This window comes from Uloborus diversus, chromosome 1, assembly GCF_026930045.1.
Source record: "Uloborus diversus isolate 005 chromosome 1, Udiv.v.3.1, whole genome shotgun sequence".
NCBI lineage: Eukaryota > Metazoa > Arthropoda > Arachnida > Araneae > Uloboridae > Uloborus > Uloborus diversus.
The window spans coordinates 94638344-94710432 of NC_072731.1; positions in this window are offsets into that span (position 1 = coordinate 94638344).

Consider the following 72089-nt stretch of genomic DNA (forward strand, 5'->3'; position numbering starts at 1 on the left):
AATTAAATACAAACGTCATAAGGAAAAACAGTATCACATAATTTGAGCTTGAACAGAAATATGTTAATTTCTTTTCAAAAAAAGGAAATCGTGGGACGCATCTGCAGAAATCGTTTACAGTTTTACTACTTAAAAGTCATTAGACGCAAGCGTTTTTAAATTAAATTATTTGACACAAGTATAGATTTTAAAGTTTACTTCACCTTGCTGGACAGTTGTGTTACAGAATCCTTGTTTTACATGCAGGTCGATTCCATTGCAAAACTAATTTAATTTATAAAAGCTATTTTTTACATTTATAAACTTTTACAGTTGAACACAAATAATACATGTCACCTTTATACACACTAATTCTCTTAGATAATATTTTTCTAGAATGAGACCCTCCCACCCCTCTCCTCCCTTCCCTTTTATCATCAAATATAGCAGAAATGTTTTTAAAATATCTTTTTTTTTTTTTTTTTAATTTACGGCGAGATTGTCTGAATCTCCTTCCTCTAACGTCTTCAAATGCAGCTTAAAACCGTACTTTTAAAATTAAATTTTGAAACATTTGAGGTTGGATATCCCTTAAGTCCTCTAAAGATATTCTTAATTCTTCACCTCTGAGTCATTTTCGGATTGGAACCTGTTACCCTTATAGTTTACTGAAGACGGTCTAAAATGGCAATTTTAAAACTCCAGTTTAATAAATTTCTATAGTAGCAACCCCCCCCCCCCCCGTTTTCTCACATTTACATCACCCAAAGACAGCTTAAACGTTATTTTCAAAACATCATCTTCCACAAATATCTCGGGAAAGTCACTACACCTTTGCCCGAACATTAAAAAAAGTGCCCTAAAATTGCGTTATTAAAGCTAAAATCGGAGTTTTTTAATTAAAAGCCCTGAAAATTTTTAGTATCCCTGTCTCTGGGCACCCTGAGCCTCTCTTTTAAGGTGTTAAACAGATTGCATGAAATATATGTATATTATTGAAATATTTCTTCAATAACTGCGACAGAATGCACTTTTTACTTATCCAATAATTACACGTTTTTAGTCAAAACTTTCATCATACGTTTTTTGATTTTAGGTCATAAAGTAGTACATTTTTTTTTTATAAAAAGGACATGGTCATTTTTTATAAACATGTCGAACAGCAAATGGAAAAATTAATTTAAATAAGACAAAAAAAAGTAACTTTCTCAGAATTATCTTGTAACCCAGTGTTTTTATACCTTTTGTTTTCCTGTCCTATTTTTGAACAATTCCAGGCCCAATATACATGCTGAGACACACACATACATTTATGCAAGCCTATATAAGCTTTAGTAGTTTCAGAAATCAGACCAATATAGCTGATATCACTTTTTGCATACATTTCGAGCTCAGATTAGAAATTCAAAAATCTTTTTTTTTTTTGCTTTACTACGCATTTGAGTTAAATTTAAATTGTGAGACTCAAATTTCATAAGTTTATAAAGGGTACTAAATAATAATAAAGGTTAGGGATCCTTGTTCCAAGCATAATCGATGGATAAAATCAAAATTACTATTGTATAATTTTTAAATTTAATCATTTAGATTCTTTTATAACTTAAACAGTATCATGAATAAATTTTATTTAAAAAAAAAGGTGAATGCTCAGAGTTGTTCAAGTGCTTAATGCACAAATGCTAGCTCATAATGTACAGAAAATATGGAGCTCAACGATCTGCAAGTGCTAAGTTAATTTTCACATGCTTAAGCATGATTTAATGAATGGTAATGAAAATAACTAACTTGCATTAAAAATATTCCAAACCAGACCAAAACAGTTACAGTTTAAAATTCTGAAATCGACATCAATGTTTACTAATATTTGCTACGAAGCTTCGCAAAATTTGGCACACGTGATGAAATACGTTACAATTTCGTAGTGAAAAGTTCATTCAGATAAGTTTATAATTGAGTGGATTGAAAAAATGTAACAAAATTTTCAGTAAAAATTACAGCATTTTGTAAAATAATGCATGCATACAGTATCTAGTACAAATAACCATTCTTTATCTAGCCATCCTCGTTGCAGCAAAGAAAGCAATTATTCACAAGTGTGCCCAAATATGTTTTCAAATGTGTTGACGAACCATCTGCTGTCTGGACTCGTGTGTTGGCACAGGAGGTTTAGTATCCCGAACACATTCGGAACACTTTTGAAACATTTTCCTTCTGACAGAGCATATTCATAGCACGTCATATTGCACATTCACTTTGAGATCACTTTTTCTGAAACAAAGTGTTCCAAAATGTGCAGGTACTTTTGCAGTGCACAATTTGAAGATTACCAGAGATACGTTTTTCGACGTTACAAGGAACGCTCTTTTCAATGCAAAAGAAAATGCTTATGGAAGAAAAGACGTCCGGTCGGATTTGTCGGATGTCTTTTCATCTAAATGCTTATTTCTTTTGTATTTAAAAAGGAATTTCTGGTAACGCCGAAACACGTGTCAGCAGTGCAATTTGTGATATTTGACGTTGCTATTTCTTATTTTTCTTTTTTTACACGAAATTCTGAAGTTAACTTACTTAAACCTTTGTTTAGTAAAAATTTAACTAGTTTAAGGAGCAATTTTCAGCACCTACACATGTTAGTATATGCAATGAAAATAAGTAGAGGGTCTGTATGATAAATAATGAGACTGATTTTCCTGATGCGACTGTACCTCCCAAGGGCACACAAAGCGGTTAAGTCGGCGATGAGGGCTACTGGTGGGACTCACTCCAGTCCGCAATCGCCTGATTGTCTTTGTTCGGGCAGCATCGTCGCTATAGTGTACCTCTATTGCTAAAGTCGGTTCCAGCTCCAAAATACAGAGCACATTTAAGCAGTGTTACGGGATTAAGTTTTGTGTGGAACTTGGTAAATCGGCCTCGACTTTATAGAAGTGTAAGCAAGTGTTCGGAGATAATTGTCTGTCAAAGGCGCATGTGTTTCGGTGGTACAAGTGTTTCAAAGGTGGCCGGGAGAGCGTCGAGGATGAATCTTAAACAGGGTGTCCGTCAACCAGCAGAACGGACGCAAATGTGTATCGTGTGCGTGTTGTGCTAAATTCGGACCGACTGTTAAGTGTGAGAATGATTGCAAATGAAGTTGGACTTGAAAAAATGACAGTTCACAGCATCATTGCTGAACACTTGAGAAATGCTGGAAACACCTGCTTCATCCTCCTTTCTGGTCACTAATTGTATCTCTGCGTTTCGGCAGCATACCTATAGCCACTATTTAGCCCCAGCAGACTTCTTTCTATTTCTGAACCGCATTAAAAGGGCATCACCATATGGAATTCTGAAATGGCTAGTACAAGCCTTTCAAAGGACATTCTGGAAGCAGGCTACAAAGCTGCCTTTGAAGCTTAGAAGACTCTCTGGGATAAGTGTGTGCAAGGACAAGTGTCTTATTTTGACGAATTTTAGGTGTCAGTATAGATATCAGCAATAAATTTTTAGAACACAGATCAGTCTCATTACTTTTTATACAGACCCTGTAGTTTTAGAAAATAAAATTCTTCAAAATTCCAGTATTCAGCAGACGAAAAAAATATTTCAACTTAAAAGCTTTATTCTCACAAAGTTCAGTTCTATAGATTAAGATTCCGAGAAAATAAGGTCTGAAGCATGCGATTGGATGAAATAGAGCAGAGCTTTTGCAAACACTTTTCGAAGATTTAATGAAATTTCTGTCTGATCTTTCTGAGAAACTGAGAAGTTTAATACTTTTGTTTTCAAGGAATTGCTTTCTTACTTCCCTGAAATGATTAATCTTTTCTTCTTGAAAGTAGTCTTAATTTATTCAATAACGTCATACACATTAGGTAATTCAATTTAGAAATAATTCGCTTCCTGCGAAATTCTGAAATGTATTCCTGTAATGTATTGAAATTAAAACTTAACAAGATGCTGGATTTATGGATAGAAAAATACGCAATGCTTAAGGAACAAAATATAAAATCGAAAAAGTGTCAATATATTTATCTAGCATTGAAGGCTTCATATTCTAAATTAATTAAATATATTTATATAAAACAAATTATGCAAACATTAGTTAAATAAAGAATGAATTGCTGCGAATTCTTTGACTATTTAAATTCATATTCGTAATGGATTCATGCGTGCATCAGTATTTTAGCACCCATAATCTCTACTTCAGAGATTATATTTGGAATTAATTTTGATTATGTTTAGATAATAAATTGTCTCTTTAGCACAGCTTACAACGAAATTACCACTTCACCTAATTATGCTTTGTAGTCTGTTAAAAGTAAACTTTAATTTTATTTCATTTATTTTCGGATGCAATTAGTTTTACAAAATTTCGTAGAACATTCAATCAAATTTATTTCATATCAATGTCTACTTTTTATATTCACAAGATTATATTGAATTAAAACTAGCAACAATTAGGCTTTTTCTTGTGTCACTGTACAAGACATTTTAAGTATATATGCTGTCGTCAACATTTTTTAATGTGTTGTGTTTGACTATATGGACGAGTCTTCTTCTTCTTCATCAGCAAAACAGCCTGGTGCAGGCCAAGGCTTTCTCCGTCTGCTTCCTCCAGGCGGTACGACACGTTGCTAGGTTTCACCACCTGTTCACTCCCAAAATTTTGAGGTCCTTCTCAACACTATCCAGCCACCTTGTTGCTGGTCTTCCCCTTCTCCTTGTACCCTCAATCTTCGAAAAAGTAAGCTTATGGACGAGTATCATCATGATATGTCTGAAAGAGTAAAATTTGTACCAATTATAGATTTTTTTTTCATGTTTATCTAATTAAGTGTCTTTGAACCTAAGAAAAAACATTTTTTTTACAAAAAAGGTTTTCAAAAGCAATGTGATGATCAGTCTGTCATGTATATTCCTATAAAAGATAACATAAGAAAGATTTACACTCAAAGAAAGCGCATAACACTTATAGCTTCAGTAGAAATCGCACCCACGACCCGTGACATTCGAAGCAAAGCTTCAACCTTAGTGCTACTACTACCTTAGTTCAAGTGACTTCATTGAGAATTTGAAAAGTGTTTCCACGGTATGCTTAAACAATCACGTGTCTAAATGTATTAGTTTTATACAGAAGGGAGCTTCGTTTTGCACTTGTTTTTCGGAGTGAATTCTAATACGAAATGTACTGCGGACCATGACTAATAAGCATGGATATTAGTGATGCATATTTGTTTCAAATCGAATAATATCTTCTGCGTGAAATTTGGCATCAAAACTTTAAAAAATGGAGCAAATAACCAATACATTTACTAAATTTAAGTGGCGATAAGACGCACTAAGACCAAGATTATATTATTCTTATTGAATTTCTTGGAAAGTTCCAAACTTTCTAGAAAGCACTTTGATTTCTAACTTGTTGCCGCTCTCAAGCTTTACCTTACTTTTGTCTCTCGGATGATTCTGAAAATAAGGATAAACTCCACTTTCGTTAATAAGAAAACGATGAACAGGACTTGGTTACTCAAACAAGTAACTCTCTTAAAAGGACGGATCTAAAATAGAGACAAACGGCAATCTCGTTAATACGAAAACGATTAAGAAATACTACAAATTTAATTGTTTTGAATAAATAATAGTTGCCCTTAATTGTTGTAAATGAATAAATAAACAAAAATGCTTACCTTGCATATCAGCATACGTCTCTTAAAGGATGGTTCTGAAAATAAAGAAAACCGCCACTATCGTTAATATGAAAAACAATAAACAACACTTGAGTGAGTTAAAAATGAATAAATAAATAAAATCGTGCTTCTTCTATTAATAATAATCTTTTTTGCATTTACATTCTATATTTCTGAATTAACTGGTTTGAATGGTAGTATGATGTTTAAAGATAACTGTAAGAACTACAGAACTTTTGTAACGTAAACAAAATTTTATTACGTGATTTATAATTTTGAAAACCACATTGAAGTGAATATAAATGATATTAATCTCAAAATTACCGAGTAATAATCAAAGAAAAGAGTATGTCTAGTAGTTCAAATTCAAAATCCATATTTTTGAAAAGATACAGTTATCGCACTAACCATTTATCTACCTTTGGATTATGGAATTGTTAAAAAGCTTCCGAAAATCCTTTTACTCAGTAAATTGTCTGTCAAGTACTATTTCGAGGATAACAAACCTCCTTTTCTATAATACATGCCCAACGCAAGCCATTAACTTCATTTCTAACGGAAGTAAATCCGTCCTGACAAATTTCGAAGTCCTGCCAAAGTTTTCATCAGACTGTGAAGCAATCAGCTCGTATATGGTAAAAGTTCGGCTGAACTTTCTCATATTGCTTGTAGCTGCACGAAAGTGGACATGAGGTTTATTAAAGAGGTAAACACTGCATCGCTGTGTTTTGTAATGCCAAAAATATTGCAGTTCAATAAAACGGACAAACGCAATCATCATTTTACCGTTTCAAAAAGAGCTGTAAGTCTTTTATTTATTCAAGCAGTGAGAAATCTATATGTTACATTTATAAATACTGGAAACAATCTTTTATGATATTTTTCCTTGAAAGTATTCGTAAAAATTTTCTGCATGTGTTTTTAAATTTTCTTAAAAAGTCATATTTCTTAAAAAAATGGCCTTGTTAAATTTTGCTTTCTATTTCTTTTTTTTTTTTTTTTTTTTTTGAGTTATTCAGCAAGTTTGCTAAGATATTTTTCTAACTTTTAAAGACTTGTAGGTTTCTAATACATTTATAACGTATTTATTTTTGAATCCATATCCTAAGTTATTAAAGCACAAGTTGAAAACAAAAAAAAAAATTCTTTTAGATTCATAAAAAGAAAAAGAAGTAATAATAAAGTACCTAATTAATTAATTAACAATCGGTTTATGGGGTAAAAGACGTTCATTTAATTTCAAAGATGTTGCTGTTTTATCTTGGTCATGTAGCATTTTAGTAGAAATAAAAAGTAGGGCAATTGTGCAGTCAGTTTGAGGTCCCAAAATTTGAAGAAATATCGACTTTTAAAGAGTGGGTCTGGTGGAGGAAAGTGATCAATGGGGTAAAGTGGTCATGAATCAAATAAAAGGCTATATATTCCAAATAAATAAATAAATGAATGAGGGTAGTTTTTTCGTTTTAGAGTTTAACAATAAGGAACTATGTTTCGTGCTACAAATTTGAATGCTGGCAATATTTTATTAAGGGAAAAATTATTTTTGTTTACTAATGAAACACTTAAAAATCTGAAAGCCTTTTTTAACTTCATCCTAGCATTTTGTTGATTAAAATTTTAGTCAGATTGGTTGAGCAGGTAGATTCCGGATGTCCCTAAAACACGTCTGTATGAACAGCTAAAATAGATTCATTTTATACAATATTTTAAAATTACTTAAGTAAGATGGGGTAAAGTGGTCATAGGTTAAAATTAACATATATCCTTCATTTGAAATCTTTACTTATAAGGCAGATATCACTTAAATATTAAGTTAACTAAACATTTTTTGTGTTTGAGGCAAACTGAATTAAATACAACTGAGTTTGAATTTGATATAGCATATCGATTGAATTAAAGCAAAGTTGTAATCCTATAATATTTGGGAAAAAAATCCTAAGAATTTTCCTACAACCGCAGCTTTCAATTTACAGTAGTAGAATAATTTATGCCTCCCCCCTTCCCCTCTTCAAATTAAATCATCTGTTAAATATGAGAAAAAGGTAGAACTAGAAGTAGTTCGCATACATTGAATAAATAGATAAAGCTTAATCATTTTTTTCCAATATTTTTAATTAAGTAATACTTTTTCGGAACTCTGTTTGAGTGTAATATTTTCTCATTATGTAACTTAGAATGTTTAGAAATTATTCAAACGTTATCTTCCTAAAGAAACAAAACACTGCAAAGTATGACACCTTTCCTGATGATATTGATGAAATTATATCTTTTTACCTTTTTGGGGGGATAAAATTGTTAATTTCAATGCAAACTCAAGTGGTGTTAGAACTTGGAAAACACTTTGCGATATATCGCCAAGCTTTTGGTAGCCAAATTGTTTCGCCAACTTGGTGAAAAAATTTGGTGTTTTTTTTCTTTGCTAATGCAATTTTATTTTGGATAATTTTGGCGATATTTAGCGAGTTAAGGTGTCCGACTACTTTAAAATCGACATTTTTGATGAAATACGCGTAATTTTTTTATGATTTCGTTTTTTAGTCTGATTCATTAGATTTTACAAACTCAGTTTTTACACCACGTGAATTTCAACTGGAGTTATAGCTGTATTATTAAATAGTCGTACACTAAACTCAAGACCAGTAGTTGCATTTAAATGAAATTTTTGAAATTTCGAATGTTTTTCTGAAGAATGATATGTTTTGATGAAAGCTGTGTACTTTAGCAATGATATCTCAAAAAGTTATTCGAGCATTGATGTAAAATTTTCAGAGATAATTCTCTGTATGATGCTTGATGTTTCCTTTTAAAAGCGAAGTTTAATTTCTTTATTTAATAATATTTTCATGTGGATAAGTTTAAACGTAAGCGTTTGTTTACGAAAAAATACCAGTTTCGGAATTTTGTTCGGCTTTTTATCAGAACCTTTTTGAAAAATAAGAAATCTTTTACAGCAACCAGAACTAAGTTTTGTCCATAGCTGTTAGCGTAACACATTTCTACGCGTAACACATTTCTACGCTATTACACGCGTAACACTACGCGTAACACATTTCTACGCTATGTTAACGTAACACATTTCTACGCTATTTTTTTTCAAATTTGAATCTTTAAAAAAAATACATTTTGAAAGCTTTTTTTTGCACTTCTTTCATAGTTTCGAAACATATCTAGTTAAAAATATAATTTTAAAAATTCAAAGTTATTTTTCAAAAAAAATGTCTTCGAACGCAGTCGGATGCCTTAACCATTAAATTACAATAAAAAGTCGAATATAGGGAAAATTAATCTGTATAAAGAATATTTTTTTGATTCAATACGCACCAACGTGCGGTAAAAATATTTCAAGTGTTTCTTTGCTTACTCCAAGGTACAATATTATCTTTAAATTGGCGTAAAAAGAAGTCATGTGATGCACTCATCATATCTTTTGCTTTTGAGCAACCATGTCTAACACTTTTGATGTAGGTTTTACTTGACTTCTGACTTTTAAATGTAAATAATGCTACCAAATACTATTTGAAACAATTTCAAATAATGCTTATGGTTCAACTTTGTTTAGGTAGTTTGAAGCTTTTAACTTCATTTTAACGAAATAAATTAAAGTAGAGAAAACTGATCTAATTCTAAGAAAATTAAGTAGTTAAAACGCTTTGGTCGAATTTGTCAACGGAGTTTGTTTTTGAGTAAATGCCATTCATAGATGTAATTCTAGAATATATTCGGTTGAAAAAAAGAAAAGTCTGAACTTATTGAAGAAAAATGACTTTCAAATACAACGAGAAATTCAAATGCAAAGTGTTTTTCGATGTCTTTCTTATAACAACAAACGCCAGAATCATCAATCGTGCAAAACTATGACGCATGTAACATTTCTGATAAATAGTATTGCTTGCACTGTTTGAAGCAGTTTAAGCAGTATTTCCCACCTTTAGCATTTCTCTTTTCTTGTAACTTTTTACGAATGCATAAATAGATAAAGAAAGAAAGCATTGTTATTAAGAAATTAGATTTTTTTAAACATGTGAAGTATTTTTCCAATATGTATAATGTAAATAAATAATTTATTGGATAAATTCGTATTTCATAGGAAGATTATTTAGGGAGCTGTAAGGATTTACTTTTATTTAGACAAAAGTTAAACACTTGAATAATCTTCTTTGTTTTAATCTATTTAAATTTCACGTCAGAAAAAACAACGTTTGATTGCACAAAACTGCAGATTACTGCATATATGTATTTTGGAGATACAATGAACAAGGATCAAAAGATATTTTCATGCTGGAATCCCATTTCCTCAAAAATTATTTTCATCATTCTCTTTAGTCGGATGTTTTTTCATCCACAAGCACACTCATTTTGCATTGAAAAAGAGGTTCCTAAGAACTCCAAAACACGTGAATGCAGTAATCTGCAATTTTGTGCAATTAAACTTCGTTATTTATTATTTTACTCTTCAAGCACCAAGGTATTTATGTAACTTTATTTCTGTTTCTTTCAAAGTTATTAAAATACCAAGAAATAAAAAAACACATTTCGGAAAATTGAACGGGTTTGAATAATAACCGCATAAACGAAAACAATTTACAAATTGCTAAGCATGGATTTGAATCCTTCTTTAGTTCACCTATCAAGTACAGGATTGCGCTTTTTTTTGGAAATACTCAAACATTGTGTTGGAATTTAATTCTCTTCTGTTTTAATGTACTAAGTGTTTGATTTGTTTAACCGTATGCATATTTCTGTCACTTAAAAAAAAAAAGTATTTAAGCCATTGACTATCTACATGTGGGTGTGGAGCGAATTGTTGATTTCGTCAGTTTAACATGTTATGTAATTTTTTTTGTTTTACGTTAATTCTAGAGTGTAGTATAATACATTTTAACTAAATATGAAAGTCATTTCTCAGCTTCTAACTACATGAAGAAATAGCATTGTGTGCATTAACTCTTTCGTCATTTGATAATATTTCAAACTAGGAAAGAATGAAAATTATTCACTTAATGAAACAGTTCAGATGAAAATTGCAGTGGTGTAAGTTAGCTTCAATGCCGATGTTCGGAATTGCAGACAAAAACCTAATACTAAAATTTACTATGTTAAAATGTATAATTTTTTCCGATTTTAATGCAAAAGTATTGTTGCTCAGAATTTTTCAGTGAGTTTGGATTATACATACTCGAAAATTTGAAGCAAGACCAACATAAGAAGAAAACAAGTTATTCAGAAATTACAAAATCCATGGAAAAATTAACCCATGGTAATTGCTTTGTTTCAAGACTAACCACGTGAGCCACACAGCTTCACTCTATTTTTTTGAATAAACCGAATTTTTTGGAAGATTAATACAATGAGTGATTTTTGTTTATTTTTCGACAAAATGAAGAAAATCTTTAAAATAATGCCATACATATAAAGTCTAATGAGTTATTGACGAAGTTATATCTTTGTAACTAGCAAACATCTTCGAGAAATAACAGAATCTGCGGTTCGCATTTTTTTTCCATTCGGTACACAGTCTGCAGAGTTAGAATTTTCTTACGACAACCTAACTAATCTTTATTATATACATAATAATGGTAACATGAACACTTTGTTGAACACCTCGCCTTTCCTTGCGCAAAGCGTTATTAATATTTTTAATAAAAATAAAATTAAAAGCAGTTTTCTTCCAGGAAAAAACAATGGGTCTATTAGGTTTTTAAAAACATTTGTTAAAGTCAAATATAATGTTGCGCAGGTTATCCCAATTACAGTATTTTGTCATGAGACTGCCAGATTCAATGTATTATTTACTATGCTTAAACTTCTTTCTGCTCTAATTTTTTTCGATAATAAGTGCTAAATGTGCAGTTTTCTTCTAATTGCCAATACATAAAAAACTGAGCCAAATCATTGTAATTCGTAATAAATCATTTAAAACTTACTTATAAGAACGAATAGGCATTGTTTATGTGTCCTCTCTATATGACACCTAAATGTTACTTTTCTTTGCTTAGTTAAGTTAAATCTGTAACCTGGGAGGTTAAAAAAGAATTGATTCCTTAGCATGAATGTTATGTTCTAGTATCAAAAAATTTAAGTTTAGTATTTTTGTAACATGATTACTCTAATTAACCTTTCGTTGTAAAAAACGGGATTTTTATCAAATATTCAGTAGTTATTATTAGTTTTACTGTAAATACGTACCTAGTGCCCCATTAACATATATTTTAGTTATTTTAAAGAATATTTCGCAATTGAAACTAACTTATATTTCTGTAGTTCTTCGATTAAAGTTTTAATTCTTCAGTATTGTTAAAAGTTTGTAATAACAGTTAATGTATGACAAAAACTTGTTCTAAAAACTGTTAAAAGAAGGAAATATCATATGTTAAAAAATCAACTTTTTTTTTGCTGGCAATATCTTAAACAAAATACGTCTCTCAAAACATCTACAAAAAATAAAAAAATAAATAACAAATAAACTTGACTCAAAATATATAAAACACTTTATTTCATACTAATGTTATCATTAAAGCTTTATGTTAGTACCAGGATCAAAGCATTGATCCACTATTGCTGTGATTGCTCTTACTTACGCTATTTTCCATCTTGGTAGATGACTTACGTAGAAGTGGGTCATAGCTTGGACGGTTAGAAATTCTGCTGTTTCTGTAAAATGGGGAAGACATCGGAAAACACTTTACCGTCGGAAGTTTCTGCTTTTGCTGAAGATCATTTTTCGAAGCCTAAGTTGACACGCTGAATCCCCCCCCCCCGCAAATGTTGCAACGTGTTTCCTTTCTTTTCTTTACTTACTGTGGGAAATCTTATGCTGCCTTTATTGACGCTCTATATCGTGTTTGTAAGTGGAAAAGAAACGTAGTCTCGATTTAATTATAGGCGAAGTGCTAATTTTATTTCTTACTAAACTATTAACTATTGTATTATGCTTTTGAGTTTTGTCATTTAGAGGCTATAAATGAAAAGAGGACATTTCCGGGCTTATTGGCCGTGGTCTAAATGAAAACGAAGAAACACCAAGGTGTGGTGTGGAGCCATGGGGAAGAAGACCTACAATTGTTTCTTCAACATCTGAACAGCATTCATCCTAACATACAGTTCACCGTGGAGAAAGAATGCAATAATCAGCTACCCTTCCTCGATGTTCATGTGAGAAAAAAGGAAGAGCTCGGCCACCATTTTACCTAAAACACACACACAAACCGTTATCTTCAAAAGAACTCGAACCGCCACCCGAGATAGAAGACGGCTGTCATCAAAACCCTTACTCATCGAGCGGAAAGAATCTGCGAAGCTCCACATTTTAAGGAGAAGCTGAAACATCTTGAACAAGTATTTCTAGCCAATGGCTTCACTACATAGGAAGTTAGAAGAGCTCTTCATCCAAGATTAAAAAAAAAAAGAACCGGCGACTACCCACCCGAACCATTAGGGAAATTCTTACCCTATCTACAGAGAGTCACAGATAGAATTAGAACACTTCCAGAAAAATACAACATTAAGACCGTTTACAAGCCCACCACTACTTAGGAATTCTTATCGCCCTGTGAAAGATCCCCGTGATCATTTTTTTACATCAGGAGTATACAAAATTCCGTGCTCTTGTGGATCAGTCTACGTAGAAACCACCAAGCGCGGCATCAATACTCGCCTTTCGGAGTACGAACGTCACTGCCGTTTAAGACACTACGAGAAGTCAGCAGTAGCTGAACACAGTCACCAAAAAAGAGTCCATGACATCAAATTTAAAGACACTGAAATCCTGGCCACAACATCCCATTACTATGCCCGTCTTCATCCCGAAGCTATCGAAATCTTTAAACATGCGCTAAACTTCAATAGAAAAGATGAGAACTTCAATTTCTAAGGGCACCTTGCCCTTAGATCTGCTCGCCACGACGACTTAAAACAGACTGACGTCCGCTTCCATTTCGAATCTGAAGCCTCTCCCATTTTTCATCATTGCACCAATCAGAGAAGACCGCCATCCAACAGAAGGACGCTATCCAATCAGGAACCAGCATCCATCAGCAGTTTGGGAACGCCATCCAATAAGGAATCGGGACCCACCAGCGGTTTGCCTTAAATACCTGAGCGACTCAAGCAACTTATTAGTCACTACGAATCCATCCACCGATGATGTCAGCCGCAGAGCTCGACAAAACGTTTTAGTGTTTCTTTGTTTTCATTATAACCACGGTCAATAAGACCGGAAATGTATTTTCTTCATATTGACGTCGTCCGTGAAAGCTTTAAGCAGAGGTTATAAATATTCAATTTCGAAGAGTTTCATCTACTAGTACCAAAGAAAAATGGAATGAGAAAAAAAATGATTATTGATTTCTTTATTATTCGCTAAAGTAGAATCCTTTTTCAATGTAGATGCCTCCACAAATGTATATGCACTTTATATTTTATGTAAATTTTAGCATCAATTTTACTTTTTCTGTTTTAAGTTAAAAACAAATACTTCTAGTAAATAAGAAGAATAAAAAAATAAATATAAGTCCTGAAACATTTCGCAAGCATTTTCAAGCTTTTGAATTAGCTCAAAAAGCTTATGCCATTAGCACGCAGCTTAAAGTAAAACTGAAAAGTACTATCTTACATCATTAAATCTTAATAGTACAAAAAAAAAAAAATAAATAAATAAAAAAATAAATAAAAATAAAAAAAAACTAATCAAAAGTAAATTTATCCAAAATAAAATTAATAAAATCACATTCTCAAATTTGAAATCTCTAAGAATTTGTTTCGTATGCTAATCTCTTATAATGCATTATACGTTGAATAATAAAATGCATATACATTTAGCGCATCCTTTTACAGAGAGCGAAAAAAGGTGTGTACACTAAAAAAAATAAAAGACACTTTTCCGAAATTAAGCATGACTTAATTTTTGAATTAATAGTTAGCCCCTTTTTCTTGATTTTTCTCTCTTAGTTAATCTTTAGTCAACTGAAAAATTGTATTTATTATAAAATGTGTGCAGTACTAGAATTTTTTTTGCAATTCCCTGGACTTTTAATTTTTTTTAAATTGAATTATGTAATAAATGATCAGGGAGAAGAATATGTTTTTCGTATTCTAAGAACTTTTATGACTTATTATTTATGTGCTTGAGTAAATAATTTAAAGAGAATGAACAAGAATAAATCATCTACAAACAGAGGCGGAGATACTGTATGACCACGGATTGTATGGAAAGACAAACATCCGTTTTACAGCCGAAAATGGACGAATTTATTATTTTTTAGCGACGTCAGCTTTTGCAGAAGCAGAGTCGCATTCAAATAAGCGGAATACGCGCATCAATTTTTTACTTTTCCCCCTTATTCACATAGATTCGTCTTATCTGGACGCTTGAAAATTCCATGCAATCCGTGGTTAGACAGTAGCTACAGGTGTTTCATTGTGTGCTTCATCAATTCGGAGACGTCTGCTGCAGCGTGGGCTGCGCGCAAGGATTTCTTTATACAGGATTCCTCACACGCAAAACCATCGCCGCCTGCGGCTACAATGGGCCAATGTGCACAGGAGCTGGCGTGCTAATTGGCAGCAAGTCGTCTTTTCTGACAAATCCCGCTTCAATTTGTGGAACCACGATGGCCGAATTCGTGTCAGGCGCTATGCCGGTGAACGGCACATTCCGGAGGGCATTTTCGAACGCCACAGTAGACGAGCACCCGGAGTTATGGTTTGGAGTGCCATAACATATCATGGACGATCACAATTGATACGAATCGTGGGCAAGATGAACAGTACCCGATACATAAACGAAGTTTTATAGCCCCAAGGTATTCCTTTTCTGCAAGGATTGTCAGGGGCTGTATTCCAACAGGATAATACCCGTCCACATGTTGCCAGCACTGTCGAATCCTACCTTGATTTGCAGCAGGTACAGCTTCTTCCTTGGCCAGCATATTCCCGGATATGTCACCGATTGAACATGTGTGGGATTTCGTTGGGCGGCGTCTAACTCGTAAACCTCGTCCTTTTGCTTCGTCAGACTAACTTTGGTTGCGCAAACAAAAATATGGAATACTCTTTTTCAGGCAGATATTCAAACTTTGTTTCACTCCATGCCGAGTCTTGTAGCAGCTCTTTTTGCGGCGCGTGGTGGCAACACAAAATACTAATTTCTATCTCTTTTTATTGTTTGTTTGGTTTGAAAATGTAATCATTTATTTGTACTATTACCACTCAGTTTTGTATAAAACTTCATTCAACTATGATACTTTCTTCAAGGTGTTGCAATTTCCGAAAACAGGAGTGTACAAAGTAAAACATACCATTTTGTTCTAAAAATTTTTACATTTATGTTTTTTTTAAAATAATTTATAGTTATGGTTCATAAATTGGAAAATAAAACAAAGAAATTCACCGTAAAAAGTGGGGGAGGGGGTGGCTGCTCTTTTCCCCCCAAATTACCTCCACTGCCCAGAAATAACACTCTCAATCCTAAAGCCGTACACTGAGAATCATCATCACATCTTGACTGGTTAAGATGGACCACATTTTGTTGGTAGAGGGAAAGCGGTTGTCGCATTTAAATAATCGTAATCTTAATTAAAGTTATGTTTCCTTTTATTCGACATCTTCACTCTGCAAAGACTCTACACTTAAAAATTAAACAGGGAGTAGTGTGATGGATAACTTCGAATTTCATCGTTTGAAATGCTTGCCTGTTTTCTGACTACGGTTGAAATTATTATATATATATATATATATATATATATATATATATATATATATATATATATATATATATATATATATATATATATATATATATATATATATATGGTGGAGTAGAAAATATAAATAAATGAAGGGCTCCGGGAAGAAATGAGACAAGCCACATTGGTTAAGCATATCTTACTTCTTTAATAAGGGTCGGCGAACAGTTTAATTACTTTATGGAAAACTCAAAAATTTAGTTTTCAATAGGTTAAAACAATAACACTTTAAATATTTTTTTACGCTTGAAGAAGCTTCAAGCTTAAATTTTTAGACCTGAAGAAATCGCTTCGGGTCAGATACAAACTAAGTCGATGGCTTAATTTGTATGCTTATGATTATCTACTTGAAGAAAGAAAAAAGAAATGTTTTCAATCTTAAATGTCATTCTAAATAAACTAAAGGGATAGCAAAAGTAATACCAAGTTGCTTCAAGCGATGTTTTCAATGCAAAAGGAGAAAAATCTCTTACGTTATTGGTAAACAGAATCTTACTTTTAACATTTCAAGTAAAATAAAACTGTTGCTTTATTCTTATTTACCAAAACAAAGTACACAAGAACCAAGATTTCAATAAGTTCTCTTTGTGTGTTTGGAATTTTATTTGGTTTCTAAATAAATCTATGAGGATGACACAATGCATTTTTCTATTTTGAAGTCAAAATATAATGTTTAGGTTTTTAGTGTTGGCATTTTATGTTTCGTATTACCAGTGGTCGGAAGTAAAGTGATGCTGTAGTAGCTACATTTTTTAGTATTTTGTAGTGTGGCGCACTACTTTAAAGAAAAAGTAGAGTAGCGAGTAGTTCGATACAAAAAAATTGTAGTTTGTAGCTATTTCTGGAAACTACTTTTAAATTTATCGGTAGCATAAGAAACGGAATGGTGTACAGATCCAGATCCCGAGCTTGAAATCCAAAGTTAATAAATTGGATTCTACAAAATAAGTTCCAATACAGAAAATTAAAATTTTCTCCTCTGTTTCAAAGATGGTTTCCTTATCTTATCAGTTTTATGTTAAATTTTTAACCCTCTTTTCAGCGAATATTCGTAAAAATGGTTTAAAAAAGAAAATAAATAAATAAATGATGATTCAAAGTAATATTCCCTGTTCAAATGAGCTAATTTAATAATTTGAGCAACTTTTCATTCAACCCTCAAACCGTATGTGTATTTTTTTTAATCACTTTTTAAAAGTAGTGAAGTAGCGATTACATTTTAAAAGTAGTTTGTAGTCGCTACATAAAAAAAAATGTTGTAGTTGTAGTTAACTACATTTGTAATAAAGTAGTTGCAGTTGTAGTTTGCTACAAAAATGTAGTTTGTCATACTTAACTGTTTTGAACAATTTTATTTTATCGGTTTTTGTTATCATGGAGATCGTGTCTGTAATGAAAATTTAAATTTTAACGTTGTGATGACAACTAATGTGATGGTCAAAATGAACTATCATGGAGCCTCGTTTCCATTAATAAAATATAAACACATTACAATATAAAAACATCTTTCGCAAGCATAAATGCTTGTCGGTAGGTCATTTTTAAAATTCTTAAAAATACACAGAAGAAAATTCTTTTTTACAAGTACTAAACTGGTTGCATTTCAGAATTTCTTTTTGAAACTTATTCTTCGCTTCAATCGAGATGAGTTTGGAAATAAACGGTTCGATGACAATAAAAGCGATAAATGTCGATTTAACTGCTTAGGTTTTGAACTGTAGGAGTCAAACTCAATTTTTCGGGTCTCTAAATTCAACTAACGGTCGCTTATTTCTAACACTGAAAAGGTTTTAGTTAAAAAATCGTTCCAGTAATTCAACCAAATGCAAATGATTTCGATTGCTCCCATCTCCGACTTTTACGCATGCGTGTTGCAGTTACATCAAATTCTTTTAAGAATATTAAATATATAACAGTAGGAATTTTTTATTACTATGTAAAAGGGTTAGATTGGTCATGGTGTATTTGAAAAACTTTTTAGTATGAGTTAAGGATGAACTTTGGGTCATATTTCTAGTCTACAAACTACGGAAGTAAAAGAAAAAATCTAGTCACCAACAGGAGCTCAGAAAAATTTACCACTAACCTCAAGTTCTATTCAGGTTAAAATTATACTTTTTTTTAAAGTTAGTTTTAATGACACCGATTGGACAAGTAGCCTTCAGACTTTTTTTCAGAAAACCCATCATAAGTGTAGAATTACAGTGATTCAAGTAAAGTTACTTTAAAAAGCTTCAAGTACTTTTAATAAATTAGAGTTAGTAATAAAAATTACCTATGTTTTTAAATACAAACACTACTCTTAAAATTTAAATTCATGCTTTTTTTTTTTTTTTTTTTTTTTTTTTTTTTTGCGGGTACTTTTACAACCCCCCCCCCCCATGTACTAAAATCTTGTTAGAATGATGTACATCGCTATCATTCTAACAACGATGGATAATATACATTTCTTGAATACCATTACTTTTACAGTTAAAATTATTTTCATATTTATGTAAAGGTTTTGTTTTTGCTTTATAGAACCAATAAGTTTCTAAAACTTATATATAATTTTGAAAAAAGAAAAGGAAAAATCCATAATTCAGTTAAAATTTCCATTTTTAGAAATTTGAGAAAATTTCAGACAATACACTTACAATTTTAGCTTTTTGCTTTAAGTAAGGAACATGATATTAAAAATTATTATCTCTGTTAACAAAACACTCACGAAGGATAAAAAGTAATTGCTTGTACCTAAAAGATTTTTTTAACGTTTTTAAGAAAACGTTAAAAAAATCATAAGACGTAAAAACTTTATTTATCTTCTTGACTTGTGATATAAATATCATTATAGTTTATTTTTCAAAACAATTTAAACTAATTTCATTTTTTAACTGAATTCGTATATTTTAATGTTTTTTTTCCTGTTTTGTTTAATTACTTAAAAAAAAGTCTTGAAGGAAAAAATATATTTAGGTAACGATTTATAAAATAACGTAATGTTGCAGGGTGCTGTCTAAAATTGCATTTCTAATCATTTTTCTTAGCTTTTTCGATTTAAAATTTCACTTCAAAGGAAGTTTTCTTTAAATAATTTTATAATTTTGCTTTTTAAAACAATTAAAAATTAATTCCCTTTTTAAACGGAATTAGTAAATTTTAATGTTATTATCGTCTTACGTTTAATTTCTTTAAAAAAAGTTAAATAAATCTTAAAGGAAGAAATATATTTATATTACGGTTAATAAAATTACGTAATGGTTGAAAAGTAGTGTGTAAAATTGCACTGAACGCTTACATCTCCGACAAAATTATACTTAATGATTAAAACAATCAAGAGTTTTTTTTTTTTTTTTTTTGAAACACAGAACATAAATAATGGAGAGAATGAATTTTACGTATTTATTTTTTAACGAACTAATAAGTTTCTTTCGACAAAAGAGCAACTAATTATCCGTTCAAGATTTGTTAGGTTTATTAATACGTATGATATGTATGTAATAGTTTGGAGACTAAGTAAAAAATGGTTTATACATAATACGCAGCCTAATCGGAAACAAACAAACGGAAAACATGATCAGCGCTCACATAGGTGCATATTTTAAATGCACAATAACGTGTAATTTTAAGCAATTTTCCACGACCTTGAGATAATAAATCCCTTAGTAAAAAGAAAGCGAAGGCAAAATAATGCGGTTTTTCCCGGCAAAAATACAGTGGAATGTGTTTTAAGTCACTAAGTGACAAAGCGAGAAGAATGTTTTTCCTCACTTGTTTCGTCATCACCAAGGTACACTATTTCACGCTTCAACTCGTCCGGTTTCTCTCTCTCTCTTTTTTTGTCAAAGGAACTGTCTTTTGACTGGGATATTGGTATCGGCAAATAGAAAGAAATATAAGAAAGAGCAATACGAAAACAATCGCTGCAATCTTTCCGGTAGATACTTAAAAAATAACTATTATCCTAACTAGAGAAATATAAAATATTTCTCTCTGTGCTAAATTACATATTTTGTTTAGTTAATTGGAAAGAATTGGAAACATAAAATTTGGTGCACTGGTGTAATGTTATTTTTTTTTTAGAAAAAAGTTATTTTAAGTTTTATGTGTTTTCAGCACCTTATTCCCTCCACACGTATTGTTTCATACAGCGAAGCGCAGTTTTACTCTAATTGTTATGGATCATACAATAAAATTGTCCTCAAGTATTCAGTTCAAGTTTATAATCTGTTTTGCTATCTAAATATTACGCTTTAATGTTCTGTAAGCTGGCGTCGGTCTCCGATAAATCATTCCTAGGAGATTTTGACGAATTTTCGAGAAAACTTTAAAATTTTATAATGAAATAGTTCATATGTCTATGGGTTATCTTTTCTTACTATTGTGCTTTCCAGTTTCGTTTCGAAACATACATTATAACTAAAACTACAAAAAGGCTGTATTCTTGCTGCTTGCATATCAGAAAAAAAATATTTAATTTAAATATTAGCTCTAGTATCGAATTTGTCTCACAAAAGATGGCTCGTAATTTATATTTCATAAATTTTGTGCCAAATTTCCTTCCTGTTGATGTTTTGTACATTTTACACTTTTCTTTGATATATTAAATCCTTAATTATGGTGTTCTTTCCTGGTGTCAAGCAACTAAAAATACTTTAAATTTAACAAATATTTTACTAAAAAGATTTCAAAGAATAATTAATAGAATATAATATATTTGGCAACAGTGATTTAAGCTTTTTAAAGACCGTTGATCAAGTTATTATTTTGATGCATGATTCAGTAATAAATGGCTTTTTTAGAAATAATAATAATCCGTGAAATAGTTCATAATTTTCCTACTAGAAACTGCAAAAATATTTTACCTATTAGGGCAAAATCAAATCTATTATTTAACGGCTCTTATAAATTAACACTTATGGACAAGGATTATGAAACTGCGCACCTGTTTAATAAGCATAAATAGCAAAAAATTGTTTAAAAAAGGCTGAAGCATTTTACTCTCAACTCTACTGCATGAGATTTAGAATAAAATAGAATATTTGTAAAGTGTATCTTGATTATGCTATGAATTTTAACATACTTTTTTGATTTATGTGTGTTGTGTTGATTGTTCTTTGGGTGTATTTATGTTTTATTATTATTACTTTATATTATAAACTAGCCATTAAATATAGTTCCTTTCCGAGTGGTGGGAGCTAGTCAGGCTATTCATATAGCCTTTAGGATCATTCCATAGAAATGTCAACCTCAACCTCAGAAAGTTTTTTTCGACAAAGCCTTAATTGTGACCTATCATTTCACTCAGCATACTTTCTAGTACATAAATCCAGTAACAGTTTGCAAAAATTTCATTCGATGTTTTTCTTCTGGCTCAAAACGTGCGAGGTTGTAAAAAAGGCTTAGCATACGAAAAAAAACATGGTCCAAGTTTTCTTGTGTAATATAAAATTTTTGAAAATCTTTAAAAGAACTATGTTTATTCTAAATGATTAGATGTTGGCACAATAAAATTGACTGTTCTTTTTGCATACATTATAAGATAAGTATTTTAATTAGTTTGGTTATTTCACTGAAAATATTTACGTTACGTTAGTCACGAAAATATACTATTTTCTGCTTAAAAACTAAACCAGATGATTGAACCAAACAGCACTTTTTATTTTCTTACATTTGTGTCATATCTACTTAAAAAGGGCAAAATAGTTATTTTAGTATCAGCAGATATAAACTAATAACTGTGACTAACGTAACAGTTTGCATGTGACTAACGTAACTTTTTAAAAATGACTGCTAAAATTTAAAACTTATTTAATTTAATGTTAATTTTCCTGAACAATTTTGAATATGTAGAAATTCTATATTGATTAAAAATATAAAGGGTCAAAAATACCAGTAATATTACATTGTAGACCATCTGTTTACTTAGAAAAATACTTTTTTAAAGGGCTTTATAAAGATACTTCCTATTTAAAGAATTATTGAAAAAGAAAAAAGGTGAGTGAAGCAAAATGAGTACTCTGCTGAATGTGCATTCAACACAAGAATCCAAGCTTAAGAATTAAGAAATTAAGATAATAGAAATACAGTCTTAACAAAGAAGAACGTCTCTATTTTTTTTAGAAAATACATCGCCTATTATTAAAATGAAGTAATGGCTGCTCGTTGAAAAAAAAATTAAGATGTTACATGATACAGTGACAATAAGCGCTGCTGTCATATATTTCAGAAAATGCAAGAATGATCATTTAGATATTCAAACATTTGCGGTGATATCTGGAATTAAAACGCATTCTGCAAAATTGTTCGAATATTTTTTTTTCAATATTACATTTTGATTCAAAAGGATGCACAACACTATTCGTTCGATGAATCAGTAAATCTTAACATATAATATGCCACTGAAAAGTACTTCGGAGTTTCTTATGACGATAACTAGTATATCGGCAGAATACTAGAATTCGATGAAACTATCAACTTGCATAAAGTTAATTTTTTAAAAGAGAGATATTTAGGATTTAATTAGCCCAATAATGATGTTATTCAGTTTGTAAAAGCAGTTTTTTATTTGTTCATTTTTTTTCGCACATTCAAATTGAGTTAATTGAACTGAATTCTTCCATTCAATTTCTTACACTAATATAGAAAAAAAGTAAAGAAAGAACCATAATGCAACACAAAGAAGGTTCCTAAAAAACGTAAAAGTAATATAAGAGCAAGAAATTAATTATAAAAATTTTTTTATATGCATTCATTGCATGTTATTCGATGGTTACGTTAGTCACGTTACGTTAGTCACACACAGTTTTTCGTAAAAGCACCATTAAGGGCCAAAAAAAATTCATCTGTAATAAATCTGTGGTACATTTTTAAAAATAGATTGTTTACTTCTTACAAGTATATCGGCCAATTTTAAATGCCTGCGTAAGTTTCAGAAAAATTTACCTCGTAACGTAAGCATTGTTTCTCAGGGTTGCAAAAATGTTACGTTAGTCACGATGCCTTTTTTGGTGAAAAAACACCCGACAGCACGAATTTTGCTTCACATTTTTGGTAGCAATGAAAAATAGTCACCTTGTACATTTTAAATCTGCATATTAAACCAAAACACAGTTATTTTTACTCCCGGTGTAAGTAAAAAGAGCTTGAAAATCAGCTGCGAATGTTACGTTAGTCACTATGGAATGACCCTTTACACACATCTACTCAATTAGAGATTTTCAAATAGAGAGGGAAAAATGTACGATATGTTATTTACTTTCTCTTTTATTTTATTTGTCAACTAAACTTTTGTAAAAAAGTATTAATTTGAATGAAATACATTAAATTTAAATGAATTGAATTGAATTGAACTAACTGTATATATTGTAACTAAATTTTAGTTTGTCTGAACTAAAACTGATTCATTTGGTGGTGAGTACAATGAACTGTGCATTGAATTGATTGTTCAAAAACTGCTCCCATAATATATTTGAAAATATTAAAGACGTTATGTTTCGTGAGTTCTTACAAGACGTTCCTCTGATTTTTTACTTCTTCGTTAAACGTGTGAGAGATAGATCTTAGTTGGAAAACTTAACATTTACCTGTTTTTTTTATTCAATGTTGCACCATTATATCACAAACTACATCATATTTACATTACAAATCACGTCCTCTGAAAATAATATATGGAAGATTCGCAGTTATACGCAGCCATTAAAACTGTAAATTTGTCTTTTGGGTGGGTCAAATAAGGCTATAAAAATCATGAAGGCCAACCTCCAATTTCTAGCCAGAATAGCAAAAATTCCCTAGATCGTAATTTTATAAACATCAAAAAGCCAGACTAACTGACGACAAAGTGTTATCAACAAATAGTTTGTTACTACAAAAGATATTTGTCAAAATTGCCTGATCGTATTTAACCTTAATTTTATTTCTTCACAGTTTACTATAGTTTAACAGCACAAAGGAAAGTTGTGTTTGAAAATTTCATTTATGTAGTTGACGAATTCGAAAAGAAAAATGTCGCTATGTACAGTCATTTTTCATGTGATTAGATAAGAAAGAGAAGTAGAGTGTGTGTAGCGAAATGAGGACATGATTGTGCCTTTATTAAGATACAGTAGAAGCAGGTGAAGGATATGTGCATGTGCTGATGCTGTGCATATTATGGGCCCGAACGAGATATCAAAAAACAAAAAATAACGACTTATCAGTACCTCGAATGAGGCGATTTATCTTTCACATTTTTACTGAAGGAAATATGGAATTTGAGTTCATCAAATGTGTTTCAATATGTTTTTGTATTAACAATATAGAATTTTTAATTTTTCTTATGCTTGATAGTATATTTTCTTCAGCCTTGTCTTTATTGGGGACCCGTGTTCCTGATAAAGCCATTTCGCCTTTTTTTCTTAAACAACTGAAAAAATATTTTAAATGCTTTCTTTCGTATGGAAGTATTTTGCTCATTTGATAAAGATTTTAAAAAAAGGGAGACAATTTAATTATAAGTGAGCGACAGATTAAGCCACGAATCCTTGGTTGACCTTATTTGGCCTTTACCATTTTTGTAAAAGTAATTGCAGTGTTGTGAGATGATTTTATTACAGAAAAATTGACAGCATAAGTATACTAATGTAGTGCGTCATGTTTTAAAAACGTTTTAAACAGGCAATGCATCAACCAAAAATAATTGGAATTTGGTTCATAAAAAGAGTAGATCCGGTATCATTTGGACATTTTACTCAAACACAAAATGGTGTTCTTTCCTTCAGTCAATAATGATACTTTTAGTCACTGAAAGTGATAGAATAAGCCAAAAAAAAAAATAATAATAATAACATGGAGCGAGAAAAAACTTTTATTTTCTCAACGCTTAATTTTTATTTTTTTTTTAATGCTCGATTTTGAAAATAAGGCGCGGTCTTTATGACGTCATAAATGATGTACTTTGACCCATCTGTCTAGCACATTTCCACGTTATGATAATCAAGAAGCGAATTAAATATTGCCCTCTACGCTTGCTATCAACCATATCGTTACCAACACATGTATGTAAAGTAGCGAATTAAATATTGCGCTCTGTGAATTGCATCAGTGACTGGCATTTCCTCATTTGTGACATCATCGGCAGAAGCGGAAACAATGAAACTGCACCGATAAAAATTCTTTTTTAAATATTAAACTTAGTAAAATTATTTAAAAAATAGTCAGATCTTATGTTTTTAAGCTTGCTCTTTCACAAAAAAAAAAAAAAAAAAAAAACTTTTAAAACTTCGGAAACCACCCCATTCAGCTCAACAGAATAAAAGCGAGATCAGAGCCCATAGTTAAAGGTTCAGGACCTCTTAAAACAAAACATTCCATTTCCAGAAAAAAAAAACAAAGAAGGACAAAAAAAAAAAAAGAGAGAGAGAGAGAGAGAAGAGGGGGGAAGAAACTACTTGTACTTTTTTTGAGTCGATTCTTCGGTGTCTCTTAATCTTGAACGGACGAAGCCATGTTTTTGTGTTCTGTAATCACTTCCATTTCCGGAAACGGTTTAGAAGTTAATAATCTCCTGATCTAGAAAAGATCAAAACGTTTATTCCTTTGGTTTGCCAGTCCACTATAAGAGCTTACAAGGGGAAAGGAAAAACACAAAAATTTCTTGGAAAAAGTATATATCCGACAGCAGTAAAACCATTTGCAGTAAAGGAAAGACTTAGGAACAGTAATCCTTGCACTATTAGGAAGGAATTTCTCAAGGAATAGTTAAGAAAGAATTTGGGAGGGGTATGCGACTTTCCGACAAGACCAAAAGTACACTTAAATTTCTTAAAGAGTCATCTCATTCTCAAGGGTTTAGGGACGGTAACGAGAGGATAAGACTATTTTTTTTCATCACTATTGAAGAATTATATGTAAGAATTAAATGATGCTACAAGTATGTTTGTTGAAACTTGTATGTTGAAAATTATATTTTTAAATTATTGAAGTAAAAAAATCGAAACACATTTTACTTCAAATTTCCAATCGTTTTTATGAATAGGAAGACGATTTTTTTTCTTTTGAATTTCCTTTTACTAAAAGAAATGTATAAATTTAAAAAATATATAGTATACTAGACACAATTTTACTGCAGCTTTATACTGTTCTTTTAACTGTAGTCTAAAAAATGACGTTGTATTTATTTCTTTATTTTAGATGGTAATTTATAACTGTTAAAAAGAAAGAAATAACCATATGATTTAGATTTTAATAACAACGGTGATTGAAGAAAAAAACAGATTAATTTTAATATATAGCATTAACTAATTAATTACTTTTAAAAATATTAGTTAAACACTAACAAGCCAGTTTGGAATCGATTCCTTTTATGTTTCAAACCAGAATGCAGAGGAGAACTAAACGATAATTTAAAGTAGCTTTTATTCTTTTTGATATTTATATACAATTTTTTTAAACATCTTTTCTCAAGCAAATTGAAGCCATTGACTTTTTCTAAATTACATACTTGTTATTCGTTAGTTTTAAACTGCGAGTTTTAAAAGTAGTATCTAAAGGGTTTAGACCTAATGCGTATTTTTCTATTTTCTAAAATTTAAATGCAAGTTGTTATTACAGAAGGAAAAAAAAACATTTAATTTCTTCCGAACATAATAAGGAAAGGCAAAATATTTTGTGTGCTTAATAACTAGAAGCTGAGCTTATATTTTAAAACGTAGTAGTTTTTTTTTCCTTTGTGTGTGTGTTCGTGCTTTTACTTTAAAGGGTTTTTGCAGTCTTACGTTTTGAAGTTTGTATAGTTTCTTCTTCCAAGTAGTGAAGTAAAGCAAAATTCAAAAACGTTTCACATGAAATGCAATAAAAAAAAGAGCTTATACATCCAATGCATTTTTACTAACAAAAAAAAAGAAAAAAAACATATTTAGTCCGATTAAACATAATTTACTACTACGTTGTGTGTGTGTTATTAAAGAACACCTCTGAGAACCTTCTTGTTCAGGGAGGTTCTCTGAAGATTCTCTTTTTTGAACACCACTTTTTTAAATTAATTTTTAGTTCCCTTTAAAGAGGAAAAATATCAACTTTATAGGAATTTAGGTATTTTCAAAGCTGTTTTTGTTTAATATTTTGTGCAAATGTCATTTTCATTTGAGGCGTTTAGTAGCAATACAATTTAAAACCATTCTCTAAAATTTTACAGGAAAGACAAAAAACACTTTTTTACTCTACCCGCTTAATTTTCATGGAGGAATTGCGTTTTAGTGTACTACTCTATTCAATGAACTACTATACTATCAATTAGCAGAATTGTTTAGTCAGCTATGGATAAAAATAATTCGGGTTTAACAGGTCTTAAAATTTGTATAGGTCTTTGATTTCACTTTCCTTACAAGCTCAACTGAAATAAATGTGCTGTTTCAATTTTATCCCGCGTATTATCCCGTTAAATCAAAATTGCAAGTTGTTAAAACAATTTTCGTAAATGATATTGTTTATGTTCCCCTTGAGTTTTATCAGGGACCGCTAAGCACACAAAATAACTTGGTGCACAGTAAATCAAAATACTATAGTTACTAAGAAATAGACATAATACATCGCAAACATTCGTACAATTTTTAATTGAAACATGAATAAAAGTAACTGTTTTAGTCATTATGTTTTTCAGTAAATTAAAAAGCAGAACCAAAAAAAAAAAAAAAAACTTCTGCATTGAAAATTTTTCCTACTATTGTGACAATGATATTGAGAAACAAATTGCTCAAACTGTTTAGACGAAAACATATGATATACCACGAATATCGACTGGCTTAGTGGAGTTAAATTCTGAAAATGCACGAAGCAGTCATGTCCTCTCAAAAAAGATTATTTCTACTAAGAAGCATAAGCATAAGAAAATATTAAAAAATAAAAAAAGAGCAAAAAGAGGATAAAAAAATGTTTGTAAGAAATATCTTAAATTATCCTCAGTTATTTTTCCTTTTTATGCAAGAAATTTAGGAAGAGAGCCTTATTTCGTCCCCTCTAAGCTTTTTGGCCTCTGATTAGCATATGTTACAATCAATTAATCCAAAGAAAATTATGAAAACCACCAACTGAGCTTGCTCATGGTATTCAAGCTTTAAATACATTAAATAACAATTATGTTCTAATTCAAAGAAGTTTTTTAAAAACGCACTTTTACCTGAATTTAAAGGTTTTCGACCACCCTCCAATGCACCTTTTAAAAGAACCGCGTAATACCGCTGAATTCTGTGCTATCTTATCGCGGATGTTTTGCGGCATAACATCCCCAAATCCTCGAAACTCTCGCATAGCACCGGATGGAAAGGTTCTAGTGCCCTTCATTAAAAGTAACTGCTAACGGGTGACCTAAGGACTTTCTGCCCCATTGATTTTACGACGGCGTACTCCGCGAGCACTCAGTATATATTTGGCGTTGTTAGGTTCCGAACCCAGGACCCTCCAATTCCAAGTTATCTATTCAATTAAGTTCCCTACGACTTTGTCAATGCAGAGAAAACTAATGTTATAAAGCGATGACTTTAACCCATTAAGCGCCGCTATATGAACCACATTGAAATTACTTAAGTTTTCATGTGTTTTGATATTCAATACACATCTCTAATCATATGTAGCTGAAATTTCGCAAAAATATTTATTAGGTTAGGAGATATGGGATGGTCCCAAAATGGGAGACTTGGCGTTTAATGGGGACAACATACATATCCCTGCCACTATGTTGATACTTGAATAATTTCTGGCTAAATCCAATTAGAAAGCCCTAAAATCGTTTTTTATGTAATTAATATGGCTAGGTATTGGTACTTTATGTACATATTTTACATATTCAAGCTTTAAAATGTAAAACTTTTAAGTTTTCATGACACCCAAAGCTATACATTTTGGGCCTCTTTGCAACAAAAGCCGTGGAGGCCAGCCGTAGAGGCTAGCAGTGTATATTTGCAACATTAATAAGTATTAGTATGCTAGTTATTTTTAATTTCTTGAGCCGTTGGGGCCCTTAAGAACGTCTCCCCCCCCTATGCCCTTACATCACTCCGCGTCTGGTTTTCATTCGTGTTGAATTCCTTTTTCTTATACATTTTTGTACAAAACGGAACTTTTCCCACACATTTTACTACCTTTTAGCAAAAACCCTTAGGATTTTCATACACAAAAAGAGAAGAGGTAGCTTTTTTCTATTAACCATGTAGGGGGATCGGGCAATGGTAAATGACAAGGACATGAAGCACTATATAAAATGTATCTTATAAAATGGAACTAAGATATTTTTGGGCTCCCTGATGGTGTAATTGTGTTATTATAGGCAAGGGTTTTTTTGCAGTTAACATTTCGGTTGCTTCACAACATGTTTGATGACATGATTTATTCATAATCATAATGTTTTTAGAGATAAATGTCTAGCATGCTTTGCATTGAGGAATTATCAAAGGTCATAGTTTCTCCGATTTCATCCAACAAATTACGATAAATGGTAAAAATATAAAGTGAGACAGTTATCGCATTATATCTGTGATCTAATCGATTTCGATTAAAGTTTTTTTTCTCAACTATCTGAAAAGAATTTGGCGATTCACAAACAAGTGATCCTGCACTCATCTTCTTGTTTTAAGCTAAAATATATTATTTTAATAGTGTTTGAAGCTCGTAGCAAAGTCAAAAATTCTTACTACATTTTTGATTTCAAAAAAAAAGAAAAAAAATAGTGAAGAAATTTCTCTATTGAAATTCAACCTCCCTAATTGAAGGGGGAGCGCCCTCAAGGGGGAGAGGAGCATGGAGCTGACTGAGCTACAAAATTATTTTATGGTGGGGGGAGGAATAGTTTTAAAGGGAATTTGAACTTCTTTTACGGAAATCTCTTTCGTGATCTGTAGAAATTCAGAGAGATGCGCCATCCTTCTTAGGGAGTATTGGCACCCCTGTTTCTCCAGAACTTTCTTCTAAACGAATGAAATGTTACTTCTTTTGATAAAAGCACCTGCTCTTGACCTTGAACAATAAAAGAGTGTTTACAATGAGAAACTACAAAGGGGGCTATGGCTTTAACAGGAAAAAAAGGGAGAGTTCATTCATGCAAAATGGGTGAAGACGATTTCTACTGGGCATGACTTGCTCTGCTAATCAGAACACGCCAAGTCTCCCATTTTGGGACTTCAGTAAATAAAGTCCTCTAAAACTACTTTAAATTATTTTTCTTGGGCCCTGTTTGTTGTGATTTGAAAAAAGGTCTATTGAACTTCATATTCCATGTTCCTAATTTCCTGCATTTGCATTTATTATTTTTAGGGAATTTTGATGCAAAAACAAGAATTTTTTGCAAAATTTAAAAATTTTTCAAAAAGGAATTTACATTCCAAACCTTTGTGAAAAAATTACCAGTGAAGTTTGGTTCTCTATCATTCATTTTAAAAAATTTCAAAATGATATCTTAATTACTTGATGAAGAAAAAAATCTTAATTGAAGGTTCCCAAAATGGGAGACTTGGCGCTTAATGGGTTGGCTATGGACTCGAAGGGAAAATGCCCAACTCCGACTCCACGACTTCAATTCTTACTCAGCCGCCCTGGAAGAGTTAGGAATTCGGAGGGAAAATTAACGACTCTGATTCATGGATTTTTAAAGCTTTTAACTCCCGATTCCATTACCCAAAACTCAGTCAGATTCAGAATTAGAATCCTCGACTCTGACTCCATAACACCGGTGACCACTTGCTCATAAATCTCCAAGTTTTTTGTTGCCATTTTTCCCCCGCCAACTTGGTGATTTCACCTCAATTATTTGGATTACAAATTTTTACCATCAACTTGGAGAAAATATTGCCAAGTTGATAACCAATTGAACGACAAAAATGAAATTCCAGTATCAGTTTTGTGATGTTGGTAATATGTAACGTAAGTCCAATAGAGTAAACATTATAATTTTAAGGAGGCAAGTACTATAATTTTTCCAACTTATTGTGACAGTCATTGGCCACAACAAAACCTTAAGGTTCTAAGACTATATTATTATACTGCACTTCAATTCAGCTTATTAAGCATACCACATGTATGCGACCATATGTTAGCAACTGTACTGATTTCATTCTTTTAAAAATTTGAAATGAAAAAAAAATCAGTCCTAACATTTTCTAAAGAATGCGACTTGTTTTTTTCTTTTTCTTCCCTGAGCCAAGAAAACACAATTCACAGAATAACCAAATCACCGAACGCAAATTTCGTTGAAATTTTTAAAAGACTTTTTAAACATGCTGCTGGTACATTTTGTACCTCGACTTTGACCAGAGGACTGCTACTTTTTCATCATCAAAATTTAAATGGCTAATAACTACACTGTTTCCTCTATATTTTAACAGTTAAATTAAGAAAATGGTTAAAAACTATTATCATCTTTGACGTGGGACGAAATTTCCATTAAATGTGCAGTTTTAAGACAATAAGGAAAAAATGTAAGTTTTTGGTAAAAATAATGCTTTTACGAAGAAATACGATAAAAGCTTTTATTTAAAAAAAATGCTTTTATGAAAAATCCTTATGAAACATATTTAAGGATAAAATAGGGCTTATTGAAACTCCAGTATAAAAACTGTCTTGAACAAAACTCTAAAGGAAGAGTACTAGTGATTTTTTTTAACAAATAAACAATGAAAAAAAGGATCTAAAAACATTTTTTTTTAAACTGAAAATTGAAATTTTCAAAAAAAGAAAAAAAAAAGAATAAGCAAAATTTCCCTTCTTTAAATCAAAACTTGTGAAATACTTGTAATGATTTTTTTTATATGTTTCAGTTTCTAAAAAATCTACATTCTGAAGTTTTACCAAAGTACAGCTCTTTACAGTTAATTATCGACTTATGTCTCAACAAAATAATTTATAAAACAAACTGAGAGCTAAAATGTTTTATTTCAAATGTAAATATATTTTTTTTAAAGATAACGAACAGCAATCAAAAATACAAGACATTACTTTCAGAACACCAATTTCTTACTGACTTCGATTGGAGATTTTAAATGGGGTTATATTGAATTTTCTCGTTTTGGAGTCTGACAAAAACTTAACAATGTTTTTGTCTAAACTTCGCTTCAAAGACTTCATTTCCTACTTGGAAAAGATTGAATTTTCTAGCAGTAAGTTAGGGTACCTTTCTTGTATTTTCAAGAAAATAAAGCAATAAGATTTTATCGTGTCTTCGTTTCATTTTCACGCTTGAAACTTGGGCTAAAAGGCTTTTTTTTTTGTTTTTTTGTTTTAGCAAAAGAAAAAATTCTGCATTTGTTTAAAGATTGAAAATTATAACTCGAGAACTATGTTTAATTATTTAAGAATTAAAGTTACAAAAACTTAATGTTATTATTACATTTTTCGTAAAACAGTATGCGATTTATTACAAAACTATAATGCATAAGAATTTTTTTCACATTATCATATAAGTATTTATACAAGCTGTTTGGAAAGTCTGTGATGAATTTTTTAGAGGATTCGAAAGATCGAATAAAGTAAGTCAAGGCATCATGCCATCTTATCAAATTATTTTTAAAAAAAATATGGTAATGGAAAATTAAAGATGCTACTTTTTGTCTCTCTTATGTAGGTCTAGATGCTGTGTAAAATCTGTCATGATAAAAAACTAAAAATATTTTTTGTGCAGCTTTCGGACATACTACCTTGACAATTAGGCAATCACTTCCAAACTTAATATAATAAGAAAAAAGCCACCACAATTAACTAAGTTAATTCAAAGCAATATCCATATAAATCAATGCAATATCAATAAACAATATATAAGCAAACTCAATCATTACAGAAACCATTAAGCATTTTATTCATTGAAGAAATCAGAAAAAGATATCTATTGTTAATTTAAACAAACATTTCGACACTTTCAAAAGTATTTTACACAATTATTGATTTTTTCAGTTTACTGTGGTAAATAGGAGTCATACAAGTTTAAACTTCATTAAGTTTTTAGAAACAATATAGTTAGCTGTTGATAAAATGAACATTTAATGAAAATCTTTTTTTTTTAAACAAATTAAAATAATTCACTTTTGTTAGTAAAATTAACCGCAATTAGCATTACTAGATCAGGAAATGAGAATGATTTTTTTTTTCCTTCTGTAAAACTTTCAAAACTATGTAATACATTAATGCACCGACAAACGCTATCCCAAATTACACGAACTCGGTGCTACGCGGACCTTATTTTTTATCTCATGGCCTAGACAGAATTAATTCCACCTATATTTTGGTGGTTTTACTTTGCTTTAATACACAAATAATGCGAGTTGAAATAGATTTTACGCGCAATAATGCCAAATATTTTCCACATTCACAATTCTTTATTTTATCAATGTATTCCCATTTGATCATTACACCTAACGATAATTATTGAATGGAAAATAATGTCTCCGACTTACCGGAATTTGAATTGCACTGTATTTTCTCAGTCCTGTCTGTTCTGTAACTTTGAGGAATTACTGCGTTATAAATCTGAACATTAAGAATAACGGTGATCCACATCTTGGAAAATACAGAAATTTGAAGCACCTTTTTTAACAATAAAATAAAAAAGACTTTGTAATTTAAAGAACACGAAATAATAATATGCATTCAGTCTCATTAAAGCATCTTCAAATCTCATACAAATTTCGTCGTAATTTTCATTTTTTCGAACATTTTGTAAAATTGTTGTGACTAAATATAATCAAATAGTTTTTTTTTTTACGTTTAAAGTAAAAGCCTCATAATAGTACCTAAAAAGTATAGAAATATGTTACAGTTTTCGGGAAAAATGAAGTAAATAAAGGCAATTCCCAGATTTATTCCAACTCATAAAAATAGTATTAAATGTGGGGCAGGGAAAAATTACCTGTTATTTGGTGGGGCAGAGAATCTTTTTGGCAGGGTTAGTGACCCACGATCTCTAGTTCAAAAAGCCATTACGGCTGAAATCAAAGATCATAGTCTTCTTTAATACGTTTTCTTACAGTATAAACAGATACTTTACAGAATATTGGGACACAAGTTACTTAAACAAGAGTTCTTAAAAATGCTAACTTAGATCAAGCGTTAACAAGTGTCACTGTTTCCTTTTAGTTTTTTATAAAGCTAAAATTACCTCTAAATATTTGCTGAAAATAATGTACTGTATAGGTAAAATTTCTGTTGATGTAAATGATCTTGAAAAAATTGACTCAGGAGCTCTCTGCTGCGGAAATCGTAAAATACATTTACTGGGGCGTTTTACCTGGCGAAACATGATACATAGACTTACTCTGCAAAAGCATTTGCAGTGTATTGTGTGTATAAAGTGTGACGCAATAGCTTAAGCACAAGGCACATCTTTGATTCAAAGATGTGCCTCAAAAAGAAAAATATTCAAAAGAATGCTTTCTGATTTCAACTGTAGATGCTTAGTTAGATCTTAAATATGTGTTTGAAACTTTAAAAAATATAACATTAACGAAAATATGAAAGCACAATCGACATTTTTTTGATAGTCGGAAAAGTTTATGCACAAATTAGAGTTTATGCAAATATCTATCGAAACGTCACGCGTGAAGGACCACTGCGGTTTGACTCAACGATGTTTAAAGTGTAGCAATGGCTTAACGTGTTATCAAGTTCCCAAAGTCTCTACAGTTATCGCATGAAGAAGTTGCGACACTCTGGAAGATGAAAGCTGAAGGTAAATCCGTTATGGAAATTTCAGTGGTTTTAAATTGGTCTAAACAGGGTATTTATAATGTCATGAAACGTGGGAAGCAATTCAGATCTGCGCATCGCTCAAAATGGCAGAAAAAAAACCTTTCTTGAGGATAGAGGAATTAAAAGTATTTCTGTAACTGGAAATTAGTCTCTTAGTCAGATAAAACTCGATTTGGATCAAAAATATCACTCTACACCATATGCAGACAAAAAACCGAATCCGAAAAATTATCAAAAAACAAAAGTTCGCTCGTAAACCTTTCCTGAAATAGTGTTACAAACAAGCAAGACTGCAGTGGGCAAAACACCACGTGCATCACAGTGACAAGTAGATTAGTGTTAAATTCTCAGATGAAAATAAATGGAATTTGGACGGTCCAGATGGATTCTCTTACTATTGGCGTGATTTGAGAAAAGATCCGAAGTGCTTATTCAGTATGCAGCAAGGTGGTGGTTCTCTCATGTTATGAAACGCTATTTGCTTCAACGAACAAAATGCACTTAGCTTTATGATGGGCAGAGTAAATTCAGAAGTGTGTCAAAATATCCTAAGCGAGCATTTATTACCGTTCGGTGTAGTCCCATGTGATCCTAATTGGACTTTCAAGCAAGACAACGCTCCGCAGGCAATACATACTTCCTGTATCACAAAAGAATGGGTTGCGTCTCAAAATATCAGTGTAATGAACTGGCCAGTACTCAACCCAAATCTCAATCCAGTAGGAAAAAACCGGGGATTCTCTCACATGACGTATACCAGAGTGGGAAGCAATACTATTCTGTACAAGGGCTCAAATCAGCAGTCGAGGAAGCTTAATCCCGACTCACTTCCAAAACTTTTCCATAATCTCGTGCTATCAATGGAAAATCGCGTATTCGAGCTCATCAGATGCGAATGGTAACAACATCTTAATATATAAAAATCTTATGTGCGGACTTTTGTCACCATATAAGGCTTTTAAACGGCTGGACCGATTTTGATCAAATTTTTTGTGTGTAATGAAGTTGTGGTAAGCATGGTTTCGAAGCGCGATGGATCGAATCGGATACGTTTTTGCTAATGAATTAATTAATTTAAACATTTTATGGTAAAATCTCCCAAATAATTAATATTTATTTTAATCTATTGTTGAGCGAGAACTGAAATAAATATTTAACCCGTTGCAAAAGGACAATAAGAAAGTCAGTTCTGTAAATGAAATTTCCTACTGTGATATGTCAATTGAGAATAGATAAAACGTAGAGAGAGAGAGAGAGAGTGAAGCCTTCATTTCTTGAAAGCAACGATTTTAGGTCCCGACATATATTTTAAAGTAAAGTACTGGTAAAGTAAAGTTCACGCAAAACGTGTGTTCTGTCGTCGTAGTTGAACCATGTGACCGGATCGGTGCTTTAGGTAATCCTAACCAAATGATGAGAAAGTACCTTCCCCAGCAACATTTCTTTCTCGGCTCAAGTTAGTTTGATAATCCTTAAAGGAAAATATGATGGAATTTAAAGACGAAACAAATTTTATTTTCGTCCAGATAAATTACAACAGGGTAGTTCTATACGCAAAAGATCAGTGCAGTGGAAGATCTTTATCTTTGGTGGAAAGAACAAATTAGACAATATTTGAAGTTTTAAAAGTTTTCGTTCAAAAGATCGGACTGCTAATCGATAGGAGTTGGCTTCGCTCACTGATCGGCTGGATTACAGTAACGTGGTGGCTTGGCGACTTCGGCTATAAACAACAGAGTTGCGTGATGATTTGTTTGCATATTAAAGCTACTGTTAATGTAATTTATTGTATTTTTTTTGTTTATTTGTCGAATCATTTCAAATTGCAAAGAATTGCTTTTCGTTTTTAAAGAGTTTTTAGTCATTTTAGTTGAAGAATGTGTTTATTTTTCATCGGGAGAGGGGGGGGATGAGTGATTTTCGTTTATTCAGAGAACTGTTTTCACTTTTATCATTTTTTTAAACGATATCCTTTCGATTGTTTTATTCTTTTTTATATGGGGGATATTGCAGCGGGATTTCCCGTTTGTTCTAGATGCGTAGTTAGTTTTTTTACACTTAATATCTGAGGACGCTTTTTATCCTTTGAGTATAGCTGAAGGAACAAACCATCACGTACGGGAGAAAAAAAAACTTAATAAAATAACTGCTCAGTCGGCATTAGATAAATCAAGTTGTAATAAATATACGCATTCTGACACTAAGCAGCTTAAAATATTTCCTTTTTACTTATTTTTTTCAACAAAACGGTTCAAACACTTGATAATTTATTGATTTTTTTTTAATTTTCAATTTACAAAGTTTGAACAGAACAACGTCTGTCGGGTCCTCTAGTAGACTATTAAAACACTTTCATGCTTTCTTAAATGTAAATATTTTGGTTTTGTAAATAATCTTTTGCGACAGCAAAATGTTGACTTTTTTACGAACTCTTATTTTAATTTCTCTAAATTATTTCCTAAGTCGAAACATGAATTTGTAAGCTGACTGTTTAAATTCAGTAACAATTTCAAAGCTTATCGGTGTATACTTTTCTTTTTCTTGAACTATTTCGGTTGTGCTTAAAGTTTTTCGCCGCACTGTAGATTCGCCACGCGATAGCTGTAGAAGGATCTGTATATAGAAGTCAAATGAAAGTGCCATACTAGTCGGTGGAGTTTGTGCAAAAACATTTCACTTCCGGATACCAGTATGAAATTTTGTACAGCACTTATGTTCATATAAGAGAGCAAAAAAACGCCGGGAGGCAATTGATTGGAGGTCAAAACCCCCCTGTGGTGACGTCATCAAAATGGCCGCCATGTATCGGTTAGTACGTTGGTTTAACTGCTTAGAACTACATAATAGGTCATAATTTTGTAAAATTCGAATACATTATCTGAAAGCCGTTTAAAAAAGCTCTTCAACAGTGCTTAGTTTTATTTTCTACTAGCGGTACCCGCACGGCTTTGCTCGCAGTAAAAAAAATTAAAAGGTCATTTGATTCGCCTGTATATTTACACACAATGGATGATGAATTTTTCGCCAATTTGCTATGTTAATTTGCTCGGCCACTTTATGATTCCTTCCTTCCTTCCTCAGTTGCAAGACAGCCCTGGGTGGGCCTTGGCCTCCTCCCCACTTTTTTTTGTGTTACGATTCCACGTTAAGATAATTTGGTAATTTACTCGTCCACGTTATGATAATTTGCTCGGTAAAATGTTCTTAAAATTGAAGTAGAATAAAATCGAATTTTCAAAAAAATCGCTTCGAGGTGCACACCCCCATGCTACAAACTAATTCTGTGCCAAATTTCGTGAAAATAGGCCGAATGGTTTAGGCGCTATGCGTGTCACAGAGAGACATCCCGACAGATATCCAGACAAATTTTGAGCTTTATTATTAGTAAAGAAGACAAATAATTTAATAATTATTACAATGTCAACGTGAAAATTGATAAGAAAACAATGACTTACTTGTATTCGCCGATAATGGAGTAAATTTTTTACTGTTATACGTGCATTATAAAAGAACCTTTCCAGTTTCATTAAATTTAAATTTGTACTTCATGTTTTAACACCTTTTGTTAGTATTTCACCTGTATACTGAATGAAAGGGAGGTTAAAATGCAGAAATAATCAAAGTCACCGACCCAAATGGATCGAGGACTTAACTATTAATGCTAACGTATAATAAAACAATTTTGTTAAACATACTTACATTTTAAACAGTTAAGAGGTATAGATGAAAATTTTACACGTTTTAATACAAAGAAAAAATACCTGTTATAACGAAAACTGTAATAAGTTTTTTAAAGGAACGTTTAACGTTTTGCACTGACTCTCACAACTACAAATAAGTGTACAATTCAGACCTGATCTGACGCATCGACAGCGTGTAGACATCTCTTTGCACTTGCATGATATAAGTTCCTGTAATTTCTCAATTGTTATTTAAATGTGTGTATACCAAAGAGGTTCAAACTCTTCACCAATTTTTTTTCCATCCCTACTGACATGGATCCAAGAGCTGAAAATTTTGCTGAATACATTTTGTACATAGTGAACACTGCAACATTGCTCTCTTTAGGTGATGCAGAAGAATGTTGCTAGATGGTGGTCTAATTCAACTGGTCTGTTTTGCTGGGTGAAGAAAATTCTCCTAGCTGCATTTACGGTTTCCACTGAGCTTGATGAATGATACGTCAGGACGACGAAGTGCTGAATAAGTAGGTAATGCTTATTGTTTTCATTGATGCTTTCGGGTACTTTAGTATAGTACAAAAAAACTTTGTCAACATCTCTAAACGCCATCCACATTTTCCATGGAGTACCTAGTTTTACCAATGCTGGCAAAACTAGATACCGGATCAACTCATGTAAAGGCATGGAAAAAAGGCAGATGATCTGGTATACCTTGTGAAATTTTACGGTGCAAAACGTGGATGGAAAGATACCACGGATATTCTCCACTTCCATACTCCACCCATAGCTCTTGCAGTTTCGGAACGCGGAATATAGCAATCACTACATCATCCCTGTCAACAGTTTTCACGATGATCTCAGCATGACCCGAGTATTCTATTGCATGCTGAATATAAAGGAATAGCATCGCATCGGCTTCTTCGTGGGATACAGGAGACATGGTATTATTACAGGAGACACGGTGGATGATTCTTTTACATCCATTTGAGTTGCTTGGCCGGCAACATATAGCTTAGAAAAAAGAGTGCTGCCCTCCTCAAATCAACAATGTTTTGCTGGTCTTTGAATTGAACGGAAATATTTTCTGCTCATCAAGAGGAGATTGTTTCTTTTAATAACATCATGTATGGATAATTTTCTTAACACTAAGTGATCTTCTACAAATGTATTGAACTGGCTTGCGCTGACATCACAGAAATGGCAAATTCTTCCGAAAGAATAACTTTGTTGCTGTTTACTGCAATTAAATCGTCATCTTCGAAAGGATTCCCGTATTCTTCAATTGTTTCAACTAGACTGGAAACATGAGTTTCATATCTAATACAAAAGTTTCTAGTATCTTTATGTATCTAGTATCTAGCTTTTCAGTACTGACGTCAGACTTCAGGTTCTGATTTTCTTCAAACTCCCCAATCATGCGCGCAACTTCCGGTCCAGCAAAGATCCATTGTATTAATGAAGCCTCATATGACTTAAACGGGATAGAATAGTTGATGATTTTTAAATTAATTTGTTGTTTTGCTCATGCAAATGGTCGTGTGCCATCCTGGAAAATTTCCTCTCATTTTGGAGCCAAATATATTTCCCCTATGAAACTCCTGGAAAATAGCTGGATGCATCTCTGGTAACTGCTTCCAATTGAACAGAAATACTGGAAGTCATCGGGTATAATTTGTATGATCAAGAGCTGGACATATGTTCTCAAGAGTGACAGTAAAACCTGAGAAATTTCCTTGACGAATAGTGCGCGCCAGATTTTAAAAGGATACATTCTAGCTCCATGGTGATCTTCCAGCACTTAAACTGAGGCGATTCTTCTGATCTTCGCTTAACCCAGTCTGTAAGTGTTTCGTTTATATCTTTTCGATTTTCATACGCTTTCTCTAACAGAACTTGGGGAGTGGTTACTGCAAAATCGTGAGCGTATCGATTTCTCTTCACATGCGAAACTTTCAGTGCTCCTTCTGCTCTTTCCCATGTTGTTACATGAGTTTCTACTAGGAGTTCAGTTCATCCACTTCCTTCAAGCCATGCACCTATTGCAGATGAAACAGCCATTTCTATGTGGAGACCACCCAACATGACCAACTTTTTATTTTTGCGTTACTCATTCGGCATAGCCCACTGAATAGATTTTAGCAGAGCGCGTAGATGGGATCTAGATTACAAACACTTAATTCATTAAATATTTTACTTTTTCAAAAGCACATTAAAGATATGATTGCAAGCTATGATAGTATTTTGAGTTCGCATGGAAGAAATGAAGGAGAAAAATTTATTCTAAAAAATACTGCGAGTTTTCAATACGTTTTGCTTTTTGAAAATGACGTAAAGGAATGAATACAAGCTATATGATAATTTTAATGCTAGATGGAACGAACAATCAAAGTTATCGACTTCAAACCGTAATAGAATTATATGACTCACCTTTATTTGATATTATTTGCTACAGCATTAACCAGTCAAATATTCAGTTATTAAAAATTATATCTGAATAATAAACACATAACTATGGAATTAATGATTGCTGAGAACAGCAGAACCTAGGCAGACTGCAATCCAAAGTTACAGCTTGTTGGCGGGAAAAAATCGAGTAGTCGTTCTGATTCTTGCCGATAGACGTCAGTCGTTCGCACTTGCAAGAGAAGTGAATTATTATGGGACAATACATATGTGTATTTAATCCGGTCAGGAATTTTTCATTAAAAGTTTCACTGCGGGTTAGATGCGGCGGAAGAGTTGGAACAGCTCAATGAGAATCCCCCCCCCCCTCCCGCTCCATGTAGTTAGCAGTGAAATTTTAAAAACTATTTACTAAGGGAGGGGAGGGGGGCAAATGCATATTTTTTTAGTTTATTTTAGAGATTTTATTTAGTGCACCTATTTTTTACGGAAGAGTGATTTCTAATGGCGTTTTGAGTAGTTCCTTGAAACTTTTCACCTTTTTACGACAGCCATTTTTCTGACGGAAATTTTAATAACTCTAAAACTACTTGTCTTCGGAAGAAAAATAAGTCTCTGTTAAATAGCTCTTTTAAAGCTCTTTCAGATGATACACATTCATATTACAATATAAAGATCTGTAATGTAGTTCTAAGCAGTTAAACGTACGTACTTACCTTTCCAGGCAGCCATTTTGATGACGTTAATTGTAATAACTCTTAAACTATTTGTGATAGGAAAAAAATTCAATCACTATTAAATAACTCTTTTAAAGCGCTTTTAAATGATATACTTTAATATCACAATATTAAGATCCATAATAGAGGTCTAAGCAGTTAAACGAACGTACTTTTCTTTAAAAGGCGGCCATTTTGATGACGTCATCACAGGGGGTTCATGACCTCTGATCAAATGCCTCCCAGCGGATTTTGTTCTTAGATATGTACATAAGCATTGTGCAAAATTTCAGACTGGTATCCGGAAGTGAAATGTTTTGGGTATTTTTGTCACAAACTCCACGGACTATACCAAACAAAATTGAAAACCGCTAATAAAAGTTTGATATCGATACAGCATCGAAACCGAGTTTAACAGAACAGTTGAAGAAGAAAACAATTTGAATCGATGCATATTTAACTTTGGTCACATACTGAAAATGTATTTTTCCCCTAGATAAATTTTAAGTTAAGATCGATTATTTAAACTTTAATGGTTATCTTTGCGTTGTTTCTGGGAGATTTAAATATCTTTCGGGTCGAAAATTAATTAGACATTTAAATGAAATCTTAAATGCGATCGATAAGAACTAACATTCAAAAATCAAGTAAAAAATGTATGCCATCAAAGATGTTACAGATAGTTACAAGATGCTTCCAAACAGATTTGAACAGAGACTTAGTTCTATACCGAGTTTTTCTATCAGTCTTAAACTACCGAAGTGAGTTGATCATATTTACATACATGAACAATGACTCATTGTGAGAAAAAATATACAGGAAATAAAAATAACATTGAATCATATGGACTAACTTCCAAATCTGCTACAAGTAGCTAGTTAATCATTATTTACAGTTTCTAAAGGATATGACTCACTTCGGTTTGCGTGGACTACAAGATACGGGTGAAAGATCTACTTGTTAACTAACATTACAAAGTAGGGAGAATTCATAATGTTCTTCATGAGTGAAAGAAAAAAAAATCTTTTGAACCTTTTTGAAATGAAGATCTACATAAATTTAATCTACAAATCCTTTATTGAAAAACTGATGAATAAAGTAATGTAATTCAAATGGTCTCAGTTTTCCGTTGAGCTTATCGACTGAACAGACTGACTTTTGAACAACAACGATCCCAGTGGAGTTTAGAGCGTGATTTCATTTTCGAAGGACCAGCTCTGACAATAGTGAATTTTTGACAGATTGTAGTGTACTGGAAGAAAAAAGCCGAATGCAAAAGCTGAAACTGTTCAAAGCATCTCCAACACAATGGTTAACTTTTCTCTGTAAAAATTCAGCTTAGATTGACTGTCTCTTCCTTTGGTTAGTTAACACTGAACTCCTTTGTAGACGGACTTTTACAAATGGATTGCTACTTTTCTTTCAAATTGAAGTCCGCTGCACATAAAAAGATCTGTAATGTGTATTATAAATTAAAACAAATATAATTTAATGCAAATTGAAGAGAAAAAATTATGTTTTTTTTTACATTGTATTTTTTTAAATAATCAGGGGTCGTTTGGTCACAGAATGCTGGTACTGCTTTTTTGAACTCTTTCTCATATTTTTGTTATTACAAATCAAATAAATAATACATTTTCAAATATTCCAAAAAACTGCAAAGATCCAATAAAAATTACACGAATCTATTTTATACTCTAAGTATTTGCATTAAGTCAGAAAACCCATGCCGTTGGCATGTGGAATCAATCCAAATGTAGAAGATATGCCTATTTCAACAAACTTATGTGGATAATTAATTTTCTAATAGAAATTTATCTACTTGTAACCGAATACAAACAAAAGCATTTATTTTCTTTCAGTGCTATCGTCAATCGTGCAGCATCTTGAATTATCTACTAGTCTTACATTTGAACCCGTTTTATTGACACAGAGCTTTAAAGATAATTAAGTACAATGTAATTTAACTTTCTTTTTAACTAAAAGCTTAGTCTGTTTTCTCGTAGCTTTCTTTTTTGAAGAAAACCAGTAAATTTATTCATCGCTGTATTGTTCTCATTTCTTTTTTCTCAAATCCAAGGAATTTATTTTTAATGTATATATATATAACTTTGTATAATAGTAAAAAAAAAAAAAAAAAAATCAGCGCCGCATATGAAATAATATGCAGATATTTTGCGTGGTAAAGAATGGTAAAAAATAAATTCAAAAAAAAAGTGAAATAAGGAAAGCGATTGTTGTGGCAAATTACAACATGCAACCTAAGAACTTGAAGCCTATTTTATTGAATAAAAATATGAATGAAACTTACGGTGCACGATGCTTGGCCTCCCCGACTAAAGATTTATAAAGTCGCAACTGAAACACTGCCATTCTATGTAGATTCAAAGTGACGGTCAGTAGCTTTCAATACTTCATTCCTGTGACTGTACTGTCAATAAAATTTTGACAAATTTTCAGTTTTGACAATCTGGCGCATCAGCCTAGCAGTGACCCTCTGTGGATGCAGTAGTAAGACGACACTCACATAAGGATTTTACTTACCACAGTGGTGAAAGTTTTGCTATTGCACGCAATTTCAGACGTGGCTTTATAACCCTATAGTCGGGACCGGTAGACATTTCGAGTACTTTTTATATTGAATGTCAGTGACACCTTTATTCAATAAAATAGGTTTCATGTTCTTACGTTTTCATGTTCTTACATGCTGATTTTTTTCCACAACGATCACCAATTTTTTATTATGTTTTTTTGGACCACCCTGTATTACAACGTTCCTTAATCTTTCATTCAGGCAAGTTTTGAAAAAATCAACTGACTGTAAGGGTAAAGTTTAGGAAGTATAGAAATATGTTAAATAACTATGCATCGATAGTAGGGCATAAAGTTAGGACGGTAAATTTGTAACAATGTTTGTACAGAGGCTGTTCATTTTCAAAATAAAAGTTCATTTTTAGAGGTAAAATATAAGCTTTTAAAATTAACTTAAGATAAAAAAAACCTTTTTTTTTTCGGCTTAGTTTTTTTGCTTTATGTAAATGCATCACAGGGAAATGTTTCCTTGTGTTTGGATTACATTGTAGATGGCGAGATAGATTGTTGCCGCATTTACAATGTCTCATTTTTTCAACTCAACTGACATTTTTTATAATTATCTTGAAATACGCAAAACTGTTTATTACATTGTCTTTTGAACTATTTATGTCTATTCTTGAACTTTGAACTAATTTTGTGCCATAATGGATGCTAAAAGAGGTATTTTAAAGATACTGTCGCCTAAGATAATATATTAAGAAAATGATGCTTTACAAATAAGATTTTTTTTCACACACGAGGCTATTGTGCAACTTATGTCAGCATTAAAAATTATTAGACGATTTTACTAATGCTTAATACTACAATTAACTAGAATTTAAAAATCTCTACTTTTCTGCAGAAATCAAAGAAAATTCTAAATTTGAAAATTCTTACCTTGACAAAGATTTAGTCAGATAGTTTCCATTTCCAACGAAACTGTTCATTGAAAGCTACTTGTAGCAAATAAAAGCTAATAATGTATCGATGATAAACTAAGATCGGCTACAAAAAATGGAAGTAAATGTAAATCGAATAGGAAATATTCTTTATTTTTACTGTGATAAACAAATTATCGCAGAGTAAACTCACGTCAAAGTATTGCTTATATATATATATATATATATATATATATATATATATATATATATATAATATATATATATATATATATATATATATCTATATATATATATATATATATATATATATATATATATATATATATATATATATATATATATATATATATATATATATATATATATATATATATATATTTTTTTTTTTTTTTTTTTTTTTGTGCTACGGTAGCCCTATTTCTCGTATCACTACTAAAATAAGTTTATAGTTTATATCAAAATTTTGATTATTTAAATATGTTTCTTAATTAGGATATCTTTTATAAAGTGCGAAAGACATAGCGCCTTCTTCCGATTTATGAGCTTAATATGTTACGGTCCAGTTCTACGGCAGAATATCAAAAAATAATTTAGCATCTTATAATAAAATGCAAACCTAACAATACCTGCATTTTTGTTCAGACAAGCAAATTTTACTTCTGTAAAAGATTTTTCGTAGTAATCTTTCGGCACAGAATAAAATATAACACTCCTATCTTCATATTTTTGATTTAGTCGGGGGGCTACGGGGGAAGAAACTGCAAATTGTGATAAAATTATGAAACTCCTCATGCTTGTAGACATTGTATAAACAAAAAATTAAGAAAGGGGAGGCATTCCAAAATCCCCCCAACCCCCCCCCCCTGGCGGCCATTTTTGGTCCAAAACCAAAAACGGCGATTCTTTTTAAATTTTCGTTATTATAATTTTTTAAATCATTGGTTGTGTCATTCCATGAATGTTTATTACATTTTTTACTATTTAAAACTCCACAAAATGTCTAATTTCAGAAATAACTTCACAAAAAGTGTTTTTTTTTTTAAATCCTTATTTTTAAATTGTGAGTTCCCTGAAGTGAATTCCCCCCCCCCATAACAGAATTACAGGTTTCTGAATTTGAAGATACATTACATTAGTGTTTTATCAAAGTAGGGTTCCAGTTATCCGAACTCTAATTGTCCGAACTGTCCAATTATCCGGTCATGATGCCCCTCGTTTTAAATGACTGAGCAGGCATAATTCAAACTAAAAATAGAATAAGGACTTGAAGAAAAAGGGAGAAATTAATTTCAAGACAACATAATTCTAATAGAAATAAATTTAAAGTTGAATTTTAAATTTCTGTTCATTATTATTATTACTATTGTTGCTGTTATTAGTTCTCTGTCACCCAATTGATCCTCCTTAAGCTTTCTTCCATTTTATATTAAAAAAATATGTATACATAAACAAATTCAAGTTTTGGAGCACCGTATTAAAGCTGGTGCTTTTAAAATTAAAGTTTATTAGATCATAGATTTTAACCAACTTAAGTATCTTTACTGAAACTTTGAAGGAGTTGATTTTGTGTGTGCGGTTTTTTTTTTCGATTTTATTGATATACGCTATACATATACTTTGGTAACTATGCAGGATGGTTACCAGTTTCTATTCAAAATCTCTTTCTTTAACCCACAAACCTTCCAGACGTACACAAAGCCTTTGAAAAAGGAACGTTTGTTGTAAAAAAGACAATGAGCGTGTTTTCTGTGATTGAATCGGATCATGCTTAGCAAAACAATGCGGTAATGAAAGAAGATGGTGGGGCTATTGATCTTTCAGAGATCCAACTGCGTTAAGAAGGTGGATGTTGGCAGGTCTTCAAATTATTGATTTAATTACACAGTTTGCAAAAAGTTACCTCTGCTGATTTAAAGAAACGCTGTGTATGAGCAATGAAGAAATGTTAAGTTTCCAAAGCATGTTTTCAAGAAAGGTCTTGAAGAGAAATAGCTAAACATGAGAATCCATTTTTAGAGTCATCGAAAGAATTATTCTCATTGGAGACGAATGTAGCAGTAGACGAAGAATATGTGGAGCAACTGATGCAGATTGGCCAAGTTGAGGAAAAAAAACAGTGCAGCAAATTTATAGAGAAAAGAGTTGTGACTCAAAAGTCACTTTATGTTCACGGGTAGAAAAACAATAACTTTTTAGCATTTCATTTTTCCAGAAAAATCAGTAAGTCTGCTCTTTTACTAAAAAGATTAAAATCTGATACAGATTCGTTTTCAAAGCTTTTCATTATTTGCAATACCGTAGATTTCAACCTAGTTGAATTTCTCCTCTATGAAAATCCACCTTACCCTCCATCAATTTCAATAAATGGAGCTCTTTGAACGGGAAATAAGTCTGGTCAATAACGTTAAGATGGGAAGACGGAGATGCAAATGATGAATGCTAATTTTAAAATAAGTGCATTGAAGATACATAGTGACGCCTTTGTCTATGATGGTTCTTTCATCGTTCACATAAAACGACCTAGGACAGAAAATGTTTCGTTGGAGCATTTGCATTCTTTTCAGGATACAACAAGTAAGACATATAAGTGGAATAAGAGAAAGATATCATTTCCGAGAAAATGGTTTGCTTCCTAAGAACTGGTTCAGTTTCTACGAAACGCAGATAAGAAAGAATTGTTTTCCATGATTGCACTAGCTACATGATCTTATGTTTGCTCTTAATGATGTGACGGTGATTTTCATCGTATAAGACATTTCTAGTGCCATAAAATCACGAGGAAGCTAATTTCTGGATCTTCGTTCATGTTTTGCATGCTGCAATAAGAGGACACATGAGCATATTCGTTGGAAATGTTGAAAACGATGCTTCCATCAGCTGTACAAAAAGGGGATAAAGAAGATTTTGGAGCTGGAAAACACTTTCGACTTACACTAGTCCAAGACTTAGCGTACAAATTCGGTCAGCAAAAATTAGTTGTTCTAAGAGAATTCCACTCATTCTCAGCGGAACTCTCATGGTTACCTCTCTTCTTGCAGGTCGAAAAAAAGTGACGATGTGGAAATGATGAAAATACTATCGTGATGTTATTGGTGTATTTTCATAGATATATATCCTAACCTAAAAAAATGTACACCTAATTAAAAATTTCAAATATCTTAGTGATTCATTAATCTTTGCTACTACTCGTCTGCATGCAAATTGCCGTCCGTAAATGAAGCTGAACACTGTTTTTTCACCAGCGAACAATGATCAATGAATAACTTACCACCCACAGCTGAAGCCCTAAGGCAAGTTATTTAGTGCTTATCAAGGTGGACATCAGTGGGGCAGTATGTCCAAAAATTTAGCCTTAACTTCAATTTATGATTGGAGTTTTACAGTAACTGATGAAAAGCACGCTCTTATTTTTTGATTTTGCCCGAAGTTTCAAGTTCTTGCTGAAAGCGAATTTACGTTATGCAAGTGTAAAAAAAAAATGCTCTCAAATAACTTGTGGGTGCTTCAAAAATGGACTTATCTAAACACCTATGTGTAAATACTGCAATGGAAAATGTTATGTACTTGTGTAAATTACTTGTAAATTCAAACGTTTTAAATTGCCTTCTATATAATCGTTGTATGCATCACTTAATAAGATTTGTATTGCAATTTAGTTGTAGTTTTTGTAACAGTGAATCATATTTCAAGAAATAACAACTTTACTAATAGTAAAAATATTACTAGCTTTATTAACATAGCATTAAACTTTTTATTGTAGTAATTAAATATTTCTTCCTCTTACATCGTTTAAAACATAGAACAAATGCCTCAAATCGTCTAATGAGAAAAAACTTGAAACTTGTTTTAAAGCGTTTAATAATAATAAAGATTCTGTAGAAACAAAGTCCGTGCCCCCTCCCCTTTATTTCAAGTGCACATATGACTGATAAAACTACAGAATGTGAGTGAAACTTCCAAAAAATTGCATACTTTATTTTCAAGTGTTTGATGTTTTTTTTTCCCCCACCGATAATGAACATTGATTTCGTTTTAACTAATCAAAGTGCTGTATTTATTCTTAAACAACAATTGAAACGTTTGTTTCAAGTTTTGAAAAATTACTAGCTTTGTTTATGGTTTTTAATTCCTAGTTTTATTTGAGTTTTGTAATCAATTTTTAATAGTAAACTTTAAAACATAGATTCAGATTTTCTGATGTTTCGGATTTCTAGGGTTCAGATTATTGGGTTCTATTGTAAATTAATTTATTTTCCTTAACACAGTGCTCTAAAATGCATAAAAAAACATTTCTCAAGCGTTCCCTCAAGAAATGTTAAAGTCTTTGATTAGTTAAAGTTTTGTTAAAAAAATTAAAATTTTAAAATTAATTTTAAAATTAGGAGGTTTAGAGATATTTTGATGACTTTTTACGCTTTAGTAAGCATAATAGAACTCCCAAAAGAAGATATAGTGGGTATTTTTCAAAAAATAAAAAAGAGAAGTAGTTTTGGATTTTTGACCAAAAATGGCTGCCAGGGGGGGGGGGGGGTTTGAGGGGATTTTGAATTGCCTCTCCTTCCAAAAATGTTTGTTAGTATATTGTCTACATGCATGCCAAGTTTCATGATTTTATCACAAAATGCAGTTTCCGGCTATATTTTCTACCATAGCCCCTCTACTAATTGAAAACTCAATTATTTTAAAGCTTTTACTGAAATGACTTTAGGATACTGGCGTTCTCCCTTACAACTTTAATAAGGAGGAAAATCTAAGACTAAAATCAAAAATTTAGAAAAGCATATGTTTCTTTTGTAAATAAATTTAATCAGAGGTGGCAATAATAACAATGCTAATAGTAACTACACTGGTGTGCAAAAATTAAGGACGAAGTCGAAAAATTAGCATATCAGTTGAATGAAGAGGCAGAGCGGACAGAAAGACCAATCAGGAGATTAAGTAAAGTGATGTACGGTAACACATGCGCAGATATGCAGGCAGACGTAATGGGGGAGTGTCTGAGTAGTATAAAGCATGTTGTGGGTGTAAGATCAGTATTTCTGGCAAAGAGATTGTACGCCGTATAGGAGTTAAAATCACACCGAGTTGCTGCCTCAGCGCGAAATGGCGAATAATCAATCTGTTAGACGACATCTGGATGCTTTTACCCGAGGTCGAATCATTGGGAAGTTGGATGAAGGCCGCAGTGTGACAAGTGTGGTTGCAGAGTTCGGAATTGCTCACAGTATCGTTTCCCGACTTTGGAGACAATTTCAAACTACAGGAACAGCTATCCGGGGGTTCAGTAGTGGTCGTCCACGAGGAATCACACCCGCAGATGACCGGTATATTGTCTTACAGGCCAGAAGAAACAGGCGGCAGACAGCGGGAGAAATCGCTAGACACACGACACAAGCGACTGGACGACCGATATCGTGTTTTACCGTGGCAAGAAGACTGCACGGTGGTGGTCTGTTTGGACGACGCCCTATACGGTGTGTACCTCTAACGCCTGCCCATCGGAGAAGGCGTTCTCTGTGGTGCCGGGAACACCGGAGTTATAGAGACAATGAATGGGGACGAGTACTCTTTACAGATGAGAGCAGATTCAGTCTGAGTAGCGATTCTCATCGCATACTTATCTGGAGAGAGCGGGGAAGCCGCAATCATCCCTCGAACATCATTGAAAGGGACAGGTATGGAGGTCGCGGTGCTCTCATTTCGGGAGACATCATGCTTGGTAGTCGTACAAATCTTCACATCTTCAACGCAAGTTCAGTCAACGGGACCCGTTATTGTAACGAGATTCTTCTTCCATATGTGCGTCTTTTTAGTGGCGCTATGGGTCCACAGTTCCTTTTCATGGACGACAATGCACCATGTCATCGCACAGTAGCTGCCGCACAGCTCTTAGAGAGTGAAGATATTGAACGTATGGATTGGCCGGCACGATCTCCGGATCTCAATCCCATCGAGCATGTATGGGATTTTCTAGGCAGAGGCTTGGCAGCTCGTACCTTACCACCAGTAACGATTCGGGAGCTTCGATTGGCGCTGCAAGACGAATGGGCAGCAATGCCTCAACAACTCATTGACACCCTCATTCTCAGCATGGGCAGACGCTGTGAAACCTGACTAGCAGTTGGGGGAGATCATATCCCCTACTAAAGACCGGATGTTTCTTGCTGGACACCCATCACAGGGATGTTTCAGCCTTCCGTCGCATTGCGCTCCATGCTACTTTTTCAATAAAGCTTCTTTTTATCCCTCTGATTTCTCTTTTAGTAAGTGTTGCCTACATTACACATGTCCTTACGTATTGGGGATCTTACAGTATTAAATGTGTTGATTTGGAAAGCTTTTGTAGAAAGTTAAATCGAAAAAACCGTCTCGTCCTTAATTTTTGCACACCAGTGTATGAAGTTAAAAAAAAGCCTTTTCGGATATTACTTAACTAAGTACTCAAAGTGAAAATATCGAAATATTCTAATGATAAAGATGAAACATGTAGTTAAGAAAATCAGGTCTTATTGTGTGCAAAATAAGAAACAAGTGAAGTGTTATATCATTAAGAGAAGCGAGACGGTAGTTTTTTAGTTTTCATCACTTGTCTTCTACTTTGTCATCCTGAATGTCTGTAAGACGGTCAATTTCACGCTTCAACTCTTTGGACTTTTTTCATTAATCGGAGCGTCTTTCACCGTGGATAGTTTAAACGATCAGAAGAAGGGAAATATCTTAAAATAAGCAGAACGACCTCTGCTGTTAGCCGGTTTGCTCTACTGCATACGTATGTATATCCACAACCAGCTCCTATTTATTTGTCATTTCTTTTTGACTATTCATTGAACTCTTCGTCTATTTATTAATTGATGTAATCGTGTGGCTGTAAATGTATCTATATGTCTATCTATCTATATCTATCTATCTTTTTATATCTATCTATTTATATCTATATCTATCTCTATCTATCTATATCTCTATCTATCTATCTATCTATCTATCTATCTATCTATCTATCTATCTATACAGAGAGAGAGAGAGGACAGAGAGAGACGGCAGCGGTTGACAACGGGTAACGTGTAAACAATTGTCGTGTTTTTAGCGCTGCTGAAAAAATAGTCGAAATACGAAATATATGTAAAGAATTCAAGAAATATTCTTCTGTAGAGAAATTGGAATACTTTACCAATGAGGTACGCTTGCAATCCACGTATGTAATGAGTAAATCAGCCTAAATTGGAAGGAAAAGAAAAATCCGTAGGCCTAACGATTGTATTTTTTTCAACGTTATTTTTCGGTTCTTCTTAAATGGAGTGGCGCCATCTTCTGAGGGTTGAGATTAACAAGAATTCATTAAAAAAATTAATCACGTAAGATGTCTGACAAGTGTGAAATGTGTTTCTGAGATTTTTGATAAAAGTGAGACGTTTTGTTGCAGTCAATGTAAACTTTTATTTCACCCGAAATGTATAAATAGTAGGGAAGAAAATTATAGAAAGATTTCTAGGGACAGAAAATCGAAATAGAAATGTGAAGATTGCAGCGATAGTGCAAAAGCAGCAAGTACTGACACAAATATTGAAGCGCCTTTAACTAAAAACATGATTAGAGATAAAATCAAGAGTTGCTTCCCTAGTTTTGAAGGACAATTTTTACGAGAAGCCTATTAAAGAAGAAATTGGTGAAGTAAAAAATTCCCTGGATTTCTGCAATAAATCGTCTGAAGAAATGAACAGTAAACTTATTATTTAAATCGATGAATTAAAACAGGTCAGAGAAGAAAATAGAAAATTGGTGCTGGAAAATAGATCATTGAACGATTAGATAGAAAGCATCGAACGGGAATTAGATGCAATCGAACATCGATCGAAAGAAAACAACATTGAAATTAACAACTATCCTGAGGAAAAAGGAGAGAATCTGAATGATATAATTGGAAAGATGGTTACTGAGTTGCATCTAGAAGAAAAACGTGAAATAATTAATATGCACCGAGTTCCAACGCAGAGTAAAAATAAAATAAAATCTATTATAGTGAGATTTAATGATATTCTCACAGCTTCTGAGCCATAATGCATGGCTCAAATCCGTAATAATTTAACTGAGACCATGATTAAAAATAAATTTGAAGAACAAAAGATTTTCATCAATGAACATGTTACAAGAAAGGTTAAGGAATTACATTATTAAGCCAGAAAATTCAAGAGTTAAAATGATTAGGGTCAGGTGGGGGAAAGTGGTCAATGGGGTAAAGTGGTCATAATTCAAATTAATGGCTATAGCTTGGAAATTAATGTTCGAATAAATGTGAAAATTTTATTTTAGGGTAGTGCATTTATAAACTATATTTTGAATACAAAATTTTACAACTGGCAAATTTTTATATGGTAAAAAAAAAATATTTTGTGTAAATATGAAAATTCTTAAAATCTAAACACCTTTTTTAACTTCCTGGGGAAATTTTGTTTGTTAGAATTATGAGCAGATTGACTGCACAGGAAGCTTCCTACATGTCTCAAGAACTCTTACTCATTAGCAGTTAGCTGAATCTATTTTGAATAATTTGTTACAACAATTTAAGTAAGATGGGGTAAAGTGGTCATAATATTAGGCTTAACGAATATTGTTCTTCTAAAGTCACTAAATCTTTAAGTATAAGGCAGATATAAATTAAATATTAATTTCACTTAATATGTGTTGTTTTTACAATAAACAGGGTTAAATATACGAGTATATGCGTATGTATACGCATATACTCGTGTAGGCACGTATATATACGTATCCACATAAATGCACCAATAAACACGTATTTAGCAAGTATTTTTTATCTATACAGATATACATTCGACTATACACGTATATTCCCTCTTATATACAATTTATATACAATACTTAATATACAATTATATACTCAGGGAGACACGTATATTCGCGTACGTACTCGAGTAGACACTTGCATACAAGCATATGATATACATGTATACAGGGTGAGTCTAAACTCTTGGTCAAATTATTAAAAGGTGTTAGACGGGAGGATAAGAAGCAAGAATCATAAGAAACATCCGGAATCAAACTCAAGACTGACGCGCTACATGCACGCAAAGCCAGAAACTGATGGATGCAAAACATGTCACAAATTTATTACACAAAGACAATTTTACACAACATTTTAGGTTTTAAGAAAATTTTAAAGTTATTGATGAAATTTGCGGCCGGCAGCTGTAATACATGCATCGCAATCACTCTGTTGCAATTACGAGACTTTTGAAAAACTTTTATCAGTCGCTGCACCTTCGTTGCGATACGTGTATTAGAACTACTACAGGCCGTAACTTTTAACAACTGCTCTAAATATGTCTTAAAAACTAAAATGTCGTGTAAAATCATCTTTGTGTAACAAATTTGTGACCTATTTTGCTAACGTCAGTTTCTGACCTTTTGTGCATGTAGCGCGTCAGCGACCATGAGTTCCTTATGATACCTTGCTTCATATCCTCCCCTTTCACACCACTTAGATTTTGCAAAAAATCTTGGATTCATTCTGTAAGCATACATGTATATTAGCGGATATACTTGTTGATATACGTGGATACATGTACTGATGTATACACGTAAATGCACGTATATACGTCTAACAGGTATATAATCGTGTTTACACGTAAACATACGAATATACTCGTGCTTTCATACATATTTACGTGAGTAGACACGTACAAACACGCACTGGATATATCCACGAATTAACTCGCGTATACTCGTATAAGTATGTATGTACACTTATATATGCTTATATACGTCGACTGTACACGTATATACTCAGGTATGCACGCATACACTCGAGATACAAGCGCAAAACACGCATATGTTTTTTTCTACGCTTTCCTCGCATATACACGTGATACGTATATACTCATTTAGACACGTATACACTCCTATAGGTAATCACGTATACATGCGTGAGTATATACGTGTATACACGTATATACTTGAGTAGGCATGTGCATGTATCTGATGTATACATGTATCTATTCATATATGAACATGTTTACTCATGTCTACACGACACGTATAGTAGACTCGTGTATACCCGTATATACTCGTACATATACTTGTAACTATAAAAATAAACGAAATATACAAAATTAGGGTTATTTGTAACGGTTTTGCAGTTTTTTTAAACTATGACCACTTTACCCCATGCTATGACCACTTTCCAGGGCTGTGGAGTCGGAGTCGGACTAATTTTGGAGTAAAGGAGTCGGAGTCGGAGTTGTTAGAAAACTTGCCGACTCCGACTCCGACTCCGGGTTTCTTTTTTTCTTTCCTTTTCACTGACTCTCCTTGCATTTTTTAAAAACTGACTACCAATTGGTTCAATTACATGTATAAAAAGATACTAATGAGAAAATAACTGCCATTATGACAATCAGCTAGCCTGAATGCTTACCGAGCTTACTGTAGCCGTCCTCTAGTTTGCTTGCTTTTTAACTTAACTAATAGCGACTGTCAGCAAACGGTTTTGTTGCCTAACATTTTCAAGTAATCACTTTCAAATAAAAATAGAAATATAGTGTTTTGTTCGATCTCAGTTATAAAATAGCGAAAGAAACGTAACAAATTAATAAGTCGAGGCTCGTAGCTAAGGTTGAAACGTTTAAGGGTGATCGACAAATTCAAAAACGTTCTGGCGCGAAAGCACGAATCCAAAAGATCCGATGAAAAATAATCTAATGTTTTTTTCTTTATTAAGACTATTTCTATAAGCTTGGTTCTCACTAAAAAGTATGGAACAAAATAAGTGTAAATGATTTCTTGATTGCAACACTCAGTAATTGCAGCTAATCTTAAAATCTTAATATTAAGGTTAATTCTAAAGCAGACAATAAAATTTAAATTAAAAATTTAGCGAAGAAGAAATATAGGTATAGTAAAAGCTATTCGTACAAATTTGTATACCGGCCGCATTTTGTGTAAAATTAGCTCCTGATGTATATGTGCCCTATTTTCGTTGAAATTTGATTGATGAAACATAGTTTAAAATATATTCGCGAAAATTTTCAGAATTAAAGTATTTATAAACTCTGAAATTAACTTTGGGTGTCCTCTACCTGATGGGTGTCACCCAGGGAAAACCGCCCCCTCTCAAGAACTTGGATTTAGAAAAAAAAAAAGCTTTTTATCTCTCAAGTTACAGCTTTCAAAAATTGAAAGCACACGATTTGATCAATATCTATTTGTTAAACATTAAAGGGGGGCAAATTGCAGATAATCCTTTTCAAATTTTTTAAAAGGGATTTTTAAGTCATCTCACTTCTTAACTCGTAACTGTTGGAAAATTTGATTTTTAAATTGAATTTCTAACGTTGTATGCGTCTTGGGTTTACAATAAAAAACAAAATGCGAAATTTTCATGAAAAGGAATCAATATTTCAATCTCTGTTTAGAGGTTTTCCCCCTTCCCCTGAAGGGAGAGAGGGAGTTGAAAAAATACAATTAAAAAAATCAAAAACATCCGGAGTCGGAGTCGGAGTTGGAGTCGGAGTCGGGCGTTTCAAAATCCAGGAGTCGGAGTCGGGGTCGGAGTCGGCCATTTTCCTTCCGACTCCGCAGCCCTGCCACTTTCCCCCATCCCATGGGGTAAAGTGGTCATAAATACAAAGGGAAATGAAAGTGTTATAAGATTACTTAAATTCAATATTTTTTTTCCTGAAATGCAATGTACCGTGTTCTTTAATAATGCAATGTAAAATAACAACAAAAAAAGTTGAAGTGTTTAAAGAAGTTGATGTTTTTATTATCCACCTAAGTTGAAAACCTACGATTTTATGACCACTTCACCCCACCAGACCCTATAAATTTGTTTTGATGAAAGGAGGGAAGGTCTTTCTTCGAAAAAGTGAGAATGATAGAGTAATACAGGTAAGGAGGAAGAAGGACTTGAATAAATTGAGAAATAATACGGACCAGTTTTTGAGCGATGGAAGACCGTGATCTTAACAGGGGTGAACGGGTGTTCATGGAATTTGATATAATTGAAAAAAATCACTGAACTAAATAACGTGGACGAAACAAAGACTTTTCTTATAAAAGATAATACAGCGGTGTTAAACATTTATCATCTAAACATAAGGATCATAAGCAAAATCTGGATGAACTCTTAATAATAATTGAAAATATGGATATAGATATTTTGTTGTCAGGTGAAATATGGATTAAGGTATGTGAAATTGAAAATTATAATGTTATGGGATATAACAAACTTTATAATACAAGAGAAATAAATAGATCAGGGGTAGTCATAGCCTATATTAAAGAGAAATACTACTTTTCCGATCAAAGTATATTAATGACTACTGCTGAGGCTCTATACTTGTATAATAGGGAACTTGATCTTTATATAATTTTTATTTACAGGGCTATTGAATGTAGTATAAATTAATATAGATCAGAACTTGAACAAAATGTACAAGAAATTGTATTTAAAAACATATTGTATACTGGTGACATAAACAATTATACTTTACAGAATAACACGAATATGAATGATTATATTAACACTGCATACTATGGGTTTTAAGCAATATGGATCTAGCAACTAAGTGTAATGACTTAAGCTCATTCTATATCTATCATGTCCTTTATAAATGTAATTATAGAATAGATAGGGCAATAAAAGTTGCAGTCGTAAAACAACAATAACCAATGACTGTGCGTTACTAGTAAAAATTGATAACAAAAATTTATTAGAAAAGCATTTGAAACGTAGTCAGAGTAGCAAATTAAAACATGCATTGATTATAGAACTCTTAAACAGGATATTAAATAAATTATTTTCTCGTGCTCAATAGATGAAAACATGGAGATAAATGAGATTTATAAAACTTTTATCAATAAAATTAAAGAATCCATGGGAAAAAACAAAAAGATAAAAAGCTAATAAACTAAAATCACAATGGATTGCACAAGAGTTGATAAATATGATAAATAAAAATCATTATAAAGAATACAACAAAAAATTAAAAACGTTGATTAAAAAAGGAAAAAGAGGATTTTTTTCACAAAATTTTTTTACCTTCTGGGAAAGATGGAAGAAAACAATTTAATATTATTAAAGGTATTACAGGGGTTAAGAAAAAAAATTCCATCGATGTAGATAATGGCAATGAACTGGTTGAAAAATTCAATGACTTTTTTTACAAATTGTTGTTTGGAAATAAACGGCGATAGGGCATCAAACGATGATAATAACATCACACACCAAACAAATTCTATGTATATTTACCCAGTAAAAATAAGTAGGGTTAAAAATATTATTGATGATATGCAAAATGATAAAACACCGGGACATGACGGAATTACAAGTAAAACACTTAAGATTGTTGCTAATTATCATATTGAAGTTGTGACAAAAATCATTATTATTAGTCTACAAAGAGGTGAATTTATAGAAGATCAAAGAAAAGCAATAATTACAACAATACACAAATCAGGTACTAGAGATGACTGTAATAATTTCACACCTATTTCAGTGCTGCCAATTTTCTCAAAATTATTCTGAAAATGTTATAGCTCTCAGTTGAGGATTTTCTTAGAAAAATATGCATTTTTGCATAACGCATAATATGGATTTAGGCAAAACAGAAATACTGAAAAGCTGTGCTAAAATTAGCAGGTGATATATATGCGGGCATTAATGAAAACTATAAAACTTCAGCAGTGTTCTTGGATCTACACAAAGCATTTGACAGTGTGAGCATAAAGATTTTGGTAAAAAAGTTATACAATGCTTAAATTAGAGGAATACCTTACAAACGGATGGACCAAAAGCTTGGCAAATTTGTGATTTTTCTAACGTTGTTTGTCTTACTTTATCTTACTTTATTGCCAAGTGTTTGCCAAATTATAACATCACTTGAGTTTGCATTGAAATTAACAATAATTTCCCTCAAAACCGGTGTAAAAGACCCCTTTTGGAACATCCGAATGCAACCAAAAATGGAGGTGCACAGCTAAACACCACCATTAGTCCACTTAAATTTCTAGGACATACCGTTTTTGAGTTATGCGAGATACATACGCACATACGTACATACAGACGTCACGAGAAAAATCGTTGTAAATAATTCAGGGATCGTCAAAATGGATATTTCGGGTGTTTATACGTTCTTAGGCATATATCCACTTGTGGTCGGATTGAAAAAAAAAATCAATATTCATTTTGGACGAGCAAAATGTAAATTAAGGCCGATTTTTGGGTGAAAATATTTTCGTTAATCCAATACATCCTTTACTTCGTAAAATGAAGTAAAAACATATTTTGTGTAGTTTCACAATAAAAAAATCAAATTGATTGTTCACTTCTTTTACATAGCAAAGGAAGTATTGTATTCGCAAAAAAAAAAAAAAAAAAACCTCAAATATCGCCCTCAATTTCTATATTTTATTTATCCCCGAATGAATGCTGAGTCGACCTAAGTATATTCTACCTATTTATGTACCCAAGAAGAACGTATAAACGTCCGAAATATCCATTTTCACGATCTCTGAGTTAATTACCACAACTTTTCTTGTGACTTGTGCGTATGTGCGTATGTATCTCGCATAACTGAAAACGATATGCAGTAGAAAGTTAAATTTTGATGCAGACTTCTTTTGGAGTCTGGTTGTGCACCTCCCTTTTTGGTTGAATTTGGATGTTAAAAAAAAGGATCTTTTGCTTGGTTTAGGGGGGGGGGGAACTCAGTGTTAATTTCAATGCAAACTCAAGTGATGTTACAATTTAACACTTGGGTTGCGTTCGACGCGCTTGACCGGGAGCGACCGGTTAGTTAATCACGTGACAGCTAATGATCACGTTCTCTAATCAACCAATCAACTGCTTAGAATGGTAACTGCTGTGGTAACCGGTTGATCATAGAACGCTTCGGTTAGTAACCAGTAACTTACCGGTCGACTGGTAAGTTTCGTCGAACGCAACCTTAGAGATATATCGCCAAGTTTTTTGGTCGTCATGTTTTTGTTCCCACGTAGGAGATGTATCACCAAAATGTAGACTAACTAGGAGAAAAAAAATTGAATTTGATTTCTCAATCTGGCTTTATAAGCAATATTTCGAGTTATCCATTGAATCATGTTAAAATTGTCGATATTGAGAAACATAATCTCTGTAAAACACTTTTGTTGATCGATTCAAGACAAACTAGTTAATATTTGAAATGTTTTTAGATTCCTTAATGTGAGTCACGTGCCCGAATCAGGTAAGGTTATAGTGTTGGTGCTTTTCTGAAAGTGTTGACTAACAATCATTAAATTGGAGTAAAAAGAAGTCATGTAATGCATTAGCTTGTTTTGCTTTGTCTTTAATTGCGGCACACGTGAAAGGTGATACAAATCATATTTCCCGGAAAACTGAATTTCAGCAGAAATTGAAAAATATACTACATTTTTTAATAGCACAATTTGATTGATTAAGAAAAAATGCAGTGCTACAAAAATAGAAAGGTGCTTGAATTTGTTACAAAAATTGAAACCGATATTTACTGTCGTTCATTAAAACTTTACATACTCCCGGACATTAAATTCTTTTACAGATTATTACAATTATCACTACACATGGAAAATTTCTGTGCTACATTTGAACAAACAGAAATTAGGTTGTTTTGAAAATAAAATCTTTCTGGTATTTTCTATACATTTAACTTCGGTTTGATAATGGATTTCGCTTTTTTCCTTGAAAAAGAAAGAAGAAATATTTTTCAAAGCGGAAGAAACTATGCTATATTGTTTTCTATTGTTTATAAGTATTTAAAAAATACTGTGGCAATTAGCGGCTCATAATATCTGTAAGAAAAGGGTTCATGCCATAGATATACTCTGAATTTGTGATAAGATCGAAATTCCGAAAATGGCACTAAATGTGGTCTAAACCTAAAAAAACTTTTTCCATAGCAATCATTAAAAAAAAAAAAAAAAAAAAAAAAGAGGAGAAGAAGAAAAGTAGTAGAACTTGGTGGAAATTTGAATGCTGCATTCCTTTGGTCACATAATCTTTGCCTTTCCAGATAAGATATACTTCGATACTTTTTTAGTGAAGGGGTAAACCTTCTGGTGTAGGGGTAATTTCTCTGAATAGGAAATTGAAGTCTGCAGCTTAGCAAGTGCTTGGAGTAGTTGTTAAGGGAAAAGAAGGGGCATTTTCAAATTTTGATTGTAACAAATCACAGACAATGGCTTTTTCCCTCCATCATCTTATTTCTAACACATTATAATTATTAAATAAGTAGACTCAATGTATTTTGTCCAACTGTTTTCAATACCAGAAGTACTATAATGTTAAATAAACTAGTTTTATTAAAAGAAACATTTCACAAACTATGTAAAAGAAAAATATTTTCTTATTCACTAAGAGTTTGAAGAAATTTTGTTTCAGCTGATATTAAAAAAATTATTTATTTATTTATTTTTAATTTACATTTTAACAGGTAATGTCACCTGTTTAATTTAATGACATTACTATAGGCTACAATAAATCTCTTTCTTGTGTCTTTGGTGTGACACAATTTTTTTAGTCGTACTGTATTTTTTTCCTTTTTTTTCAAAAATAGAAGTTAATAAAAAATACAGAAGCAGCATTTTTCTCTCACGAAACAACTTCATATAATATTTTACTGACCCAACTTCTTTTTTTTTCTGAGAAAATACAAATAGTATGAGCATACTCAAAGACTCGGAATCTTTGATCTATGGCCTGTCAACATAGTTTGGACAGCAATGCAGTATAAAATATTGTTTTAGCTTTGTTTTTTCCAGTTTACCCTATTTCACTTGCTAGTAAAGAAGTTACTTTGTTTGCATGAACGCGTTCTTTTTTTTTCTTTGTGCATTTCTTTTCTAGAAAAGAAGAAAAAAGGACACTGAAATATGTTATCAGTGCTGAAACATACTTCAAAATAGACACATTCAACTGATTTAAAAGCAGAATTTTTAGTGTTTCATGAATAAAGACTTTTTAAAAACTTTTCTCAGAACCAAGAAGTGGAAAAAGTTTTTTTTTTTTACTTCTTTAAACATTTTATGCGTCGATACTAATCACCAAATTCAGCATATTTTCATTGTGTTGAAAATATTTAAAGTCGTAAACATATTCTGATAGTATGGTTAAAAAAAAAGGTCGAAGAAGGTTTTTTATACATATAAGTTTTGGTTGAAGAAAAAGTTTGTGCTCGTTTAGAGGTGGAATAATTCCAATCAAGATGATGTTTGCATCAAGGTCACTAACTACTTTGCTTTTGTCGAATGTTTTCCACTCAACATTTTAACCGAGAAAATGTAAATATGTTACTAACAAAAGCAAATATTTCATGAATGCTTCTTACAAAAATTAAATAGCTAAAGAAAAAAAAATGGGAATTCTATCAGACATTAATGAACTAAATAACTTCTTTTAGTAATCAATATGTATATTTTACCTATAAACATTATATTTATTATAACAACTCTTTCGAATTTAAATTTACTAGTTAGTCAATAATTATAACGGTGTGGGGGGAGGCTTGGACAATGCCAGAGGTAATCAAGTTTTCCTTCTCAAAATTCATTCAAATATACAAGAAGAAAAACTAGGTTTGTGATGCTATTTATTTTAGTGAAAATACAAGTATTGAGTTTTTCAAGACTTTCAAATCATCGTTGTTTATTGTTTTGAATTTTCCAATTTCAGGTAATCTCGAAGTCCTGCATTTAGAATGACTCTATTGTAGATCCAATCAGTTAATTAGAACTTAACTATGTACTAAGAAATACTATTGTTTTTTGTACTTTTTTCTCGGGTTCCTTTTTTAAAATTTAAGTTAATTATTCTTCCTTGTGTACTAATTGTTACTAACTTACTAAGTTGTACCTTTTGGTCCCAATATATTTTATCCAACATTATTTTTCGTCAACATTATTATTATTATTAATTTCTAAAGTTTCTACTAAGGTGAGACGTGATACTCGACATAATCTATATCATACCCTATGTAATTAAGTATTAAAGAGTGTAAAATCCTCATATATATATATTAGGGTGGTCCTTATTTATAAGGGAATTTTTTTTTTTTTTTGGAATTCAACAAGTGACGCCCCATAGGTTTGTGACACTATAATAAAAAGTAATCGGTAAAAAATTTGAACTCGATCGGTCAGTAATAACACGTGCCCCTAGGACGTTGAACTTTAACACTTTTCATAATTTTCTCACAAATCTTCGAGTTTTTACTTTAGACTCTGTACATCGTTTCTCCTATGTTTGCAAAATATTTTTACAGCGAGGTTGCACTAAAATAAACTTTTTAATTACTTCAAATCGTTTAAAGATTTCATATTGAATAAGAATGAAATAGTGCTTTAGAAACTTAACCTTAATCGTACGCTTTTCTTAATGTATCTCAATCGTGTGCATTTTTTCCCCGATAGTCTTGGACTGTGTGTAAAATACTAAATTGCTTTTGTGACTCATATTTGGTAAATTGATTGTGAAATTCTTCGATTAATTGTGCTTCTCTTTCAGTTATATCATTCACAACTTTCAGCATTTTAACGATATCTCTTCCCTTTAAATAACTTCCTTCATTTTGCCATGAATCAGGATCAAATAGGAAAACATCTTTTGGTGTTGGTAACTTATCAAAGAGTTTTATTGACTTATAATTGATTCTATAAAGAGGAAGATCTTGACTATTATGTAGTCCAAATCATCTACTGTTATCTGAATTTTTTATACAGTCATCAGACACGTCTTCCTATTCAGCAAGCATTTTTTTGAAGTAGTCTTTTCCTTTCTTCAAAGTTAATTTCTTCATCCAATACGGACAAAGCTACTAGTTCATCCCCAAAGTACCATAAGTGATTTATGAATTTTTCAATCACTGCTTCTGCTGCATGTTTGTCATCATTTAGTACGCTGTAGGTTTTTTAGACACCAGACTTTATATTAACTTAAAAGGTCTAGAATGGGTTGCTGCGAAAAACTATATCTTCATACAACATTTAACTCTAAAACAGCATTTACGGGCATTCTCTTCATGTAAGGTCAATTTAAATTGTTTCCTAAATACATAAATATTCAATCAATAAATTCCTTTTGCCATCCATCTGGCTCACAGATAAGCTCCAGGTTGCTGAAGACATATCAATGTAGGAGGGCGAACTTCACCAAGAAATATTATTACACGTTATGAGAATTCTCTGTAATATTTCTTAATTCCGCTTTCTACGAACAATAAGTCATCAAATTCTTCTTTCAGAATTTAAGTGATATGTGTACTTTTTGAATTTTGAAGCGCTTAAATAATGGAATATCGAGTCTAGAACTAAGAAAGGCAAGAACTTCTTTAAAAACACTCTGCAGTACGATTTCAAGTGCATGAAGATAGCAATACAAATGCAATATATCACCGTTCAGCTTTTGCTCCAAAAAAATTACATGCACAATTTATACGGACGGTATTGTAAGTCGCTGTATAAAACACTACAGCTTGAACAGTTAGCAATAAAGGGCAATCATCTAAGATATCATATACAACTGAAGAAATATCTCAGAAATTCTGAGTAGCTGTTCAACATAGGGACCTGAAGATATCATGGTAAGCCTATCGGCGTTTTTTTCCAGTTACATCTGGATGTAGCTTTGTATCCCAGGGAATAACTAAAAAATCTAAATTTAAATTCATGAAATCTGATTTTACCTCTCGAAGAATTTCTCTTGCTCTCTTGAGGGATGTACGATTGATCATAAGGTTACTTGGATTCAAATTTACTGCATCTACATAGGCTGTTAATAAATGAGCAGCATCTTTGTCCCTAATATGGCATTTGTCTAACATTGATGAAATGCGAGCAGATATCAATAGTTGTCAAGTCTTTTTGTTCTGTGGTAGACCAGATACAGAAAAAAGGTTCAACAGGTTAGGATAGATACCCATTTAGGTTTCTAAATCTTGTGAATTGCAAGAGGAATTTGATGATAATAAAGGATTATGTACTGAAATAGAAGACAGTTTAAAGTATAGATTTTTACATTATTCCGATCTGGAATTTTTTTAAATTTATTTTTTAGATATGGAAAATAGAGTTTATTTTTATGGTAGGGTAATCGAGGATTTTTCAAAATTTAAATTATAAGAATGCATAAACATTTAAGTATATAACTAAAGAACAGCGAATTAAAATATAATTGTCATTACTTATATTTATAGATGGAAACCTAGTGACCCTATTTGCCACACCTATTACATACACAGAAAATTTTCCAAATCAACACTCCCAAAGCCTGGAGGAGGCAATTTGTTGTTGTCAAAATACATTCATTAATGGCCTAGGCCATTCATTAATGGCCTTTAAAATCCCTTGTATCCATCTTGGTGGAAAGAAATGTTCACCTGCCGCTTGGTTTGAAACGAGCGCGAATAGCGGTATGCCTGTCCCAAGGCCATTGGTGTACATGTACTCTATGTAATATGTAAAATTTTACCGAATGAAAGTGAGAGAATGGTTGGTCTGGAAGTAGCAACATCTATTGAGGTTCAAAATTACTTTAAATATGAAATCTAGGAATATTTTTACATAAAAATGAGAAAATCCGCAATTTTTTCATCGAAACTCAAAAAAAGAGGGCCCTAGGGGCACGTGTTAATATTCATGGATTGACTTAAAATTTTGCATGGATCATTTATTTGTATAATGGAACAAATTGAGGGGGCGTCGTGTAAAATATCTACAACTTCAAAAGTAAGGACCACCCTAATATATATATATATATATATATAAGGTATGATAATTTGATAATATGTTTTAGCAATGTTTAAAGTGCAGAGAAAGGTGTATTGTGACAAGGCTGAACTGGATCCGGTAACTTAACTGTTTTACTGGTAAGACTGTGTCATTTCAGAGGAATGAAAAAACAAAAAAGTAGTCACCGATGAGAACTATGTACTGGAGCCTAGGGTTAATCCGCTGGAGTTAAAATTGCAACCATCAAAATATCACCAAACAGGCAATTGATGCGTCCAATGTTGAAGCAATTTTCACCCTTCATATCTTGACGGGCTATTCTATTAAATAGGAACGAATCATTTGAATAGTATTTTCATACTACAAACACATTCTCAACGGTCCAAATGTTATCTATGTTTGCACAACATTCAGCAGGAAATTTAAAGCAAATATATGATATGGATCATGAGAGTTATTTTATTTAAAAAATGGTTTTCAAGAAGGAAAAAAGAAGATACGGGCATTCCTAGTATGAAACAAGGTATAAAATATTTAATGGGAATTATATAACCCGAAACGAATTCCAAGAATGATATTTATTTTTGAATTCCTATGAATAAAAACGTTTCAAACCCGTATACCAATGTTTGCTTTATATTAAATGAAATACGTACCCAACGAAGCATATTCAGATATTATAAAATATTTCAGTATGAGGAGTTACTGTATATGTTGGACGTCGTATGAAAAAAAACATGGTGGGAATAGTTCTTTGTTTTTGTTATAGTGTTTGAAAGGCTTACATTCTGCTGTTGCACTTTTGCTATGAATTTATTATTCTTCTTCTTTTTTTTTTTTTTGTATAATATAAATTTATTTTTATCATTTTCATGTCACTCAAAAGACAACAATCTTGATGTAACTGAAAGTAAAAATTAAAAAAAGTTCACAACTAATGACTAACCTTAAATGGAAACCTAAGAATCATACATCACTAAAACAATGCAGCAAAACTATTTAAACTTCATCAGTTAAAAGCTGTTTTTGATCTGTGTTTAAATACATTTCACAGTGAAATATATTTTACTCAGTTAATTAATAACACATCAAATGGATGGGAGTTTAAACCGTTTTTGTTTTTATTTAAAAAATAAATTATTGGTGCTATGTAACTTTGTGCATGAAGGTTTTGCTAATAGCCTTCGATTTTACTCAGCAGCCTGTTTCATGTTCTGAATGTTATAAATATTACACTGTAGGTAAATTTAAGATCAGATATTTTACTTAAACAATCTTCCTCTGAGCTCCTACTTCCTTCCTTACAATCATCACATTGGTAATACTATGTTAAGGGTGATTAGCTTCAAAAAAAAAAAAAATCATATGCAAAAATTAAAAATTTAATATTTTGATATTTATCAGAAATTTATGTACATTAATGCCGGAACATTTTTTCCTTTGACAGCGGAAATTTTATTTTAAACAGTGACTCATTCTTACTAGTCAAAAGATATGACACAGGCCAGGCTTAAAAAAAAGCTGTCTAACTATCAAAAGTTCCAAGGAAAACTCAACAGAAATTCAAATTTTTTAGATAAATATACTTCATCTAAAATTTCCATGAAATATTTTAATTGTAAGAGCCGCCAATAACTTTATTCAATTGGGGTCCGGAAACTTTGACAAATTTTAAGCATTTCGCCCCTATCCTGCTGCACACCATTGTTTCGAAATTCAATAAACAAATAACACATAAGCAATTCATAATGAAATATTACATAACAGCGTCCGTTCTTGAAAAAAAGACAGGATACATTTTTCAGTTCTATTTATAAACATTCATTTCTTTTTCAAAAGGGCACTGAATTTTGAATTTTTTTTTTTTTGAAAACACCGGAAGAAAATGTACATTAAGCATAATTTTCACACTTAATAAAAAAAGGAAAAATAAGCAAAACAAGAAAAAAAATATTAAAGGCATTATATTAAGATTAGAAAATTAAAATATCAGTGACAACATAAAGCAAAAGTCAACTGCATTACGATATGGATTTTTTTTACTAATGCATATGCTTTTTGAAAGTTTAAAGTAAGTGTGTGTGACAAACTTTCAATCACAACTAGGATAGTGTTGAAAATAAAAGGACAGTACACCCACTTCCGAAATGACTCTATAAACCCCGATTATAATGTTTTCGAACATACTTTTAGTTTAGAAGTAAACATATTGGTCATTAAATGAATCAATTGACCAACGTACTGAAGAACAAAAATTGCAAAGTACTGCAGAGACGTCTTTCGATGTTACAAGGAAGACATTTTTCAATGCAACGAATTGCGAGTTTCTGGATAAAAAGTCATCCACAAGCTCAAACTTCTTTGCATTGAAAAAGATGTTCCTTGTAACATCGAAAAACCTGTCTGCCGTAATCTTCAAATTTTTGTGCTTCATAACGTTGGTTAATTGATTCATTTGATTTTTTAGCACAAAGGTTTTTGTTCGTTACCTTGATCATGTTTACTATTCCAGGTGAATTTCTTCTGAATTTCTAAGAAGCTTAACTTGAGAGGGGAAAAAATCTTGAACTGTTTCCTTTCGGGCATGCTTTTTTGGAGAATTTCTGATAAATACAAAAATAATTACCCAATTAAATCTAAGTCTTGTGCTTGTTCCCTCAGAATTTTTATCGAAAGTGGTGGTCAGAAATATAAGGACAGCATTGCACAGAAAAAGATGTATTTTTGAAATAATTCAATGAAATGTGTACACAAAGTGCTTTTTAATGCTAGAAATAAAACTGGATCAAATTATAAAGATAACGAGCATTTTGCCCAGAAAAACTCTATTAATCACTAATCTCTTCCCTTTTTTCAATCTCTTTTATCAGTCTTGATGTCATGATGTTTGAAGAACGTTCTTGAAAAAATGTTCCCTGGCTTTTTCGATGGAGAAAATAAGTTCTTGCTTGTTTCGACATTGAATACCATTTTTTCATACTCCGGATGCCAGAATGCGTCACAAAGTTGCCATTACGCTTAGATCGAGCCTTTTGTTACGAAAAAAGCATTAAACAAGCATTTTGAGGCTTAATTAATATGCAATTAGGCATTATCCTGCTAGAACAAATTGTTTACAATTGAAATTAACGGTGTTTTTGGTTTTACAAAATACTGCTCAGGACATCAGTATCACTCTTAGAATTCATTATGCCATGTACAAAAAACATTGGTATAATTTCCGTCCGTAGCGAAACTTCCACAGACCATTACTGAGCCGCCTCCAAATCTACAGGTTGATATTTTTTTCCCCCTCACAGAGATCACATATCAGCAGTAGCAAAAACCATCTAGTCCATTCTAATTAAGCTTTTTAATTTGCGTTAAGCGTAGTATAAGGTTTATTGATGTGTGGAGCAAATGTAAACGCGATTGGATTGCTAGGGATAGCCTGCATCTGAGCTCTACAGGAGTCAAAATGGTTAGTGGTTTGGTTTTAGAGGATTCAGAATCAAAAAACTAAGTTGGAATGGGGGACATGGTTTAAGGAGCAGAATTCGAAAGGGTACTTCTAACTATTGGGATTTTAGTAGAAATGGAAATGGGGTGGCTAATAAGGTGGCTAATAAAAGATTTTAACAGTTGGGATTGAAATAATCGCGCAGCATTAAATGAAAGTAAGATGGGCTTACTTTAGGTTTTTTATACAAATGCTCGTAGTATTAGGAACAAGATGGAAGAATTGAAAAGCATAATAATAGACGAGAAACTGGATATTATTGGAGTTACCGAGACATGGACTACCGAAAATGATGATGATTTATCATCTATTGCTGGATATAATTTGTTTAGAGAAGATGGAGTAGGTAAAAGAGGTGGTGGGGTTTTATTTTATGTCAGAGACATTTTAACTTGCAATGAATTGGTAATTAATGATAAAGCTAATGAGAATGATATGATTTGGCTGGAGTTGATGAGCAATAAGGGCAGAAAACTACGTTTAGGGAACATTTATAGGATACCGAACTTAAACCAGGGTCAAGATGAACAGATGCTTAGTATTATTAGTGACATTTCAAGCAAGGGGTCAATCATCATAATGGGAGATATCAATTTTCCAGGAATTGATTGCAATAATTTTTGCCATAGTAATAGCAGAGAAGAGGAATTTTTGAAAGTAATTGGTGATTGTTTCTTAGATCAAATTATAATTTAGATGACTCGACAGGACGTGATTTTGGATCTAGTTTTCTGCGACGTGGAAGGTTCTGTTCTGGGGATATGTGTAGGGGAACACATTGGAGATAGCGACCACAACAGTATTAGGTTTGGGATTAAATTTGATATGCATATAGTAGAGAATTTCAGGTTTGTGCCCAATTTCAGAAATACTGATTTTGTGGCACTTAGGTAGAGAGTTTTTTCTTCCGGATTGGATAATAGCGATGTGAATCTTCAGCGGGCAGAGTTTAAGGAAAATCTAGCGAAAACGGTTATGGATAATTTATGGATAATGTTCCAGTTAGAAGAAAGAGTGTCAACACTAAAATTTAGCCGATGTGGTTTTCCAGGGAAACTAAAGACGCTCTAAATTACAAGCAAGCCGCTTTTAATTGGTTTAATGAAACTGTTCACAGTGCAGATAGACTACAATATTGTAAGGCAAGGCATAAATTTGCGTATTTGGTACGGATTCAGAAAAGAAAGTTGAAGCAAAGACTGGCAGATAACATAAAGAGGAATCCCAAGAGGTTTTTTGCATACGCTAATTCGGGGAAAGTTCGAAATAGTCATATTGAGCCACTGATTGATGAGCACAGAATTTTAATTCAGGACGATAGTGATATTGCTAATGTTCTTAATAACTTTTTTTGAGTGTTTTTAACGGTAACTGAATCTCAACAGTTGACATCAACAAAACACTAGATATAGTACAGCTTGAGGACTTTGTATTTTCCAGGGATGACGTTTTACTTCATTTGAAAAAAATTAAAGAAACCAAAGCTCCGGGACCAGATAATATTTATTCAAAAATTTTAGTTGAATGTGCAGAGGAATCAGCAGATGTAATTGTAAATATTTTCAATGCTTCTTATAACTCGGGGACAGTGCCAGAGGACTGGAAGCTGGCTAACATTACACCGGTCTTCAAGAAAGGGTCTAAAGGGAGTGCGGGAAATTATAGACCTGTGAGTCTAACTTCGGTGGTTTGCAAAATTTTTGAAACGTTGATAAAAATTAAGATGGTAAATTTTTTAGAGACTAATAATCTATTGGCTAATTTTCAGTCCGGTTTGAGGAAAGGTAAATCTTGTCATTTCTATGACAAAGTTACCGTGAGTTTGGACAATAAGAGTCCTGTAGATGTTGCTTACATTGATTTTCAAAAAGCTTTCGATAAGGTATCGCATGTCGCTCTACTTAGTAAATTAGCTGATATAGGAAATTTATATATATATATATATATATATATATATATATATATATATATATATATATATATATTCTTTTCAATTATTGTTTCTTTTCATACTTGAAGGTGCGTCAAAACTAACGTTACTATCGTTTTACGTAAGGTTGTACATTATGTAGATAAATTTATAAACATTATAATATTATTATTAGTTTAACCTGTGCTGTTAAACCTTTCCATACCCTTCCTTACCATATTCTGCTTCCTGTATTGCAACGCAGATTCGGTCACTATGTTGAATAAAAAACTTTTTTACACCTATTTTCTTTAAACTGATTTAATGTGAATCCTTTTTGATTGGAGAGCTTCAACAAATTCAGCTTAAGGCTAGAAAATGTGTGACGCTGTTTATAAGTCTTTGAAATGCAACTATAGGGAATGGTACTGCTCCCCGGAATCATACAACATAAATGGCTGTAAAAATTCCTTCTTGAAACACATTGAACTTTTCACAAGTAGTCCTCTTGAAACACATTACTGAAAAATTACAAAATTGGAACATAGTGAGAACTAATCTCCGTGTTTGGTCATGAT